At 38.5% G+C, this 54,991-nt stretch overlaps 2 protein-coding genes across 4 annotated transcripts; one reads left to right on the top strand and one right to left on the bottom strand.

Moving 5' to 3' along the window:
* Nucleotides 1-1,832: 1,832 nt before the first annotated feature.
* Nucleotides 1,833-39,504, bottom strand: mybpc2a (myosin binding protein Ca). Of its 2 annotated transcripts, XM_079839173.1 has the most exons (28): nucleotides 39,370-39,504; nucleotides 25,550-25,582; nucleotides 21,108-21,223; nucleotides 19,125-19,273; nucleotides 18,930-19,047; nucleotides 18,503-18,551; nucleotides 17,904-17,960; nucleotides 17,390-17,562; nucleotides 17,086-17,218; nucleotides 16,757-16,881; nucleotides 16,234-16,339; nucleotides 15,277-15,437; nucleotides 14,996-15,161; nucleotides 14,683-14,789; nucleotides 13,663-13,692; nucleotides 13,424-13,566; nucleotides 12,858-13,017; nucleotides 12,652-12,756; nucleotides 12,304-12,492; nucleotides 12,058-12,192; nucleotides 11,728-11,895; nucleotides 11,281-11,369; nucleotides 10,967-11,162; nucleotides 8,001-8,140; nucleotides 3,644-3,803; nucleotides 3,387-3,523; nucleotides 3,088-3,274; nucleotides 1,833-2,214 (listed from the first exon to the last, which is right to left on the bottom strand). In XM_079839173.1, the coding sequence occupies exons 3-28, from the start codon at nucleotides 21,163-21,165 to the stop codon at nucleotides 2,186-2,188; spliced, it is 3,270 nt and encodes a 1,089-aa protein (XP_079695299.1). In that variant the 5' UTR covers nucleotides 21,166-21,223; nucleotides 25,550-25,582; nucleotides 39,370-39,504; the 3' UTR covers nucleotides 1,833-2,185. The 2 variants fall into 2 exon arrangements, with proteins under 2 accessions (XP_079695299.1, XP_079695300.1); XM_079839174.1 differs by lacking the exons at nucleotides 25,550-25,582; nucleotides 39,370-39,504 and adding an exon at nucleotides 21,741-21,751 and having other exon boundaries at nucleotides 21,108-21,191.
* emc10 (ER membrane protein complex subunit 10) lies at nucleotides 39,442-50,173 on the top strand. Of its 2 annotated transcripts, XM_079839359.1 has the most exons (9): nucleotides 39,442-39,620; nucleotides 44,379-44,541; nucleotides 44,700-44,766; nucleotides 44,850-44,962; nucleotides 45,278-45,391; nucleotides 46,654-46,838; nucleotides 47,778-47,871; nucleotides 48,398-48,500; nucleotides 49,082-49,375. In XM_079839359.1, exons 2-8 carry the CDS (start codon nucleotides 44,446-44,448, stop codon nucleotides 48,482-48,484), a joined length of 756 nt encoding a protein of 251 aa, XP_079695485.1. In that variant the 5' UTR covers nucleotides 39,442-39,620; nucleotides 44,379-44,445; the 3' UTR covers nucleotides 48,485-48,500; nucleotides 49,082-49,375. The 2 variants fall into 2 exon arrangements, with proteins under 2 accessions (XP_079695485.1, XP_079695484.1); XM_079839358.1 differs by lacking the exon at nucleotides 48,398-48,500 and having other exon boundaries at nucleotides 49,082-50,173.
* The last annotated feature ends 4,818 nt before the right edge of the window (nucleotides 50,174-54,991 follow it).

Below are 54,991 nucleotides of genomic sequence, written 5' to 3'. Positions count from 1 at the left end.
AAACTTAAAACCACATCTTTCAGGAGTCAATATTCATGGTCGGGCTGCTATAGCCAAATCTTTGGTCACGCGTGTCAATGCCAAATGTTGGTTTTCATTGGTGCCAACAGTGCAAATCTTGGGCTGTGGGCAATGTGAAACATGTCCCACGTCCGTGGGAGTTATGGTGTGGAAAAGCCTCAAAGAAGCTTAACACCTGCACTGTTGCTGCTCAGAGTGTAGTGCGGGGGTGAAGGGTGTGTCGTGCATCAGCGTGATAATGCACCAATACACACATGAAAGAGAACATGAAAGTGAAGTTGAACATCTCCCATGGCCTGCACAGTCACAAGATCTAAATATTTTTGAGTCACTTTGGGGTATTTTGGAGGAGCAAGTGAGAAAACTGTTTCCTCCACCAGCATCATAATGACATGGCCGCTGTTCTGGAAGAGGAATGGCTCAGAATCCCTCTGGCTACTGTGCAGGACTTGTCTCTGGAATTCCCAAGACGAATTGATGCTGTATTAGCCGCAAAAGAAGGCCGTACACTATAAATGATTGCGGCCTATTACCAGGTGTTTCACTGTCAATGAATGTTTGCACTGAAAATTCTAACAAGAAATGTGCACTACAAATTCCCAAAATTATGCACTTTATTAACTACGAGAAAAAAGAAGTGCGTAATGTTGGACATTTATGAGTCTGAGGGGCTATCAGACTCCAATGGATGACAAAATAGTCTTATAACATTCATGAATTAGATGGTCAAGTAGGCTACATAGTTCATAGTGTATGTCATTTGGGATGCAACTTATGCTTAAAGCTCATTTAGATAGCCAAGGGAACACATATCTCGACAAAAAGTCTAAAAAACAAAAAATTATTGATTGGCTATAGGAGTAGGCACAAAAAATATTATTTTAGTATATAGGCTATAGGAACAGCCAACAGAAAACGATAAACACTAAATAACTTAAAGAAATCCAAAAATATTTCTGTAAGGGTCAAGTAATAGAAAGGTGTTCGAAATATATATATAATTAGCTCAGTAAAATAGGCTGTAAGTCAATGGAAAAAAATGTTTTACGTTTTGTTTTACCTCGCTTTACACACGAGATCACTGTACATGTGAAAGGCTAGATTCCATGTCTGTTGATGCTCTTCTCACACAGAGCCTTTATGGTAGTAACTTTAAAGCTGTACTGTCAGCAAATTGTTAATTTATATGGTTTCAGAAATGAGTAAGGGGCAAATCTAACTTCATTACAGCTATAATCATGAATGTCCTGAAGCTATTGTTGAGTAAGTTAGGTGCGCTATCTGCTGGTCACTTCGAGAAGCAAATTTGTCTCGGTTGATAGTTCAAAAACGTAGCCTACAAACTCAACGGGCTCCGCTTGTCTCCTACTTTAATAACGTGCGTAGTGTTTCCCTGACCAGATTCATTTCATGTATCTATGTCGCTGTTGAATACTGTTAAATTGAAACAATTATTTCTCAATTCTCAAGCCCACCTTCTGCCGGTGATTCAGCAACTCCGTCGTCCTGGATCGAGCGAACCTCGGGCCGCAGATTCTCCCAGCGGAGCTGCGGTGGTGTGTTTGTTTTACTGGTGTGTAAATTAGCCGTAATTCGTTTGCTCAGTAATGACGTGGGAGAGAGCTAATTGGGGCAGTGTTGATGGGTGCGTAAATGAGTCTCTAGAGTGATATGCTAATGAGACCCTGATTCTCCAACTCTCCTGGATCAGCCAGCAGACATGATCATTTTAACAACCCCACAAACAAACGTCTTTATGACGGCTTTTACTTTGTTTACTAGGTATAAAAACAACACTTTTGAAGTTGTTTTCAAGTGCTTTTATTTCAAGCTATTTAACTTTACATACAGTCAAAGCTTGGAGAAGGATAAAGCTAGTTTAATCTGATTACACTTACACAAAACAGTACCGTGATAACCATACTTGGTGTTTTTGAACCATTTAAATAGGCTACCAAAGTAAACGAGTAAGGGATATCCTTGAGTAGGCTACCATATCTGGTACCACCACAGTACTTTTTGTTGGAGTCGAAGTTAAAAAGGCAGAGAAAAGACAGCATTATAACAATTTCTAAATCTAATTTTTTATTTCTTTTTGACACTCTCGTGGTGTCCATAATCCCTCTTTTACAGCCATCTTAAGGGCATCTTCATGCTTGTGCGTTCACTTCTTCTCTTCCTTTTCTGTTACAGCTAAACAGAAAAAAACAGATAATATTACATTTGGAAAGAATTTAGAGGTTTGAGGTTTTATCTACAAACTAAAGTGAGTTGTTTTGAAAGTGATAGTGAGTTTAGGCATCTTAACATTATAATGTACATTATGACAATATTTGGTTTTGTTAAAAATTACATCTTAGTGTTATTAAATTGGCTTGAGAGAGTCAACTTACTGAAATCCTATTTAAATGTATTATTATTTTTCTGACTCAAACTCCTCCAAGAGCTTTAACTCTACATACTCCAAACTCTGCTCAGACCTTCAGACTGTTCTGACTTAGTGTGCTATATCTTTTTTAACTGATCCGACTTGTGGTTTTCCTAAAAATGACGATCAAAACTCAGAAAAATCCCATTGACTTTCATTGATGGAATGTTCGGATGACCCAATTATCTATCTATCTATCTATCTATCTATCTATCTATCTATCTATCTATCTATCTATCTATCTATCTATCTATCTATCTATCTATCTATCTATCTATCTATCTATCTATCTATCTATCTATCTATCTATCTATCTATCTATCTATCTATCTATCTATCTATCTATCTATCTATCTATCTATCTATCTATCTAGCAGTCAAACTTGAAGCTTTTAAAACTTTTTAAACTTCCTGGTCCGGCTTTCTCAAGCCAACTTCAAAGTTTGTCTAGACAAACATTTTCTTTGTCTAGTTAAATTATTAGTGTTTTAAAATATTAACATTAGGACAGGCAAAGGTAATTAAAATGTACAAATAATAATATCCACCATAAACAGGTATCAAAATCTTGTGCATTCTAAAACATTATGTTAAAGTCAAAGTTGCACACTGGACTGGCTGGAGGCTTTTGGCCGTACCTCGGACTTCCAGCTTGCACTCCACTTCATCCACTCCTAGGTCATTGATGGCTCTGCATGTATACTTCCCTCCATCAAACAAGCTGGGCTTGCGGATGTTTAAAGTCAGCACGCCCTGATTATTCTGCATGAGAAACTTTGGATCCTCTCCAATAATCATCTTATTTTTCATCCATATAATCTTTGGCTGGGAGGAGAACAAGAGAGAATGAGAAAGAGAGAGCATTGTTGCTTAAATGGCTTAAAAACAACTGCATGGGTAATGGGTTTATATAGTCACGCAATACACAAACACTTACTTTCGGGTACCCACGGACAGCACAGCTGATGGCGGCGCTGTAACCTGCAACGACGGACCTGTCCATGAGAGGTGTGATGAATTTAGGAGAGCTGGTCATATCTTTTTCCTTGTAGCTTTGGTCTTTATTTTGAAGACCTAAGAGAAAGAGACGGGAATAGGATTACACATTACATATATTGCTTCAGCAGACACTCGCGCACTAATCATCATGTAATGCAACATTCAGTGTTTCGAGATTCATTTATATACAGGTACCTGTTTTGGTGATGACAGCTGTGTTTTTGCTGACGCCAGCATCATCGCTCATGCCACAGATGTTCTCACTGAACACACGGAAGGAGTACTCATTCCCCATCACCAGATCAGACACGGTGCAACTAGGTCTGCGATTGTGTTCAAGAACCGTAAACCACCCCTAAAACAATGAGAGACAGACTTGTGGAGAAACAGCCATGCACATAAAGAACCTCTGAATTGAGAAACACAGAAGAGACATTTATACACCAAAAGTATTGTTGACAAATGAACAGTACATTTGTACGCTTGCTCTGTGCATTGCTTTCATTTACATTTATTCTTTTCGCAGATGCCTTTATCCAAAGCGACTTACAAATGAGGAATACAGCAAGCGATTCATCTAGAAGAGGCAGACAAACACGAGAAGTGCTCAGGTTTCAGAGATTGCTTAGAGTATCATAAACTAGAATAGGGATTATTAGTGTTAATGACAAAATATCAATGACATGCTGTCATTGGCCTGGTAGGTAGCGTCATTGAAAAATAAAGCTTCAAAAAGGGTGTTTAAAAAATATATTTTCAAAACTGATGTAAATTTGAGAAAATACAAATAGCTGGATAAAAGTTTTTTTTTATTATATCAAAAGCTTTAAACCTACTGATATTTATAAAATTTGTTTACATGAAAGGAAAAAAAAATACTATGGTAGTCAATGGTTGCTCTATTTGCTTTGTTACAAAAATTCTTCAAAACATCTTTTGTGTTCAGCAGAACAAAGAAACTCAGAGGTTTGGAACAACTTGAGGGTGAGTACATGATTACAGATTTTTCATTTTTGGGTGAACTATCCCTTTAAGTAAAACATATCCAAATGAATTTTTAAAGTACACATTGCCTGTTTAGAGTATAAAAAAGGATTATCCACAGTATTGACAATGAATGGTGTTTCAAGGTAAACTGGGCTCCGTGTACTGGTTATTGTATTATTGCGAATTCCGGGGTGACGAGTGAGGGATCGGTTGTGGGTGAGAAACATATAACTTAATTTTCTTTTTCAACATCTTAAGACAATGTTCACAATTAATATTAGCAGTTGTTTGGCTTTTTTTTCCTGAAAAAAAGTATGATTAATATATATAACATTCAGATTTTGTGATAAGTATATATATATATATATATTTACTTATCACAAAATCTGAATGTCCTGCACCAATGGTTTCCATGTTGGGTTTAGGTCAGGCTGACTAATTGATCATGTGACCAGCTTACTCAAGACAGATCAGGCTATGATAAAAGGATTTGATAGGAAAAAAAAATCTTTCTTATGCCCCACACAAGACACTAAAGAGTATGCATCCCGTGGTACACGTTGCCTGTTTTAGGGTTAAGACACAATTTTAAATAGTTTTCTTAGACTGCTCATTTGTTTGGGCACTTGCACGACCTGACATTTCGGGGGTTTAAGATAACAAAACATAAAATAATATGTATAATTTAAATGTACTAAAATGACTAAATAGGTTTAATAAAATAAAGTGATATATGTCATGAATTTATCAAATTATTTTAAAAGGAAATAATGCACATGGACACAAAATATGCAAAAAAGTGACCCAGATACAGACCTCCATTTCTCTATCCACCATTGTTTAGGATATCCCCTAAAATTGATGTGATAGGTTTCCTGTGCTACTTCTTGTCAAAAATATAAAAAAATATTTGAAAAATCTATTTGAGAATAAGAACACAAATGATGCTTTATATAATATTTGGAGTTGGTGGTCCAGTGGGTTAAACCATGGAACTGATACGCAGAAGGTTGCTGGTTCGATCCCAGCGGTCACCACCAGTGTGTACTTTACTCCATGTTGCTCCAGGGGGATTGTCCCTGTAATAAGGGCACTGTAAGTCGCTTTGGATAAAAGCGTCTGCCAAATGCATAAATATAAATATTTAACTTTTTTTCAACTTTGCACGATATATAGAGTATTAATTTTTTTATCCATACTATAGGCAACCTACAACCACTCATGTGTGTTTACTTATTGATTTGAAACTTCTAAGAGCCAAAAATATTTGGTACAGGCTGGACAAGTTCTTCTACACCAGACTCTATACGCTCAGTAAACCATTTCCTCAAGGTGCTTGCACTTTGTGCAGAAGGAGCAGATAAAGGTCCTTTCTAAAACTGTTGGAAATACAGCTTTCTATAATGTCACTGCATGCCATAGCATTAAGATCAGAGGTGTCAAAAGTATTCGCATTCATTACTCAGGTAGAAGTATAGATACTGGGGTTTAAAAAGACTTCTGTAGAAGTTGAGAGGAGAAGTAAAAGTGTAAAAGTAACTGGTTTCAAAACTACTTAAAGTATAAAAGTAAAAGTAATGTAAGGGGAAAAAAATGCCATTAAAGGGGTAGTTCACCCAAAAATGAAAATTCTGTCATAATTTACTCAAATTGTTCCAAACCTGTATGAGTTTCTTTGTTCTGAAGATTGAAGAATTTTTGTAACAAGCAGATTATATGCAACCATTGACTGCCATAGCATTTTCCCCCTACTATGGCAGTCAATGGTTGCTCTATCTGCTTGGTTACAAACATTCTTCAAAATATCTTCAGAACAAAAACTCATACAGGTTTGGAACAACTTGAGGGTGAGTAAATGATGACAGAATTTTCATTTTTGGGTGAAGTATCCCTTTAAGGACAAAAGATTAGGCCGCGCCACAGTGCATACCCCACCTCCTCAAAAAAACATTTTTCTGAAGGCCATAATGACTATAATGTTATATTAAAAAGTTAATGTTGAACATTTTTAGATGCACTTGGCAACGCGTTTCAGCCGCATATATTCCCATTGAAAATGAACGCATTTTAGGACAATGCAAATACATTAAAGAACCATATTGTGTACTACTGAGCATTAACGTGTTTCATGGAGTGGAAGATTTGATGACTAGTTGCCTATAAATATTGTAAAGGTGCAAAAAGTCAAAATTCAGAGGCATGTTATCAATAACCATTTTTTGAATGTGTGATCAGTGTGGCCAGATTGGGTCAACAATTTCCAGCCCAAAAACCTCACCAAATGTACAATTATATATTTTTTTAAAAATGGTTATTGATAACATGCCTGGTTATTGATAACAAGTTTGCACCTCTTACAATACTTATAGGCAACTAGTCACTCCAAGAAAAAAACCCAAAACTTTAACTGCCAAAATAATGTGATATTATTTTATTGCCATACCAATCAATGTTGATAAGTAAGTTACCATTTTATCTCCTTAAAGCATAACATTGATGATTAAAAAAAAAAAAAAAGTGCCCAATATAGAGATTGGAAAAAGCTATGTAATTAACAGGCATTTCACACGTTAATGCACACACCAATGTCAAAATGCGTAATTCATTTATACTGTAGGCTACAATAATCCGTCAACAAATACATAACAACAATGCGCTTACCCTTGTGTTGCACTTTGCTTTGACAAAACTACAGTATGTCTTTCGTGAAGTACATGGCACATGCACATTTAGCACAGTCAAAACGGATTAGTCGTTGATTTTAACATCTTTCAGCATCTGTCGGGGTTGCTAGTTGCAGATGTCCTAAGTGTGTGTATGATGATGGACAGGAGTCACGGTTATATTTATAAAGAGTCTTCGAGTCACAGGTGTAATTCACGTTTGAGAGTTGAGTCACTCTCCCACTCTTTACTGTAGATACAACTTACTGTGTATTTATGCCACTGGCATAGCGATCACTGATTCACTGGAATATACAGCTACGAGTCATCGCGCTAAAAACCCGGCTAAAGTCATGAATGAGGCTGAGCACGTCTGCCTGCTGATCGCTGATTGGCTGAAAGTACGTGCTCGTCGGCGAGAACCCGCCCTATCTGGCAACATGGTGTGTGATTTGTGCAGGTGCAGGCGTGATTGATAGCCTACAACCCAATAGGGTGTCGGAATGGTTTGTGTTTATCCTTCTCATCCAACCACAATCAAATTCACTCTGTCTGGATGGCGCGATTTATCTGGATAGTTTTTTTTATTTTATGACAAGCCGGAATGAAAACATGCCGAAATGGAATAGGAGTAACGAGGCTATTTTTAAAATGTAAGGAGTAGAAAGTACAGATAATTGCTTGAAAATGTAAGGAGTAGAAGTAAAAAGTAGGCTGAAAAATAATTACTCCAGTAAAGTATAGATACTCAAAATTTCTACTTAAGTAAGGTAACGAAGTATTTGTACTTCGTTACTTGACACCTCTGATTAAGATTTAAGGGGTCTAACCAAACCTGCAAATTAGAAAGAATTGTCCACATATATTTGACCAATACTGTGCTGTTGCTGGTCCCAGTTTACCTTGGTTTTCATGTCGGCCTTTTGGATAGTATAGCCAATGATGTCTGCATTGCCGTTGTCTTTTGGAGGCTTCCATTCCAAAGCAGCATTGAAACCCCAAACATCAGTTACAGTGACAGCCATCGGTGGCCCAGGCTTGTCTGCGAGTATGGGAATGAAAGGGGAAAAAAATGACTGTAGGTAAGTATTACTGTAGAGCTTGACACTGATACACTGTCCTAATTTTAATCATGAGACTAATTAATGTGTGCTAATTGGAGAAGAAGCTACAAGTGAGTGAGCAGAGAAATGATAAAAATGAAAGAGGAATTAAATAATATGGGGAAGAGGGTGAAAACATGAGCGTGAGGTAGAGATAGTGAGATCAAGCTACGAAAAGATTGAGAGTGAGAGAGTTCGAGTTTGCGGCTGGGAGCGGTTGGCATTAATCCTGGGCAGGCTGCTGGGATGCTGGCAGCAAACTGTGACTAAATGGCTGTCTGGCTCATCTGAAGGGTTTTTGCACTCTCATTAGCTTACCTCCCAGCGGGAACACAGAGTGAGTGTCCCCTAATCCTATCCTAATCCCGTTCAACACCAGGAATAATCCAAACAAAACCCCGCAGAATAATCCCTGCAACCGAACTGACCTATGACATGCTCAATTTTGATGAAAGTGTAAGTGTTTAATATGAAACCTTTCTGACAGTTTGGGAGTTAGAAAATCAGCGTCACATTCGAAAGTGATCCTCAAACAGTTTCTATGGGTTAACAAAATTAACCTGACTCACACTTCGTAGGGAAATGAACCTTTTGAACTGTGCAGTTTAATCCTTTAATTTTATGTGATCGCTGTATTTGTGGCCCTGGTTATGACTATGATGTTGACGTGAGTGATATACAAATGAATTTGCAACTTCTTCAACACCTTCAGTAGTCAAGTAAACTGCCCTGTTGAAAAAAACAGCATATGCTGGTTAGGTATGTTTTGAAGCATGGCAGCTGGTTTGAGCTGGTTTATGCGGGTCCTTAGCTGGTCATGAGCTGGTTTAAACTGGTTATAACCTGGTCCTGAGCTGGAGCTAGTTTCTTAGGACCAGCACCTTGACCACCTTAAACCAGCTGCCATGCTTCAAAACATACCTAATCATGCTGTTTTTTTCAACAGGGTATTTCTATAGCGCTTTATACAATACAGATTGTTTGTTTTAAATCAGCCTCACAGTAATAAACAGGAAAATTACAATGATGCAAACTTAATCAAATTCAAGTGTTGTTGTAAAGCAGCTCTACTGAAGACAACAGTGTCATTATCCTGCTCGAGTTCAATGTTGATTCAATTCAGTCCAAAAACAGTTTCAATGTTGCAAAATCTGTCAATTAGAAAACGAAATCGATTTAGCTATAAAGCAGCTTTGCAAAAGACAGTGGTGTCATAAACCAGCTCAATTCAGTTTTGTTCTCATCTGATAGTGTGAGTGGAGTCAAATCGATGATATTACTGATTATCAACTCTTTCCCCACCAGTGTAAAAAAAAAAAAAAAAGCCAGCCATCGCCAAAGTTTTTGATCATTTTCACCAAAATGGCATGCCCCCCAGAATATTTTGTTGTATGAATATCTGAACATGCAATAAATCAAAAGAAAGAACAGACACTCTGCTTCCAAAAAAAAAAATTATAATAATTATTCTACACTTGAATATGGGTAAGTTTCATAAAAAAAGCAACATTTTGAGCAAAAAAATGAGAAAATCGGATTCAGAACGATGATACATAGATAGAGTAAATCAAGTCCATTAACACCCCCCTAATGCTTGCACAGTCATGTAGCTCGTCCTGGGTCGACATTCAGTATTCATTCAGATATTCATTCAGTAACATTAGGCAGTTTTGATTTATATGTTGTTTAAATGTTGGTGATCGCGATGTTTTACATATGCATATGATTACATATGATATTGCTTGTTTCTATATCTTCTTCGCATGTGTTTTGATCAGGAGATTCAGTACTCTTTCAGAAGATGTGTCATAGTGTCCCTTACCGCAAAACAGTGAAATCACGGAAAATTTTGTGATAGTCGGGGAAGTGGTCTCCACAAAAAACGGAAAATTCTGTTTGGGGAGGGGAAAGACTTAAGTGTCTTTTAAACCCCAGCTAAGCAAGCCAAAGGCGACAGTGGCAAGAAACCCAGACTTCCTTAAGGTGTCAGAAATGGACAAAAAAACCTAGGAAGTAACCAGCCTCAATACAACTTTGAAAGTTGCAATGGCTCACCCAGATTTTTTCTCATCTATTTTTCAAGCTAAACTGTTAACAAGGTAAAACACTCTCCCCGGTTTCACAGATGAGGCTGTGAATGGATGAATGTTTGAGCTGTTTTAACTGAAAGCAACTTGCACTGATATATTTTTAAATACTGTATGTCAGTGCCATTGTTTTGTCTCAAGATGCACACCTATAATGTTTTTTTTTTCTATGGCATGTTTATAAATGTTACTTAAATGTCCTAATTGAACTAAAGCCTAATTCTGACTTACTCAAGCCCTAACTGTGCAACCGGGCATCTGTGTCTTTAAATTCACCTTCATATCACTTTTAAACCATCACCCCTATTGTCTTTAGCCATCGCATCACATCTCATGCTGTTTTTGAGCATTCCATCACAGCATGTCAAGTTGAAAGCCTTGTGGGCAGTGCTCCGACGTTTCATTCAACAGAGCTTTGGGAAGCTTGAGGTAGGGGAGCTTTGGGAAGCTTGAGATCTCATTCGCTTTTTCCATCTCCCACTGCTTTTTCTGTCACTCCTCATGCAGGCCTATTATTAGGCTCGACTCAAAATGATCAAAAATATAAAATTAATATTTATGGCTTTCAATTAAGACCAATATTTCAGGCAACCCACAACTCTAACCCCTGAATTTGAAATTATGTTGTTGTGCACATGTCTATTAAAACATTAACCAAATCACTTTGTTGACACTAACCTACAACCTGGATCTCAATGGTGGCTTTGTCCTCATTGTTCTCAATCTGTACGGACAGGGTGTACTGGCCGGAGTGCTCTCTTACCGCTTGCCTGATAAACAAAATGGTGTCGACACCACTTGTGCGGACATTCACCAGTCCTGTGTCTAGAGGTGCGCCATCCTTGAACCAGGTCACCACTGGACGTGGTTTGCCCTGATAACAGTTAACATGGTGTAAGTTGATCATTTGAAACTGTTATAAAGACCAGTGACTGAACAGCAAAGTAGCACTACTCAAGTACAGAGCAGAACAATGTACGTGCATGACTGACCTGGAAGGGAATGACAAGGTTGACCTTCTCACCCACTTGTTTGATGTACTTAGTCCTAAGCTGCCGAGGGAGGCGGATTTTAGGACGCTCTGAGAGAGGAGATTGAGAGGAGAAAAAGACAGAAGAAAACGTGCTGAAAATGACAACACACAGAGTGGGGTGTTTATATACTTCATGTTCAATGTGTCATAGACGAGTGTGTTGTGTCTGTGTTAAATCTGTATTTGAGTAGGGATAGTTCACCCAAAAATGTAAATTCTGTACATCACTTATTCAAGAAGATACTTTGAAAAACGTGGGTTTTTTTTGTCCACACAATGAAAGTCAGAGTTGTTTTCTTGCTTTCAGCAAGTTCGCTACAACCTCCCATTGCGATTTTATTGAGCAATCTAGATATACCTTGAGAGTGTGTGTTTTTTTGTGTATGTATGTACATGTGAGTCTCACCAACAATCTCCCGAATGGTGACAGCTTGCGCCAACACAGCTGGAGGGCTATGGCCAGCGATGTTCACAGCTTTCACCCTGAACAGCATCTTCTCTCCAACAGGCAGCTCTCTGACCCTGTAACTATTCTTCCCAACAGGGGTCTCGTTGGCCTGCACCCACTCAGTGGCTGTGAGTTCCACCAGGGGCAAAGTAAGCGGAAAACCAGCAAGATATGTAAACATGTCAAAAAAATGATTTAAAAAAAGAAAACTATTTCTTCACTGTGATCGTTTGAAACTGAGATGGCACTCTATGTCAGCACTATAGAAAAGCTGTGGTGATGACCCACCTCCCTCAATGCAATATTCAATGATGTACCCGTCGATGCCACCAGCTCCAATCCTCTCAGGGGGAAGCCACTTTAGAGCACAGGTACCATCTGTAACGTCGTCCACAATCAGTCGTATTGGTTCACTAGTTGGAGCTATGAAGGTGTAGGGAAAACAAAGATAATGAATGCTGATTGAAATATGTTTGTTGAGAAACCAGTGCAATTAACCCAAAGTTGCAGCAGACAGTCTGATGAGGAACTAACCGATGGGCATGAAAGGTTTGGAGTTGGCGCTGGGCTGGGAGATTCCAATGCCGTTAACTGCAAACACCCTCATCTCATATAGCACACCCTCAATCATCTTCTTAGCCTCATATGTTGTGGACTCGTAAATGTCAAAGTTCAGCTTTGTCCATCTGGAAGAGCCCTTCTTCTTCCTCTCCATTAGGTAACCTGGAAGTACAACTAAAGTAGTAAGAGGTATCCTACACGTGTGAGAAGTTAATTCATTACCTACTTAAATATTTCCTTATGTAGAACCAAGAAGCAAGACTGACAACATACAGTCAAAATATTACAATGTCAAACACAAATGGTGAAGATCTGCTTTACCTTTCACTGGAACCCCACCATCAAATTTGGGTGGATCCCACTGGATACCAGCAGTGTCCTCACCCACTCCAGTGCATTTCACATTTTCAGGTGGATCAGGCACATCTGAACACAGCACAGAAATAATAAAGGAGGAACGGATGGGACATAGCAGATAATGAGGACAGAAAGACGAAGTTGCAGATGGTTAACATGTATGAACTCACCAACTATCTTAACCATGACATCAGCCTTGTCCTCTCCTGCTGGGTTGAATACACTGATATGATAAAGGCCTTCATCGGATCTCTCTGCCCCTTCAATAACAAAGCAGCTCAGGTTCTTCCTGCTCTCCACTCTCACACGGCCTTCAGCCTCAGAGATCTCCTGGATCATACAAACATCATGTCTTCAAGCATGTGTAATATAAAATATTGGAGATGTTACATTTCAAAGTTGATTTCCAAATCCTATGTGATGTAAGAAAATGAGAGAGAATATGTTCCTGTTGGAAAGATCAGCTTGAATTTTCATGCTGGTTTTGTCTAGGTGTTCACCAGGAAAACCTGAGTGAATGGGGATCATCCAGCATGGTCTTTTTGGGTAAACTGGTTGACCATGGAATGCTCGATGTTTAAAGTAGGATTGGTAGAGACACAATTCGAAAAGCAACCAGCACTGCTAGTCTTTTCAGCAGGGTTTTATCACTGAATCTGATGTGAAAACAAGCCCATATGCGTTTTTGGCTTTGCTTAAGATGAGAGTATGTGACAGTTTGCCAGCAAGCTCTCACAGTATCTCCTTTTTTCCAGGAGACAGTGGGAGGGGGGTCTCCTGTAATGTCAACATCAAACCGGAGCTTGTTTCCTGCAACGACGATAATGGTGTTTTTGTTGACCATGCTGCCAGTGGTGTCCAGGTGGATTTTGGGTGGTTCTAGAAGAAAATAGAAAGAATTTTTAAAAAACACAACAAAACTGTCGCCTTGCAAAACTATAATGTTAAATTTGTTGATGCAGGTAAGACATTTACCTTGACGAGGAACGTAATCAATCTTGATCTCTGGGAACAAAAATATAGATCTAGGTCAACGTTGAAATATAAAATCTGATTAAAAAAAAAAATTATTGCCCCATTTATACTTATTTATATGTAAGACTCATTAAGACCTATAGTGCATTATAAGAACAGTTATAGTTAGATTTATAATATTTGTATAATTACTTATGTCATGTATTTGCTTTTTCAATGCACATGCTCATAATCTATATACAATGATATACACTTATTTATAAGTATTAATAAGTCAGTCATATGATTCCATGAATGGTAATTTTGATTTGTTAAAATCTGTATCTCCTAAGCCATATGCATGGTATTGCTTACATCAGCTTGAAATTATACTTAAAACAATTATGTTGTAGTGTTTTGCTACTATGTAACATAAAAAAAAAAAAAATGCAACTGTTTGTATTAATGATTTGTTTGTTTTTTCATTATTTTATTACAGGAATTATTGTTCATTAGTTACATTTACAAATAAACAACTTAAAATGTATAATGAGCTCATCTTCATGATTTCTTGACATTTGCTTTAGGAAAATTGTCTCCAATGTTTTCTCTTTACTTAAAACCATCAATGATGCATTTATAGAGATTAGTAACTAAATTATCACTCACAATAAGTAGTTATAAGAAAGCAACATGGCTATTAATAACGATATATTCACTTATTTGACAGAAATAAGTAATTGTAACTATAATAAATTAACATTATAGCAACGCAGGCTGCATCTTTATAAATACAATCATGGAACCATATGACTGACTAATTAATACTTGATAAATCAGTGTAGAATGGATTTTGAGCATGGACATTGAAAACTTAATGACAAAATAATATAAAATGTAACTATAACAGTTCTTATAATGCAGTATCGGTCTTAATGAGTCTTTATAAATATATTTATAGAATAGTAATACTTACTTATAATGAATTATAACCCCAGTTATAATTATTTATAAGCATGGGCTTCTGCTTCTCTCTCTTACCCAAAAAGTTGAGTTTGGCTGAAAGGGAAAGAGCATATCCATCTGGTACAAAGGTGTAATCTCCTGCATCCTCAGGCTTCACGTCATCTATCATCAGCTTGTGAGTCCTGAGATACCAGGATCAAAAATGTTACGACATAAGAAGTGTATGCCACATTATTTCCCCCAATAAAGCAATGATGGAGCAAAATTGACATTTCGATGACTAATCTGTTTTAGTGTCATGACATAAAACAATATTAGTTAGGTCAAGAACAAGGTGAGCTTGCTTCTGCATGAATCGATAAGGGTGACTGTAAGTGCACCGATATACCTGCCGATGTGTGTCATTTTGATGCGGTCACTTGGAATGACCTCCACCCCATCTTTGTACCACTTGCCAGTCACTTTCTCATCAGACACTTCACACTTGAAGACAGCCTGCTCTGCTGCCTTCACTGTCAGATCAGCTATACTCTGCAAAACCTCCAGTTCCTTCTCTATAAAAGAGAAAAAGGGGCCAAGAGGCAATTAATACTAAAAATAAATACTGAAATATCAGTCAAACAGGGGAAGGATTAAGAAGGGAGAGTTTTACTCTTTCAAAAGAAGTACCTTCCACTTCCAGCTCTCCCTTGGACTCCCCTCCGCTAGTGTACACATAGTATGTTCCTATGTCCTCTGTGGTCGCCTCATTGATGATGAGCCAGTGCTTTGTCCCATCTTTCTTAAAGCGATACTTTCCATCTCGGCTCAGTTCCACTCCATCCTTCATCCTGAGAGAGATGAAGAGAGACAGAGGGAGAGCAAGACAGAGAGAGACAAAGATGGAAATAATGTTCATAAGGAGAAACAGAGGAAGGCAATCTATGCCAAGATGACTGAAGATAAAATAGGAAAGATTGGGACGTGTACAAAGGGAACATGGGACATGACGGAAAGATGTAGCGCAAGAGAAAATAAACTTTGCCCACGCCTTTGGATACAGCAGAACACAGTTCATTATTTAGCATGAAAATTACTTTACTCTTAAGCTTTAAAGTGGAAATAATTAATGTAGTAAAGAGTATACGACTGGAAACCTTCCATCTGCTTGTCTGAACATGAGCAGAAATGTCGAAAAGCACAAGCAGTCACAGACAGCGCTCAGCTACATTGCTCACTTAAACAGAGAGAGGTAATGACAGAGAAAAATGCATCATCTAAATCTAAATGTGCCATTTATTACAGGCTAATAGGTTTTTGTGTTGTTTGACATGACTATACTGTAGTCGTTGTTAAATGATTCATTGTGTTCTATAATTGTTGGTAATAAACGGAAAACAAAAAGCAGTCAGATAATTTGCTATTTAGGCCTATTTAATGTTAATAATGGCTTGTTAATTCTAAATGACTATAATTAGCGATACTGACCTTGATAGTACCGGAATTAATTTAGTCAGCTAGTGATGTATTGAGCATTTCAATTGTGCAGCTGGTCTGGTCAGTATATGTGTAGTCTTGTTGACTGAACTAAATAAGCAGGTGACCAATTCAACAGGTAAGTGTCACCAGTTTGGTCCGGTATCTCACCATTTCACATTGCCTGCCTCGTCAGACACTTCAACCTCAAACTCCACTTTCTCCCCAACCACCACATGGACGTCATCCAACATCTTAGTGATGGTGACAGGGGGTTCTGTTCATATAAACACACCAATAAGTGGTTAATATATTCAAACACACAGTCACACTTGTACAGCAGAATATGAATATGAACCACATTTTCATCAAAGTACAGAGGAACTTCTGTAACAGGGGCAGATGGCAACTACAATCCATGGAGAAATAAGACAAAAATTATATCTTACAAGAAATAAAGCAGAGACCTGGCTCAAAAGCAAACGGCTCAGTAAAACAAGGTAAGGACTCACAGCATAGACAGAGTTTTAAAATAATCAATAGGGCAGATGGCTACCACTCAAGGACAGACAGGACACGGGATGGCGACAGATAAGAAAAGACAGAACAAATGAGACAGCTGAATTTGCAAAGAGGGGGTGTGCTAATGATGCCAGTGATGAGGATGAAGAAGATGATGATAATGACAGTGTACCTTGGACAAAGACCTCAGTGAAACTCTTGTCCTCTCCAACCACACATTCATACGCGGCATCATCAGCGAGGGCGCACTTGTTAATAGTGAGCTTACGGATACCACCAACACTCTCAAAGACATATCTAACAGGGAGAGAAATTCAGCACAAACCTCATGTAAGGCATCGAGCATCAACCTTACCATCATGCCCTCCTGTGACATTGTCTTTTCCCCATCCTTACATTCATAATCAATGAATAATCAGTGCACCTTTTGGTCTCTCAAAATGTTATACAAAATAGTTCATTCGAGTAATTGTTTAAACACACAAACACACTGGATCATACTTGGCTGAAGGTTTGATCTCCTGTCCATTTTTCAGCCATTTGACTTGAGCATTGGGGTCAGACAGCTCAACGCTGAGCTGCATTCTCTTTCCTTTTTCCACAGAGTAAGCAGGTTCCAACTTCCTTAGGAAAGCTGAAACAGAAATAGCGCAAACATATACAATCCTTACAATCTTCAACTACCGATTCCAAAAAAATGGACAAAACAAAACTATATATTAGGGATGGATTTGAGCTCTGAGACCTTCGTATGCATGTTTGTGTGTGACAAACTATGTCTGTGTGCATCCATCGCATGTCTCACCATCACTCTTTTTGGGCTCCACCTTCCTCATCTTCTTAAGTCTTTTGAGCATGCCCCTGAGATCAGTGATGCCATACTCAAAGGCGATCTTCTCATAGTCACATGGTTTGGCCTCTTTCAGGATATCCCAGACATCCACATCCACCTCAGGCTCCTCCTTTTGCTTCCTCTCTCTGAGGTACATAAGAAGCAAAAATATTTTTGGTTACACTGTTCATTGGGCTCCAAAAAAACATTGACCCATACAGACAGCTGGCACACTAAACAAAGAATCTTAGAAAATGAATAGCATTTATTCACGTTTATATCTGGGATCTGTGTGTGTGAGTGTGTCTGTGTAGTCTTATATGTTCTCTTATGACCCCATACAGAACATAAAGTTTAAAGTCTAAATCTACAGGGAATAATTGACACTTTGCATCATGATGGCTAAAGTGAAAACGAAGAACCTAAATTCCACATAAAGTAAATAGAATAATAAGAAAAAACATGGGGTGTAGAACATCTTACAAACCTTTTCTTGAGTAAAGCACTGAAGTCAAGATCACCTGCATCCTCTCCTGCATCTCCCCTAGAAATGAACAAGATGCATACAGCATTTTAACCAACATTTACATTTATGAATTTGTTTTATCCAAAACTACTTCAATTGCGTTCAAGACATATATTTTATCAGTTCATGCATTTCCCTGGGAGCCGAACCGATGACCTTGGTGTTGCTAGCACCATGCTCAAACTGAAGAACAAAAAGCCTGGCTCAGTCCTGAGGCTAAACCTTTACCTCCCGGAGCTGGACCTGGAGCCAAACACTCAGATATGCGGGAAAAAACTCTCAATCTGTCTATGAGATTATTACTGCTCAGAAGAGCAGTTTCTGGCAACAGACTGCTCCCTCAATCATATGCATAGTGTAGAGTATATAATCTTGCATGTATAAACATGAGGCGCATAAACCACTATATCTGCGCATGCACTTACAGCAGTATCTAAATGTAAAGTGACACTGACAATATGAAAAAAAAAAGCCTGATAACAGTACATTGAAACAACGTGAAATCAAGACATCTACAAGTTACTAATGAGCAAGAGACACAGACATACAAACAAACTTACGATCGTTTGAAAGCCTCCAAAATGTTTGTTTCCTTTGTATCCTCAGCAGCTGAAGGAGAAGATGAAATTCATGATGATGTTTGATTTGCCCCGCAATCTGATTACTGTCAAAGCCAATAAATGTGTAGTGCTGATTTACTAAGTGCTGTAAAACTAACAGGAGAGGATCTAATCAGCTAAATACCTATTGAATAATGAATCAGCTGTATTGACTTAACGCTTACACACACCAGGTGTGTTAACTGATTTTTTTCATCTGAAAACAGTATTATATGCTTTATAAATGTCCTGTGACATACATGAGGATCTCCAAATCTCGCTATAGGTACTAGTCAGATTCAGTGATAACTTGAGATTTTGTGAGTCTGTATACAAATGTTCTTTGAATAATTAATCACTTTGTACCCATAACTGCGCAATATCCTACCTTGGACGGTGATTTCAAACGTGCAGATGTCACACTTGTCTTTAGATGTGACCTCACAACGATAACCTCCAGCATCCCCATCCACAACCTTAACAACGGTCATTTCGTAGGTGTATATCTGGTATCAAAAATGTAAATAGTAACTCTGTGCTCTAGTAAACAAATCCCAAATAAAACACATGTTCCTTCACACACTTTGGTGTTCCTATCGTAGATTTCTTTGAACTGTAAGTGTTTTCCAGCCTTGCTGCCCAGATCCAGCCATTTCCCCTTCAACCACTTCATAGTTGGCTTCCTTAGCATCTGAGAGGAGTCCACCTTAGCCACAAATGTGACATTTTTCCCTGTAACCAATAAATGAAGACATGGGTAACATTGCTGAACACAATATTGCCAGTTACTTTGTGTATTTTTATTTTTATTTCACCAACAGAAATATTTTCAGTAGAACTAAAAGCTGATTAACTGTTGGCCATCTCCGAGCAATACACAGTAGAAGCATTTGTTTCCAGAATGAATGTTTTATTCTTTAAAGTTGGTGTCTAATGCTATTTCATGCATTCTGACTTATTTACACAGTTAAAGAGTTGGATTCTCATGCTAAACATGGCTAAAATAAAAAATAAACAAAACAAGTTGGACGTCCGACGTATGAGTATTTCTGTGCCAAATACACTCCTTCAGGATTCGGATAGGTTTTGGATTTTTTTTTTTTTAGAGTATGGCCCTGTATGATGGCATAAAGGGCAGATTTCCTTGAATGGGCACTTCTCCCGGATGAGGTCGTGCGCACATCGACCAGAGCAAAAGCCTGGCCATCAACGAGCTTCATTCGGTTACAGAAGCCGTCGGCAGCGCTGTCATTTTGTTTTTAGACCACAAAATCAACAATGTCACTAAAGAAATGTGGTTTTGGTTGTGAGGGAAAGATTACCCAGCGTTAAGGAAACAGTGGATGCAGTTTGTTTTTCCGGAGCAGCAACGGAGTTCTACAAGTGTGTTTGTTTGTTCCCCATCATGAGTCGAAACCGCAGGCGGTGAGTGAAACTGCATCAAATGTCTGTGTTTTGTTGGCAATCGGCACGTAAGTGCATATAATGTAAACAAAACAAATGTATAGTGAATCGAAAGTTATCCAGGGATAATGCGATAATGTAGTGAGTGTGTGTGCGTGCATGCTCGTGACTCTTTAGCTCCACCCACTGCACGCCTGCACAAGCTCGGCTGTTTTCGGAAAGAATTGGTACAGCATATCTTTCTTTTATAAATACGATCAAACTAAAGACACATCGGAGATATGAAGGATACAATACTACTCTATAGGGACTCATGATTAACATGAGATTAGCAGTAACTGTGCGTGTTATGTACCCTTTAAAGCCTGGGACACACCAAGCCGACATCAAAGAACTAACAGCGACGAAAGCTGACTATATTGTTGCCTCTCGACGGCTGTGTCTCGGCCAAAAAGCTGCGCTTGAACACACTAAAAAAGGTCTAAAGGCGACTGTCAACTAGCACATGTGTTCTACACCTGCGTGTAAGTAAATATCTATCTATATCAGCAGGTATCAATAGTCTATTTTCGTCATTCAAAAAGGGAAAACGAAACTAGGACGGCAGATATACAAACCGTAAACAAAGCGCTTGCTAACCATTTTGAATATCAATCATGCTGATCACTTTCTTCATTCCAGTCGGCCCATGTTGTTATAAAAATATTAGTGTATTGAATGATCAGGTAAGATTATAACAGTCTACTGTCTTTACCATCTTGACTTCTTTGCTCGCTTTCATCACTTGCTTTTATTCTCATGCACTGACTCGTTCGCTAAGCTGAACAGACAATCTGTTCTCTCTCTCTCTCACCAATGGCCCGACTGTGATTCAACATGCTGAATCGGGATCCGACTACGGCGACTAGAGGCAACGTTCTGAAAACCTAAGCCAACTGACGCTCAAAAACAGACAGCCCGATAGCCAACCATCGGCATGATGTGTCCCCGCCTTAACAAGTCAGCTTTTTAAACAAATAGAATGAGTGAATGATTCAATGACACATCACTTACTGGCGTAACGATTTAACCTGCAGAACAAGTCACCAAAAAATACCACTAATTTTAGATATTAGATACAGCAGAGTGGATTCAGCAGTGCAGTTGTGGTTCAGAATCTCACCTTTATTAACAGTGACACTCTGAGGCCTCTCCACAAACAGGCCACTTGTCTCAGACATCTGAGGCTCTTCTCCTGGGACATGTTCTACCGGCAGAGTCAGAGAATGAAAAAGTAAACTGATATGAACTGCTAAAAGCTCACATCAATGGACACTAAGACAGGCTATAGTCAACGATGAATGGAAAAAAAGAGGCTGAAAAGAGTGAATTAATCATAATATTTACTGTTCATAAGGATGTGAGGCAGCCTGTGGTAAAGCTTCCCTAAAACATTTAGCACCATCTAGCAAACCTATACCCATAATTACAACACAAAAACTATTAATTAATTACTCTCACCTTTAAACCTTTCCAGATCTTTAAACCTATAGTTCACCCCAAAATAAAAATTCTGTCATCATTTGTTCACCATCATGTCTTTCCAAACCATGACTCTCTTTCTTTTGCGGAACATATTTTTTTATGAGGGCGAGTAAAAGAGGACAGAATTTTAATTTTTGTGTGAACGATATTTTTAAGATCTGCACTGGGATGTGAAAGACACTTTCAAAATTTCCTTTGCATGAAAAATAAAACTTTTTTTTTTCATGTATATGTCATTGACAATACATGCTAAAGGATTTGTGTGTCTTACCATCCTCAGGCAATTCTGTATTAAAGAAAAAGAGAGAAAGAGTGGGGGAAACCATTAGGAAGTTATATAGGGCACAACATTAAGACATTATAAAGGGCTCTTCTAAGACATTCATATACACATACTGTACATACTAACACAAATACATAGAAAATCCATTTGTCCTTCAGCTTTTCAGAATGAAGTGCATAGCCGTTATTTAAGTTACTTTCTCAATTAACCAGTCATTCCAACTGAAACCCATTAAGATCATACACTCAAAAAAAAAAGGTTCTATATGGCACCAAAAATGGTTCTTGGCTCGTAATCATAGGGGAACCTTTTTAAGTGCTATATAGCACCAATTTTGGTGCTTCAGTGGTTCTTCAGCGGTTCTTTGACTAAGGTGCTATATAGCACCACTAACATATACAGAACATGTTAAGATATGGTGCCATATAGCACCAAAAGTGGTTCCTCTATGATTACAACGAAGAACTATTTTTGGTGCCATATATAACCTTTTTTTTTTTAGAGTGTAGTGGTAAAAATGGGTGGGTGGTTTTTTTAAGTTGTTGATGCTGGTTAAACTCAAGTTAAATGGCTTTGATAGCTGGTTATTTAAAACAAATTCTGGCATTCTTTTCCAGCTCTCCTTCAGAATCAGATAACATCTCTACAGAAAAAGTTGACATGAATGTCACAAAAAAGTGTGCATTTATTAAAATGCACAGCAAACGGCTACATAAACTACCCATGGTGTGATAAGACCCAGATGATACATTTCCATTGTCATGCATTTTCATAAAACCAGAGAACAAAACATCACTCTGTTTTATGTTTATGCAACTTAATGTGATACACCGAACATGGATGAAAAGTCACAGTGCAATGCATAGTTTGGCTTATATTTCAAAACAACTGCATAAGGCTCTTACTGGAACCATGGTTATACAGTTTAGAACGACCCACCCTATTTTATAAAGATGATTTACCCGTATACACTTATCCCAGATTAGATAGATGTAGAAATAGTTTAACACCAATGTCAGCAACTAAACATATACACTGTGAAAATGCTAGTCCAGCTCTTGGTGCCCTGACCTCATGTTGCTAAATGTCCTGACCCTCACACTATCACACTCTAATGCTGGATCTCATACACAGATCCAGATATTTCCAATGGTGAAACTTTGAGAGGGACAACCACTATACAGAGTATCAGTATACTGCATAACCTTGACTTCTTGAAGACACCCCATTTCTATTCAAAGAGGTTAAATTAAAACATGGTTGCAAGACATCAAGTCGATGTCTGTGAATCATAAAAGTAACACCAACCAAATTAGTCTGAATGAAATAGTATTACATTTCTTAAAATATCATGTAAAATGGTGGTCAGATGTTGAAATGAAACATCTTTTGGTTTATGCACTCAAGCACACATACTTTGATATATACCCACTCTAATAAATAATGTATATATCCACATTTTCTCCAATGAAACATATTTCACCTAAACTATAATTAAGGGATATAGTTTAAGGTGCTGTAAACTATTTTAGCCACTATGGAGTTTCTGAACTATTAAAAATCTTCTGTATCTTTCTGTATTTAAAAACACTCAAAATGTTTGACAGGAAGAAAGCACTTTGTTTAGTTTTTTTAGTGATATCTGTTAGGTAATAGATATTTCTTTCCATTTGCCTAAAATCACTTACAGCACCTGTTGAGGCTAAAATATTTATAACAAATTCTGGATGCTTTGGCGAAACTTTGAATAGACAACGGAGACTGTTTTCTGTTATTGTGAGTCTCAAAACACAATTTTGTCGCTAAAAGACTTGTTGGTTCACTGACCAACTAACTAAAATGAATGAAAAATGTCTTGCTGGTATTCGCCAAAGCAATCTCAAATTTCAAACCATTTGTTTCATGTTGGTCTTGTTTTGGCCAGTCAGAACCCCTGTGACAGACCTGTGGACCACTGACAGAGACAGTGACTGACATTTAGCCACATGCGTAGTCACAGATAAGCAACTAGCACATTGACAAATATGCACACACACATAGCGAGCCAAGAGGAGTGTTTCTTTCCCTTACCGTCGCGGCCCTCATCATCTAAATTAAAAAAAACAATGGAAGCATAATGAGGTTAAGGCAGCACATACAGAGAGACGGGTTAAAACACCAACATTACTACAAACTACATCTTGCCCCTGGAGCCTAGAGCTGGAGAGAAAGTTTAAACAGAAATGGAAAAAACAGCACCTGTCAAACACAGTCAACAGTTAATAAATGTAACTTGTTTTGATATTTAGTTGTATAGCAATGACATTCGTTCATTTTAGGTGTCCAAGTACTATTTGGGGTCACCGTGGGATGTTTGCACTCAAATGTAAAACACATTTGAATACTGTGTACAGATCTCACCCTTCAGCCAAGGCTTTGGCTCTATTTTAGAGGGAACGATTTGCACCCCAGTGCGGGTGTTCGTTTATGACACCAAATTCATGATAACATGAACTGAGAAATTGAAACACGTACCATATATGCACATGGTCAATGGGCTGCATTATCATAATGGCTCACAATCAGATTCAGTGCACATATTGTTCAAAGGAATGCATCCATTACATACACCAATAAATGCAAACACACATATACACATTTATAGATGTATAAAGTTTAAATCTCTCACCCACTAAAGCTTATTCTATAAATGCAGTCACACAATCATAATTTAGAAAAATAAAAATTAAATGTATTTTGATCATAAACTAAATTTAACAACCATTATAAATTATTTTCACAACATTGACAAATTTCATGGTTGTTGTTTTTTTGTCAGTAAAGTGGAAAGAACGAAATGTTTATCATTGATATGAAGCGAAATTCATAATTACTATCAAAAGTAGAATGATTGTAAATAGTAATTCTAAGATCATATACTCACATTGTTAAAACTACCCTAGTTGTTTCCTAGAAAAAAAACTGTTTACTGCATTCTCACATTCTGCCAACTAAACAGTAATGATGGCATCTCCCACTGCCATTGGAAAATAAATCAATTGGCTTGTATTCGTTTTTAAATGCATGCAAGAAAGCAATAAGAAGTTGTCTTCTACAGCACAGCAAGCTTAGCTTTTGTTCATAATGCATTTTCAGCAGTTAAGTAGGATATAATGTTATTTATGCATGTAGAAACAATATACTGTAATTTATGTAAATTGTATTATGTAGACACATAACAGTAAATAAATATGGTTCTGCATGTGAACGTAGTTAGTTAAATGCACATTTATTAAAGCCGGCTGTGCTTCTACTTATAAAGGCAGGAGATCAAGTCAACGATATTAGTATGTCTTTATGCATTAAGATGAATAATTATATTGTTGTTCGACTAAGCAATGTACTAGACTAGATATATGTGTCAATATATAAGCAAACGGTTAAGATAAAGCACTGCTAGTTGGTTTCCGGTAAGATTCACTGGCTTGTTTTCTGTATCTAAAGATGAATTGGAACACCATCAATTAATGTGTAATTTAGCACACCTCTTAATCCTAATCCTAACCCCCTGCAGCACTAGCACACACACACGCAAACACACACAAAGCTCATCTGTAGAAGCAAAGCTACCCCTTGTGCCCATAACAGACTGAATGAAGACATGGTGTTCATGACCAGATTCAGAGCAGGTGACCCACCTTCTGCAGGCTTATCTGTAGAATAAAAGATACTAAGAGTGAGCTTGGCTGCTTTACTAAATATTCGCAATCTGTTTGATGTAATGAATCATTTTAGAGTAAAGAAATGCATGTACAAACCAGCAGGGGGAGCTTCCTTCTCTCCCTTGGCACCTGAAAGAAATGAAATTTATAATCACAGTATTCATTTGGGGTCATGTTAATGTACAAGTTAAAACTCTTAAACTCATATTAGTTTTGTCAGATTGTAAATCATGAAACTGTCCAAGAGGGCGAACATTTTACTTGACTCAGACTGAAATCAGAAGAATAAATACACGATTATAGAACATCCTCATAACAAAACATTTTTAAAGTTGGCCAAACCTATTTTTAAGTCTGCGTTTATCAAAAACCCCCACTGTTTTTACAGTCTATAAAGTGAAGGCAGAAGGTATTTTGTAGTACAGGCATCTGAGACTCTCCGCTGTCCGTTCCTCTGGTCAACAGTAGGTGTAAACAGCTTTTTGCTACATCGTACCACCATCACCTTCCAAGTCACAATCTTGGCATCGAATTGACTCAGAATCTGTAGGGAGTGGTAGGCCCTTCACTCTTTAGTGTTAAGGATACGAGACACCGAACTTGGCCTTGGCGCTGAGGGTCAGATTGCGTGATCTGCTTGCATACTGAAGTACAGACACGTCTATTTTTGATTAGGTTTGTCTTTCAGAGCGCAATATGTTAATGGGGCTCAGGCACTTCTGGTATATCTCCACATCCCAGAGGAGGAGTGGGATACGGTGATCTGGCAAGTTATAAATGCTTTCCCTGCCTCAGGATCTAAGAAGCTGGCTGAGATGTCATCCCAAAAAAGAACAGAGCACCGGGATCACCAGGCAGCTGAAGGTCACGTCTATACACAAACAGGGACCTGTAACAACTCCACTGGGAAATGCACAAATGCTCCGAGCAGCTCTCACCTTACGCATGATGAATTAGTCTGACAGCGTTAATTTGCTTGGCTAAAATATAGTTAAAAATCTTGAGGATCCAGTCAGCTTTTTATTAAAATGGCACTTTCCTCTTAAATCCATTAAGGCAAAGCCGTGCATGTGGTTTGTTTTCGCTATGAAAACCAATATAATTATCTTGCTCTAATCTGTTGAACTCAAGTAAATATCTATTAATCATCTATTACTTCCTTGGTAAAATTCAGCTGATTAAGTCTTGCTGGTTAAACTAAAGAAGAAGCCTGGTGGCGAGTCGAGCATCCAAAAAGCATGCAGGACATTCACTCACACATTTACATTTTGTGTCCCAAAATGTGACTAAAACTATATCATTTGTATTATTGTTTCTAAAATAGTTTCCACTAAATTAAATAACGCTGAATATATATATAAGATTAAAAAAAAATGAAAATGTATAATGAAAATGTTGCCTTGGCAGTACTAAAGCTGAAATAATAAAAAATAAAATAAAGCTAAATAGAAAAAAAACTGATACACATGACAAAAACACATACAATTGCTAAAATATAAAAATAAAATAAAAAATATGAATAGATACTATAATAGGATATAAATAATACTATATTGAGGCAGATGATTCTTTTTCTACCTGAATTCTCTAATGGCTCCTGATCTCATCTCAACTCAACTCAACTCAACTGTTGGGTATTCTCTGGTTTCCAGTTGTCAGCACTCTCTCCGTCTTGCTAGTCTTGGTCCCTGTCACTGCTACATACAGTCAGAGCGCAAAAAACTAACAGACACTCACAATCAACACACAAACACACACGTTCTAAAAGTGTAGGTGTCAGAAGAAGTCAAATGGAGGCCAGTGTGGCTCTAATGCTAATGCTAAAACACTAATGCACAGAGATGTAACGTAACCACCTTCACTGCAGCAGTCTTATTACTGTTTAAACAAAACTTATAAACTTGTTTTTGGTAGCTGAAATAAAGCTTAAATAAGATATTGTAAGTAGATAAGTACTGAAATAAAAATAAATTAAATAATTAAATAAAGTATATAAATAATACTAAAATAACATTGCACAGCAGTTTATTACCCCATTTCTCTCCCTTTATTATTATTTTTCTTTGAAAGGGACCAGGAGAACGATAGTGATAGTACAGAAGCCCATTTGGAAGCATATCAAAATAATTTTTAAAACAAGATAATTACAACTTTAGAAAACTCAGATCTCACAATCTTACTGTATTTATTGCAGTTGCAACTTCATATCTCAGAATTGGACTTTATTGATATGATATTTAAATCTTTTTAACTGAGGGAGAGAGCCAGACTGAGATCATAAGGTCAGTAAGAAGGGCCCAATTTAATGTGGTCGTGTTAAATTAGCACGGAGAAGACTTGATATCTAAAAGTGCATTACATAAACATCATATGAGAAAAGTGTAAACGACCAGTCTAATGCCCTCTCGTCTCCTATGCCTCTCTCTGTGTCGATAATGTGAATCCATTTCCATAAATACAGCATCTATGATTACATATCTACTCCATATATAGGCTGGAGAATATTTCAGTTTTTATGTCCGTAATCATTTCTGTCTGAAGGTCCTATTAAGCTAATCCATAGTAGTTACAGATACGCTACCCCCCGGCGCCTGGTCATACAGCGATTCTGAAACCTAGAAAAATAACCACATGATGCCCTGAAATTGAGTGCAGGCTGAAATACCAGCATCAGCATTTGAAACGATATCATATACATGGCTGCACTCATAATTTGCTCACTTTAGTTACATTAGCCTACAGCGCAAGTACTCTCTCCTTCACTTTGCTGACAAATCACGCTCTACTCTTTGTTCCTCTCTCTTCGACCCCTCACTCTGTTTGGCCGAGGAACTGCCGTTGAATGTTCACAAAGGTAATCTCTTATGACATTTACTCCACCACTTTTCTACAGTTCTCTACTCCACCATGTCTTGAGCCATAAGCCACCTGACCAATCAAAATGCAGAGTGAAGACAATTACGAGAGGATATGTCAGTTAATTTCAACCATTTTGACAGGCCAGTGGGGGAAGATAAACTTTCACAACATTGTGAAGTCTCTCAGACACATCTTGGGATGTGATAACTGAAAGCAGGGGCCTCACTGCGTGTGGCCTTGAGTTAACATGTCTACCCACACCACTATGCGTTAATGTCGACAAATGCCCTTTGCATATCACCACATATATGCTTCCAATGCACTTTGACTTGTCACATACAGTGTTATACAAACAGAACCTGAATGAATGTCTGACTCTGAGTGTTTAGAGTCAGGCTCAAATGTGTTTCGAGTGTGACTAAAAAAACCCCCAAAAAACGTGACCTCTGCCCTTCGAAAGTGCGGCACACTGAAGTTGGGCATTTTAACATGGTGCTCAATGAGATTCTGCTTCCTTCTGGAGCCTGTCCCTAGTGGCCAGTCGATGAATTGCAGTTTAAGTCACTTCCGTATTGGCTTCAAGAGAAACTGCGGGAGAATTGTATACTGCAAATACAATCTAAAATGAATGCCCTCTCAAATAAAGAACAAGGACAAAAAAATTTAGAGTACTGAATAATATTAATCAATACAAACACAATATTTTAAAAGATATTACAAGCATAATATTCTAAATGTCTTAGTCTTGGGTCTGGGTCTCAGTTAATGTCCAACAGTAGCCACATTCAAATCCAGACTCAAAACACATCTGTTTAGCTATTTGCTGAATGAGCTCTGTGCTTTGTCCGAACTGCTTACAATTTAACCCTGTTTTTTTATTTTTGGTTTCATCTTTGTATCTTTTTACTCTTTTAATTCATTTATACCTGTATCATGTTTTTATTTATTTGAATTCTTATTAAGTTGGCTTGGGAGAGCTGTTATAACTGTTTTAATTATCTTTTTTTTTGTTTTTTTTGTTATGGCTGTCTGGGTGGAAGAGGTTGAGAGACGGGAGAGCGATCAGCTGTTCGCTGATTGGCTTGCACGAAAACACGTCATGCGAATTTCCACTCGAGTTGAAATTTTCCAACTTGCCCGGAAAGCACGATTTAGCGCCATTCACAACGCCTAATTCGCCTCATTCACATCGCCCGCCACGTTGCATTTACTTTTGTATGTAATCTACTTGTGCAAATAATTACATTTGCTTTTGGTGTGCACATGCCATAAAGTCCCTTTCACACTGAGCGCGATGCGATAAAGGGAGGCGAATCACAGAGGAACAGACCTTTCACACAGAACACGAAACGACTGATCACCTCCACCACCATTTACACCTGCACACTGGGCTAATTTGGTACCACCATAGACTGTAAAAAAAATATGGACATAGTGTCCGTGACGTCACCCATAGGATTCTGAAGAGCAGTTTTGAAGCGTAAAATAGGGACGAGCTGGCCATTGCCCGGATAACAGAAAATGGGCAAAGAGGCGGGACATGGGTGGAGCTGAGGTGACGCGATGTCATGAAGGGCAAAATTAGCCATATAGACCAAAACCACAATTTGTACCAGGCTGTAAACATGTTTTAATCTGCTGTAAAGTTGGGCATTTTAACATGGGGCTCAATGAGATTCTGCTCTCTTCTGGAGCCTGTCTCTAGCTCCGTACAAGTGATCTAAGGCGCAAATCTAATTGGACGGCCCATTTCATTGTGGAGGGACGGTGGCAAAAATCGACACAGGTCGGAAAAATCCGTGCTTTTTTCGCATCGCAAAAGTTCGCGCCCCGTGTGAGTAGCCCCATAGGGATCTATTGTTTCGATCCAAGAGCATCATCGCGGCGAACATTCACGCCGAATTTCGCTTTCAGCGTGAAAGGGCCTTAAGAGTATATTGGATCTGTGCAGCTCTTAAAGTGACAGCAGCCTAATTGCTGCAGCCGTCTTTATAATAACAAAAGACAAAGCTGTTTTGACTGAATAACTTTTGTAACTATATTTGTAATGTAGCAGTTATTTTACATTTTATTTCAGTCATATCTTTGTTCAGTTGTTTTTATTATTTGTGCAATTGTTGCTATTTTTTGTTGTTGTTCTTTTTAAATTACTGAGTGTTTACTTGTCTTTAATAATGCTTGAAATTTATATTAGTTAGGCTAGTTGTTTTTGCGGTGGTTTTTTAAACCATAGGTAAGTGTTCTTTAGCCTGTTGATTTTTGTTCATGGTATTCAGCCACAATTAAATGTTTTGCATTACTTAGAATAAATGTGAATGATATCTAAGTTTTACCTTATTGGAATCGAAATTAGGAATCTATAAGCATCGGATAAGAAGAATCAGAATCAGAATCAATAAAATTCAAACGATAACAAACCCTAATTTGCTGAGAGATCATGTTTTTTGTGCAAACAACCAAAATGAATTGATCAAAGTGAATTGGAATTAAATCAATTGCTTGTAAATTGGAAACAAATTGTATCGATACCCAGTCCTACTGTTTTCTGGGTCTGTGGTCCAGTTGCAACAAATGCATCATGTTAGGAAAACCTTCATTAACACAAGGGTTTTTCTAATGTAAGGGGTTTGTTGCAACTGGCTGGTGGCCATGACTTCAACTCTGATTTTTAATGAATTCCACTTAAAATATTTCAAAATAAACAGACTGATGGGAACAGCCAAGTGATGTATGTAGTGTTTCTAAGGATATCACAACAACAAAAAAAAGAGATGTTTTTTCCCCTCAGGCTTCATTCAGCTCCTCAGATCCAGATTGAAAGCAGCTATTTTTACAAGCGGTATGTGATGGAGTGTCTTTGGCATTAGAAGCATTTGGAGTGGATACAAGAGCAGGGAGGGTCAGCTGCACATGATGAAGTCTCCCCGTTTTATGAGGATGGAGAGAGTGATTCTTTTGGCAGGAAGAGAAAACACTTAAGAGAAACGTCACAATATCTATCAGTCTCTGCGTGACAGTACTGATGATTTGAGTTATGGATGCAGATCGTAAATACCGCTTTCATATATGGAAATATGAGGTGGTAAGGATAAAAATGAAGATTAGGGAGATGGTGACTATGCAGAAACAGTTTGATCATGATCATCTGATCCGAGAATAAAAATAAACTGGTTGCTATGGGTCATGCTGTGAATGTAATTACAAACTATATAAGAATTTAAGTTTTACAAGAATTATAATTAATTTTAATCTGAATATCACTGAATATCATAACAAAAATGATTTACATAATTTACATTAACTTCAAAACATGATTTAAAATAAAACATTTAATTAAAAGTATTCACTCTCCCAGTTTTTATGAAGTAAAGACAGGCTATCATATAAAATAAATGTCAAAAGGTGTGGTTTATGGTGTGATGATGTTGAGATTAATTATGGCCTCTGTACTTCCTGACAGTGATCTCTTTCTCTCTTCAGGATAGCACATTGCATATTAAACCAAGCAAAATTTGAGCTAATCTTGACAGCAGTGATCACCATGAATGTTTGTAAAAATAGATTAGACATTTTAGTTCCTTTTTTTGGGTCACACATAAATGATATGCAGTATACACCGATCAGGCATATAGCCCTGCCCCGTCGAGACATGGACTCCACTAGACCCCTGAAGGTGTGCTGTGGGATCTGGCACCAAGATGTTAGCAGCAGATCCTTTAAGTCCTGAGGTGTGGCCTCCATGGATCGGACTTGTTTGTTCAGCACATCCCACAGATGCTCGATTGGATTGGGATCTGGGGAATTTGGAGGCCAAGTCAACACCTCAAACTTGTTGTTGTGCTCCTCAAACCATTCCTGAACCATTTTTGCTTTGTGGCAGGGCGCATTATCCTGCTGAAAGAAGACACAGCCACCAGGGAATACCGTTTCCATGAAACATGGTCTGCAACAATGCTTAGGTAGGTGGTACGTGTCAAAGTAACATCCACATGGATGGCAGGACCCAAGGTTTCCCAGCAGAACAATGCCCAAAGCATCACACTGCCTCCACCGGCCTGCCTTCTTCCCATAGAGCATCCTGGAGCCACGTGTTCCCCAGGTAAGCGACGCATGCGCACCCGGCCATCCACGTGATGTAAAAGAAAACATGATTCATCAGGCCAGGCCAGGTCTATTGCTCCGTGGTCCAGTTCTGACGCTCACATGCCCCCTGTTGGCGCTTTCTGCAGTGGACAGGGGTCAGCATGGGCACCCTGACTGGTCTGCAGCTATGCAGCCCCATACGCAACAAACTGCGATGCACTGTGTATTCACACCTTTCAATCAGAACCAGCATGAACTTCTTGAGCAATTTGAGCTACAGTAGCTCGTCTGTTTGATTGGACCACACAGGCCAGCCTTCGCTCCCCACTTGCATCAGTGAGCCTTGGCCGCCCATGACCCTGTTGCCGGTTCACCACTGTTCCTTCCTTGGACCACTTTTGATAGATACTGACCACTGCAGACCGGGAACACCCCACAAGAGCTGCAGTTTTGGAGATGCTCTGACCCAGTCGTCTAGCCATCACAATTTGGCACTTGTCAAACTCACTCAAATCCTCACGCTTGACCATTTTTCCGGCTTCTAACACATCAACTTTGAGGACAAAATGTTCACTTTCTGCCTAATATATCCCACCCACTAACAGGTGACATTATGATCAGTTATTCACTTCACATAATGTCATAATGTTATGCCTGATCAGTTTATATATATTTTTTACGTTCTTTACATAAAAAAGTTTTAAAGGGGTGGTAAACCACGATTTCACTATTCTAACTTTAGCTAGCGTGTAATGTTGCTGCTTGAGCATAAACAACATCTGCAAAGTTACAACGTTCAAAGTTTAAAGCAAAGGGAGATATTTGCTTTTAAAGAAATCAGTTTCTAAGAACTACAGCAAACGGCCAGCAGGCGACTACAGACATTCCTCCAGGGTTGGTGACATCACCAGGCTCAATATTTACATAAACCCCTCCTCCGAGAATATTAAATAAAGGGGGGGGGGGGGGGGGGTAGGCCATTTTGTATCGCGGCGCTGTTGTGGTATAGTTAGGCTGGAGTGTTGTTGCCGCGATGCCAAGGAAACGCTGTTATTTTCATCCGGATTGCAGGTCTGGGGTACTTGCTCTGTTCAGCCTTCCTTGGGACGGGGGTGCGTTGCAGAGCATTTAACATACAGCATGTTATATGCACATGTGTTTGAGACAGCGGGGAACAGGCGCGCGGGGCTCCCTGCAGCACATCAAACAGAGGAAAACATCCACCGTCTTCACGATTTCAGTGCCAGATTTGCACAACGTCAGCTGCGTGAAAAAAACACTGCCGGTGCGTGGATGCACGACGCGCGCGCTGCACATTTCACGGAGGACAACACAAACTTCCACAAACTTCGCGAGTTCAATACAGGATATGCACAACGGCTTGTCCTGAAAGCTGGATTTACAAACAGAAGCTGTTTACGGGCCACAACCTGTAAGTCTGATTTATTTTTCATCGATGTGTTTTCCTGTAATAGGTTGTAGCAAGGAAGTAAACAGATGACAACACTGTTCTGCAAACCAGTCTGTTAAATACTCATTCATACTTAACGTTATCCGACGAACACCTAACGTTACAAACACTAACGTTAAAATCTCAACAGCGAACCTGACATTAGTGTAAATGATTCTTTGATTAGAGCTTTTATGTATTGTTTATTTACAGGCATGCTAAACATGGTTCTGTGTGTGATTTGGCTAACTTACTAGTAAAGCCAGTGTTTAGTGTTTTGGGTTAATAGTTCTTGCGACAGATATTTGGCTATAATCGTTCTAAAAATACAAAAGGTAAAGTGCCATTCAGTAGCGATCACTATAGATCCGCAGTCTTTACTCTTGAGGACTGAACAGGTTCTGCTCGATCATCTTCACTAAAATGTTCTGGGTCTGATTCGGGCTCATATGGTTTTATTGACGCCGTTGTTTCTTATACTGACCAAAGCACAGCCTCCGGTAAAGGTAAGGGGCGTGACGTTTCCGACAAACGTGCACTAGGCGGTTAGCGAATCACAACACACTGGGCCAGCTAACCAATCAGAGCCCACTGCGTATTTTTGAGGGACTGGCTTCATACAACCCGGAAAGCATCAGACCGTTTTACAAGGAGGGACAGAGCAGTGTAGAATAAATGTCAAATATATGAAAAATAAGGCAATTTTTTTTAAAACGAAGCATGAACACATGTTACAGTGCACCCCACAAACACAGTCAAACCTTCAAAAGAATGTGTTTTACCACCCCTTTAAATTGTTACATAATTTTATATTACAATTTTTCTTTGTAAACAAAACATTGACGAAAAAATAAATAAAATTACATGTGAAAATTTTAAAATAAATACTATTTTTAAATCATGTAAAATAAATATGAAATAAAAAAAATACACAGCATACACAACAGTGTTATTTTAGCATCATCGAGATTTTTTCATTTTAATTTCAGTTAAAGTTTCAGTAATTTTGTTGTGTATTTTTGTCATTTTAATATATATATATATATATATATATATATATATATATATATATATATATATATATATATATATATATATATATATATATATATATATATATATATATATATATATATATATATTTTTTTTTTTTTTTTTTTTTTTTTTTTTATGTCTATGGTGTCTCTTGCACTGATCCCGGCCCAGTGAGCCATCCTTTTTGATCAGCCATGCCAACACTTTATTACTTACAATACTCACGCAGTTAAATTATTAAATTAAATAAAATATTTTGAAAGTTGCTTTTAAAATCCACCTTGTTTAAATGGACATGCAGCTTCTACATGAATAGAAATTATTTATACTGCGGGTGCTGAGGAAGCAGGAGAAAAGGTTAACATTTTAACAGAGTTAAATAGATACAAATTAGCACAGTGGTTTTGCCGGTGCGCTCAAGGAAATTTTCCATCCTGCCCGCAGTTTAGTTAAAATCTAATCAAATACTCATGAACCAGCTAATCAAGGTCATTGGGTTCACTTGAATATTTCATGACTCCAGATCTCCAGGAGGAGGACTGATCACCGCTGAGGTGTGCAATATGCAACAGCGGTTTATGAATACAGTCATGGAGCGATATCAGGTCATGCAGTACATATCCCATTACGGTTAAGTTGGAGGACATATTCAGAAACACACTAAAAGCGAGCGCTCACACATCTGCGTGTAATCCATCATGAAGGAGATGCATGCCAAGGAGCATGTTGTGATGTTAACGGGTATGAGGTAATGCTACACTATCCCAACTGGAAATTGAATGTTAAGACATTGAATGGTAAGACAACTGTCGCTGCATGTGTGTGCGTGTGTTCATGTTTTTCTATCTCGGTGGGGAATTCAACCTGAATGCACACAGACTCATGGGGACTGCCACCGTGGGTCCCTAAATTTAGGTCGCCATGAGGAAACAAGCTTATAAATCATTCAAAATTTGTTTTTTTGAAAATGTAAAAATGCAGAAAGTTTTAGGGGTAGAGTTAGTGTAAGGGGATAGAATATACCGTTTGTACAGTATAAAAACCATTACGTCTATTGAGAGTCCTCACAAAGATAGTGAACCAGACTTGTGTGTGTTATTGCAGGGCAGGTGAAAATTTCAACCACTGGCCCAATCGGGCCAATAGAAAAAATCTTTAGCCCTGTATGATAAAGTCAACTTTTGTGTGTGTGTATGTGTTGGTCACACACAAACAAAATGGTCAGAAAAAAGAGGATGGAGCTAGAATCTGTCCATCCTGGAACACAGAGTTCACAGAGAGTGTCTGCGTCATGATTTCTGTGCTCTGTTGTGGTGAAAATAGGGGGATTTGGGAAAAGGGGACATCATAATAATGACATTTCAGATGCCAAGTAAGAGGCTTAAACGTCACTAATTCTCAATACTCTGGGTGTTTCATTAGCAGTGTTACGGGGAACCGAACTCTTGTTGTCCTGCCAGGACAGAAATGACATTATTACAGCATGGCAGGGCAACACGCGCTTATAAAGAAGGAAAATGAACATCGAACATATCACAGAAGATGTTTAAACCACAACCAAGTAATCAGAGAGCCATTTCAAAGCATTTAGAAATCCTAAAGAATTGTTCACCCATCTCAAACTGTCACAGGCCAGACATTTCACTATTATGGTAAAGCCTGGATATTATATTAGACTCTTTGTGAAGTAATTTATATTAATGTGACTTACTTAGGCTTTATTTCAGCCCCAATTCAATATTAATGCAAATGCACAATTTATAGCGCACAGCCTTGACTCACTATTACAGTACTATCATTCCAGAGTGCGCATAATCGTGGAGCAATATGCACAGACACACACTTTTCCACTGTCAACATGCCTGTTTGTAAAATTGCACACCCTCCTAAAAGCTGCTCAAGGCCACGGAGCTATTCTGGAAGCTGTTTATTAAGGAATCGTGCTCTTTGCCAGTAACTACGGATTCAGGAGATCCAGACAGACTTTGTCCTGACAGGTCTCGACTCAACGCAAAGTGGCCCGTGTATGTGACTGGGGGACTTGAGTGGAGGGTGGTAAATGTGATCTTTAAGAAGCAATAAACTAAAAGAGGGGCCTCGTGTGTGGTCTGAAGTGTGAAGCTGGGATGACAGAAAAAAGAAAGAATAGATAAGAGAAGGAGCAACAGATAACAATCCAGTTATTTGACACTCCTGATGCCATGCTGTCAGACTGGGTTTAACACCAAGTCATGGGGCTGAGTTAGAAGGAAAAACTGAATCATAACGGAGACATGGCAGATCTCAAGAAGGCATGGTGACACTGATCTGACCTTGTGTGTGTGTGTGTTTTTAAAGGGTCGTTCCCCGGAGACTTTGCCATTTGTTTGCTAAATGTGTTCCCATGACAAACAAATGATGTACTTAAAGGGATACTGAACTTAGTCACATTGCACAATGATTTTAAATCTGTTTAATGCAAAATAACTTTAAAATTTTTTTTTATCTCTTTATTAATTATATAAATAAAAAATAGTTTTTTGTAAAAATGACTTTTTATTTGTGTCAGCCCCATTATACATGGTCAGATTATTTGTATTAGTTTTTAGTCAGTTTAACAAATAATTAAAAGAAAAATAATATTTTTTTTAAATGTATTTTTAGCATAAATGGTTCCGTTTCCTTAGAATTATTGTGGATTATTCCATCTTCCTCCATCTTCCATTTACAGTAATTACAAATATCCTGATCTGTTTTCCTTAACGGCGTCCACCGTTAAGCAGCTTAGCGCCACAATTACTTCCCTGTACATTAAATACGTTTTGAGACTATTTGCAGCATAAGTTTAGCTTATTATGCTGCTGTTGCTGGAGTAATGCCATCTCTGTGAGGATGACTTAGACTTCATCAGAGAAATTCAGCAGCAGCTCGAAACCATTCGTTTCTTTTGCCATCCGAACCTCGCTTCCTCTTTAACCTGGACATTTTTCAGTGTCTGTCAAATCTGTCCGATTTATTTCTGTCTCAAGACTGTGTAGTCAACAATGAAAATGAAGAAGGTCACATTTTAGAATTTCAGTTCACAACATCACTTACATGGATGAACATTAGACATCGTCTTCTGATATTTGATGCTAATGATTCCATCTGCTGGTTACAATCCAATGCCTGCAATTCACTCTCCTTAAAAGCTCCATAAAAAGGTGTGGTAGCTAAAGCTTTTAGCTCTGTATCAGTGCCAGCAACTGAAATCATACTGTATGTTCAGAACTAACCCCCTCCAAATACCAGCTCTAATACTTTAAAGACCGCACTCTTGATATGTTATTGATTTTAAATTGTGCACTACTTAAATCAATAGATTCATTTTCATAATGATCAGAATTTCGCTGACATGGTCAATTGAGCATCGAGGATTTGAATGAAGGTCTTTAAGAAAACATTTCTGCAGGTGAAACACTATATTCATGCAGCTTTATGTGATATCCTCGGAGTATGCACATTTAATTTTTCCCTCTTGCAATGTGATTCTGCCTCTCAGACCAAATATACTTCAAATAAAGTTAGCATTTTGTTATAGGCACAGGAGTGTATTGTCCACTGGTTGATGATTAGTTATAAAAGGCTGGAATACGCTACACAATTTTTTCCCAATTTACAGTCTGGACGAGTCAACGCTAGTTGCCGAAAATCAGAGTTAGTGGGCTGTCAGAGTTGAAAGATTTCACAGAAAATCGTGATGACTATGAGTATTTATCTTCAGACTATGATTTCATCCAGTTTTATTTGAGCCGATTTTAGAACACATATTCTTTGTGTTTGTCGTGCATCTTCTAGCAAAGAGTTTGTTATGCTCAGAATGACCTGAAAGTCTGATAGTGTGTGGTCGTTTAGTGTATGATGCACAGTTTTTATGAAGCCATCAACTGTATGATGTCTAGGTTTTCAAATCTGTTTAAAAGATGCATTGTGTGTTCCAACCTTAGCAATAATCACATTGATATATACTGTATAATTCAAACTGATGGGTATCAAGCAATAGAGTGTTTTCACAGTCTAGTTGTCTATACAGCCAACCCCCAAACTGAAAATTGACCTCTCACTCTAGCTGCTGCCAAACCAACCTATAAATTTCATCTTTCAACAACCGTCACAGCCAAGGCAGTCTAAACATTTCCTTACAATAATACATACAGGCCCATGATTTACGTTTTATGCAAAGAAAGCAATATTTCTCAGTCTCAGCAGATAGTTAGCTAACAAAAAGTGTGAGCCAATGATCAAGATTTATCTACTGATTGTCTAACACGGCTCGCTGAATGAAATTATCAACAAATGGATGTTATTATGAATGTTAAGAGTGGGCCAGACACTGATGCACTCTGCCAGTCAGAGTATAAGAGCATCATTTACATTAACGTGACATATAAAATGACAAAAGGCAATGATTTAAATATACCGTGGTGTTAAATGTAAAATCGATACTGAAAATGAACTTAAAGAGGCTTACCTGGCTTCTTCGGTTCAGGCATGGTGGTTCGTCATATGTCGGTCACCCTGACTTTTCTCTCTCCCACACTTTACTCATCTTTCATCCCTTTTATTCCCTCCTTCCTTGGCAAGCATGTCCTCCCGATCCTTGAATAAGATAGAGGAGGGTGGGTGAGCACAGAAAAGAGCGATACATGGAGGGAGAGCAACAGAACGAGTGTCACTTGAGACAACTTGGACAGGACGAGCAGACGAAAGACAGCGACATGGGTGAAAAAAAGTTTAACATTATAACAAACAGGGTGTCTCTATGGCAAAACTGTTAATTGGTGATCTTGTTCAAGCATGCTGTGAACCAAACTATTTGCTAATGGCATGATATATTTGTAGATATATTGATTGACAGCCTGTTTGACATCTGTGATCATCTATGAAGTGACTGTTACCTCAGAAAATTAAAGAGAGACATGGATAGAACAGAATCAAGCCTGCTGATAGGCTGTCAGAGGTTAAGTACATTTGACAGGTGACCTTTGACCTTACAGCTCTCTAACCACCCCTTTCTTTTCAACAAGTACATGTGCTGACAATTCTGCTCATTCATCAGGCCAGTCATAAATCCTCACGTCACACACTGAGTGCGAGAAGTGTGACGTTTTACGAATAACAAGGCTAAACTGTGAATGAAAGGAGTTCAAAACTAAGCTCTTCGCTAGTGGGTTAATGAACTCAACCGAGCGCATTCAATACATGAGAATAATGAGATATATAAGCCACACTCTTTCTGTCACAATGCGCTTAAAGAACACTTAAAGAATTCTTTAAGACGTTTTGTTAAATGATGATGTTTAAATTAAAATAAATTTTTTAATACTTTTATTAATCAAGGATGCATTAAAATCATAAAATGACAGTAAAGTAATTTAACACTGTACAAAAAAAAATCTAGGCCAAATCATCCTATTCATAATGAGTGTGTGACACTGAAGACTTGAGTTATGATGCTGAAAACTCAACTTTGCCATCACAGGAATAAATGGCATTTTATAATAATACATTAAAATAGAAAACAGTTTTAATAATATTTCACAAAATTACTGATTTCACTGTAGCCTTGGTGAGCAAAAGAGATTCCTCTCAACCTTTGAACGGTAGTGTTTATAAAATGTTTGAATATCTGGCTTAATATTACATTTTCCTCAACTAAACTTGCATAACATGTCATTAAAAACTGACTACATTTAATTAATATGACATGACAAAACACTGAGTTAAAGGATATTTTCTTCAAAAGGCAACAACTAAAACAATAAAAATGTCAAATGTAACACTTCAATCATGGTGTAAGACGCTGAAAAAAATGAGAAACGCAGTGGTCACACAATGTCTTTGACTGCAAAACGGTAGAGATCAGAGTTGAGTCAAGTCCCTGGTGTGAGTGCTTAAAGTGTACAGTTCAACAGCGCTCTATTAAATTTGACACACCAATAAACGCTCTTTTGAACTTTAATTTGAGGGAGAGAAGACTGGGCAGAGACTGTGCTATCTATAGAAAGTGCAACTTGAGAGGCAGGTGTCATGGAGAAAAAAATAGGCAATATTACAAAGGAGAGGAGACAGAAGAGACTCACGTACAACCACAAGCACAAGACATATGAAGAGCAAAAGAAAGTGATATATTGAAGACAGCCAAGAAACAAGATACGTCATGCTTCACAGAGTGCTAACTTAATTTATTTGATTCAATTAGATGTAATATAGACTCCGTAAAGAAAATATAAATCATGTGTCAGACTATAAAAACTCCCATCGTGAATGTAAGCAGAAAATGTTATACCGCTTTATGATAAAATGTCACGCCGCGAGTCTAATGACACATACATGCCTTCACAGTGATGAGATGGCTAATTATAATCCTGCAGGAGTGTGGGCCTTCACTATTGTCTGAGGGCGTGATGACATACAGCTATGACTAGATGGAAGAGATGTATATTCATTTCAAAGTAGGAATGTCTTGGAAATCACATGGCAAGGGTGCATGGAAAACCCAAGCCCTTCTGCTAAAACAGTCCATTAATCAATCATACGGGCTCTCTTAGAGATGTGTTCAGTTATGGAAATGCCAATACACCATGCTGTATCACTTACCTCAGTGCCATCTGATTAATGTAATTGAAAGGGCGTGCGTCTGTTTGTTTTTTCTCATGCCTTGGATCTTAATGGCAGTCCGGGGGTCCCGTACTGAGTGGCGCAAATAGGTACACTATTGATTCAGGGAAAAAGAGTGTAAGATAATCATTAACTTTGATTTACAGAACAATAGGAAGGGCGCAGTACAGTACAGAACCAAATGAGGTTGTGGAACACAACAACTGTGTCGATCTAAGCTATTGATTAACCTGTGGCCCTGATGGCCCATTCTGGATCCGTTGTCAATACAGTTATTATCGTATAGGCTCACTACAATGACAGATATAAGGAGTAAGCACAGGAGCACAGGAGTAAGTTCTCAGATGCTTGGGGAACATTACAATATTTGCGTAGACATAACCTTGGTCATGTCTGTAGCGGCATTGCATTATATATGTCAGACCCAAGGACAACATCACTAAATGATTACATTATACAGCAGGGTGTTTCTTTAACTATGGCCACTTCTGGCCCTGTGGACTTTTAAAAAACTAGTTTATTAAATGTGTCATTCTCCACACTGCGCCTAGTTTATTATATTTATCATGTAAATATGCATCACTGAAGACTTCTTGTCATTTTTTTCCTGAAAGTCACAAACATTTTCACCATGTGATTACCAACGCATATCAAATTATGTTGTTTAATAGCGTTACGCGGTGAAAATGACATTTTTGGACTAAAACTTCTTTTTTCTTTTAACATACTTTTAGAGCTAGAATTGCATAAATACACACAATAACATTTTCACAATTTCTGCATGTTATTCCCTGATATTTTCTTTGTTTTCTACACACTACTTATCATAATTTTGTTAAACAGTTGTCATTTTGTTAAAAATATAAACCATCTTTCACATTTTAAACGTTTGTATTTATTTTATTTTTGTTAAGATTATTATAGTAAAAAAAAAGGCTATTTAAGATGGATTTCATTGTTTAAGTCAATCTGGGACAAGGATAAGAAAATAAAATATATACCAAAAAAAAAAAAGCATTTGAAAAGACGGTGATGAAAAAAATAAATAATAATTGCAAGTTAAAATCTGTGGTGTCTCTGCAATTAAAGAAACACCCCGTAGGCAAAATTTACATGGGTTTCAACGTCTGAATATTGAAAACAAGATCCTAAAATAATAATAATAATTGGAGGCAGTAATTTGAGATGAATAGTAGTCATCAATCAATTTGGCATGTGACTTGACTTAACTTGCCATGTTGGTTTTGGCGTGGCCACATTTTCCTGTGTTACTAAACTACTCTCTAGTGTCCAACTCCTGTCATTACATTTTCTTTACTTGTGACAACAGCTAAAATGAAGTTAGTAACAAACTTAACACAGACTACCAGTATATCGGCGCACACATTTACTGAGCGGCCTTTCAAGCAGGGTGTTTTTGTTGTCCAGTTTACCCGTTAATGTCTTTTGAAAATCCGTCTCACAGTCAGTGACCCCTGTTGAGTGCAGGCTCAATGTGATCGTTGATCATACAGAGACATGGTTCCTAAAAAATAAAAAGCCAAAAATGTTTTATAAAAACATAAATTTGCAGAAAAATGACCGCTGAGTATGGATTAATCGTGGAGGGAAATCCCTGTCATGAAATGAATTACAAAAATAATGTCAACAGCGACTCCTACTGGTTCTGTGATTCATGTTGCACAAAAGTCAGATGTAATTCAAGTCCGTGAACAGAAGGGGCAGTACGTCCTTCATTTTCTGGCTACTATAAATGGAATTAAAATGAACCAAACTTTGTGGATTTTTTTTTAATTAAAGCACCCGTGAACATATTTTTAATTTTGTTGGTCGAAAAGGTTGACTAGGTACCAAATAAAGTTAAATGTTGGATCAAAAAGGTTATTTTAGAGCTAATCCATTAATTAAATCCAGTTTAAAATGAGAATTTGATAAAATACACAAAAGACTGAGTCCCGCTATATTACTCAGGCTGCACTGCAGTGTCTATTCACAGGCGCGATCCCACTACTGATCGGCACGGGGGCTTTGACCTGCTCCGTCTCCGACCTGGGCCGGTTCACCCCTCCTTAGACGACCTGGTAGTCCCGGGCTCCCCCAGGAGCACCATATCGATACCGAACTTAGTGCGGACACCCGATCGGCATAGTCCACAGCAGCCCAGAACCCCTGAGCTCAAGCGGTCCGCCAGCCTCAGCCTCCCAGTAGCTTGGATTACAGGCGCACGCCACTGCGCCCGGCGAATGAACAGCAGATTCTAGCAATACTTCAATGCAACTGCGCTCTAGTGTGCAGCGCGCCCTCTGGCGGCTACAGAGAAAACTAGAGGCTGCCCGTGCCTTTTCTCTTTAGCCACTAGAGGGCGCGCCAGTGTTGCCTTATCCGTTTAACTTTTACATTAGCGGATTTTTTCTTCTTGAAGTAGTCAAAATCTACCCAACCGTCTACTAACTACTTTAAATATTTTTTTTGGGTAAGGCAATTCGTTTATTTAGGGTCTGTTTTGTCTGAGCATGTTGCTTGTTTTGCAGAAAGACAAAGTTCATTCTAATTGGTTAACGGAAACATAGCAACTATATCAGTTTTAAAGCCCGAGATAAAATAAATAAAAATATACTAAAATAAGAAAACATGTATTAAAAAAAAAAAAAAAAAAACTGAATACATTATTTGTGTTATCCAATCTGATGTTCTGTCTGTGTGTGTGTGTGTGTGTGTGTGTGTGTGTGTGTGTGTGTGTGTGTGTGTGTGTGTGTGTGTGTGTGTGTGTGTGTGTGTGTGTGTGTGTGTGTGTGTGTGTGTGTGTGTGTGTGTGTGTGTGTGTGTGTGTGTGTGTGTGTGTGTGTTTAATGTTTCTAGGACTTTTGTTTTGAAACGCCGTATTTCCGTTGCACAGACGGGAAGTCTCCTCCAGGCTTACGACAAAATGGCTTCGATAAGAGTCATGTCGCTTATTTTGTCAGTCCTGTCAACTATTACGCTGTTATGGACACAATCTGGTGAATGCAATAATGGTCGAAAGGTGAGTTGAATATGTCCGTTAAACATTATTCTCGTCGTGTGGATTTTATGTGGATTTTCTGATTTCTTGCATGTGGAGCTTGTTAGCATGTTAGGCTGCTATCTGATCGGTCTGTGCGCGGACTGATGTAAGTTAAGTTAAATGGGTTTGTCTGTCAGTTAGGAGATGCGGTGGACACTGATTTCAGCGGATTCTCTGTGCCACTGGAGCACTCATTTGAAATGGGTGAGTATTAAGGTAAATATTTAATAGTCAATCTGTCTATTAATGCCTCTTTGTCATGTCGTCAATGCTGGTGTTTGTTTCAGATGATGTTCCCAGATTTTTCCTTCGTGGTGCCCTACAGTTCAGGGGTGGAAGAGAAAACGGTGTGTATCTTTCACAAAACCAGCTCTCTGAGAAAGACAGGAATACATTGAAGGTGAGAATCTGCGTTTTTTACTTAAAGAGATAGTTCACTCAAAAATGGAAATTAGTCCATGATTTACACACCCTCAAGCCACCCTAGGTGTATATGACATTCTTCCTTCAGACGAACACAATTGGAGTTATTTAAAAAACAAAGTCCTTTCTCTTCTAAAGTGTATCTATCCATCATAAAACTGCTCCAATCATTTTCATTTTTGGGTGAACTATCCCTTTAAGGCTAGGATATTTGTTGTAAAGATTGAAATGTCATAGCTCTGTCTGCTGTCTCTCTGGTATAATATTGTATTTCTCTGCCTGTATCCTCCAGGAAGTGGCAGCAGTTGATGGTCTGTACAGGATCCGGGTGCCTAGAGTCTCTCTACAGGTGGATCGGCTGGCAGAGAAACAGTCTGAAGGTTACCTTACAGCGTTTGTTAGAGCTGTAAGTCAACCTCCTGCAAATATCAACATTAGATATATTTTAATTTTAATATCAGTGTTTATGTATATTTTATACACGTTTAAAAGTTTGGGGTCAGAAAGAATTTTATTTAATTAAATTAATTTATAAAAATGTTATTTATAATGTTACAAAAAATATGTCAGTCAAATAAATGCTGTTCCTGTGTACTTTCTATTCATCAAATAAATCTGAAAAATGTATCAGGGTTTCTACAAAAATATTAAGGCCAGCTGTTTTTCAACATTCTTATTATATATAAGAAAAATTGTGTGTGTGTGTATATATATATATATATATATGCGCAAATATTTCTTAAATATATACGTACGCGTGTATATTTACATGCATGCATACATATATAATTATACACAGTACACACATATATTATGTAAACACAAACTTTTATTTTGGGTGTGATTAATCGATTTCCCAGCATTCATTAATTAATTAATCGGGGTGTAACGGTACACAAAACTGACGGTTTGGTACGTACCTCGCTTTTGAAGTCACGGTTCGGTACGGGTTTGGTACGGCAGGGGAGAGAACTAAATATAAAATTGCTTTTTATTTATTTTTATTAAACAGTGGTTTACTGAACAAATTGTGTCTGTCCTTAAATTAATTCAATTATAACTAAAAGTTTCTTAAAGATAATGCTGTAAACTATATAGGGAGCCCTTACTTGAACATTACTATAATATTAAAGGTTAACAACAGAGCCCAAACTATTAGCCTAAATTCAGTTGCTATTTATTTTTAGATATAATAATCAACACTCAAATAGCACCTTGTATGCAAACATGTAAACTTCACATAAGGTAGTTTTTGCATTAACTTCTATATCTAATTATAAAATTATGTTTTTACTCCAATTAGTTGTTGTAGTCATTTCTCTAGTGCAGCTGTGGACACTGAATGACGTGTTCACCCGTGCGCATATATAATGATTACACGTCAGAATAAAGAGCATCAAAACGGCATTTATCATTTGATTTTCGTGATAAAATGGACAGAATTCTTAATATGTTTGTGTTCAAACTCGGATTGAAGTGTGTTCCGTGTGTAAAACAAGCCGACTGTTAAAGATTGCATTCTGTAACGTTCAGTACACACATGCACCTTACCGGAAGTCCTGTACCGAAACAGTTTGGTAGGAATACGTATAACGTTACACCCCTAGTGTGTAAAATATTTATAGATATTTTAAGATATAAACTAGTCTCTGTCTTTCTTTTTTGCAGTGCTCGTTAGTGGAATCCCACCTCAGTGATGTCATCACCCTTCACACTGATGTCAGCGGATATGTCATCGGCATTTCCATAGTGACAATCCCAGGTTCATGTCATGGAATAGAGGTGGAGGATGAGGTTGACCTGGAAGTCTTTAACACAACAATAAGTGTTGTGGCACCAGTCACTGCACCTGCGTGAGTGTACACACACACACATACACAAACTTATGCTGTTACACATAGCCTGCTACCTCTGTAACTTAAGGCCCGGGTATTCTTAATTTTCCACAACCTGCTCCATCTCACACACATAAAGTATACTATTTTCGCCCTGAGTGCAGAAAGACACGTTCGACGCGTGTGCACTATCTAGTGGATTTTGTTTCCAAAGCACTCAAGTCACTTGAACGCGGACGGCCGAAGTATAACTTTAGGCATTAGTCTGCTCTACAACAGTGGTTGTCAACATTTGACTCAACAGCCCCCCTTTGTCCAAGACAATATTCAAAGGCTCTCCTATCTAAGCAGATATGTATCTCTGCCATCACATTTTTGAGATTATATAAGGTCCACCCCTTGGAAGTTTGCAGACCTCATAGTGGATTGAGATCCATTGGTCTGCAGATTTACTTTATAATTTGATCACTTCCTCACTTAGATTAGTACTTTTAAAGAGTATTTCACGAGTATTTCCACGTCACAACATTTATTGAAGTTAGGGATGAATAGGGAGAGAATGGAGAATAAGGGAGAAAGGGATGGGAGTCAGGCTGATCTGGGCATCTGGTGTTGGCAGCCGGGGGACTCAGAGGGGGGGCATCATCAGTTAATTTTAGAACGAGTGATTAGGACTCCTCCGATGCAACCTGGAAGGGAAGAGAACAAGGGATGGTAAAGATGGTTGAATGGATTAGAGAGGGGAAGGGAGGGTTTGAGAGAACAAGACAAACTGTACTGTAAGGGGCGGCCCGATATAAGAAGATTTTGAGAAGTCAGGTGATGATTGGTTGAGGCGTGGCCCCGCTCCCGAACCCCAGTTAACTCCATATAAACATTGCACCCACAAATTGCATTATCTGCATATGTTATTATCAGCTCATTTGGAAATTCTTTTGTTTTATGGCTCTGATTTAGACCCGAAACGGCACCCTACATTGAGAGGATGGAACAGGAAATGGAAAAGAAAGGCAAAAACCCGCAAGAGCAGAAATCCTTCTTTGCCAAATATGTGAGTATTTTTGTATGACGTGTGAGACTGAAGACTCATTACTGATTTGAGTGAAAGGTAGAAATTGTTTGCATATTGACTAATATTAATGTGACCATTTCTTCCCGCTACCTAGGTAGTAAAAATGGCAAACCTTATGCGTTATCACATTAATCTTTTATTTCACCTCCTTTATGGAATAACTCCTTTCCAAATGGCCTCTATTCCTGCTAATAGTTTTTTTGTTCTACTGTGTCTCTTTAGAATTAGTTTGTGTATCAGTGGACCGCAATGCCTAAGATGAACGTTACTGTATGTTTTTGGGTGTATTTTAAACTAACAGTTATTTCATTTGCTGCTCTGCTCTGTCGAAGTTGCTGGTCTGTCCTGTCCTGTCCTAAATACACTCACCAGTATTAATGTCCCTCCTTCTAAACGATCTCTAAATTCTCCAGCAGCGTGTGTCGTGGTTGGCTGTTCTGCATTCACTATGCTGTGACTGTGCTGTGTCTGTGTTGACTTTGTGCTGGTCTGTGCTGTGTTCCAGTGGTATTTGATTCTGGGAGGTGCAGTGTTCCTCATGGCCACCAGTTCAGCACAGACCCCACCAGGGGGCGCCAGAGAGCAGAGCTGATTTCCATTCATTTCAAGTACTGAAACTCATTTAAGCCTATTTGGTTACTCTGTCACTCCCGCTGCATTTCTCATTGTGTGTGTATATGGGTCTTTACACGCACCCACATACACATACACACAAACTCAAATCCTCTGATCCTTCTTCTGTTTCAGCTTATTCAATTTGATGTGCGTCCTTGTGCTTTTTGTGTCCGTTTCTTGCTGGGTCATGACCAAATCAGTGGTGTTTTGATCAAGTAGGATCTTTTGGCCAGTAATATTTGCAGGTGATGGTTGTCTCTGAAGCTCAGAGATGTTCATGACCCACTCTGCTTGCTTCACTCTTTCCTGTTCTTTCAGTCTCATTTCTCCTGATGTCTCCCTCACAGTGGAAAGTCATTTGTTAGAAGCAGTAAGTGGTGGCTGGACAAAGAGAGTAAGGAAGGATGAAACTGAAAATGATTTGCTTGGGAAAACTTGCCAATTAATTCAAATGCCTGTAATTTCCCCGCACCTAATCATTGACTCTGGAGAGGAACCGTCATGTGTTGCATTTCAAACCGCTAACAAATATGTGAACCTTCTTTTGTGTTTTTCTTTTGTCTTTCATCACCAGTGGATGTATATTGTTCCTCTTGTTCTTTTCCTGATGATGTCTGGAGCTCAGGATCAGTCTGGAGGTGGAGCCGGAGGAGGGGCGGCCAATGGTGGAGGACGATGATTCCCATGCCAACAAAAACTCCTGTGTTGTACATAATAAATTAAAACAGATTTTTGTTCACTGACACGCTTCATGACACATTTACAAACGAAGGATTGTTCTAGAGAAATAATGATTGAAAAGCTTAACTTATAACTGCATTCTTGGATTGTTTTACTACTGATTTAATAAAATAATTTGATGACCGTTAAAGTTGTCAGCACAGTTATTTACTTTTTGCTGCCGTTCGTATTTATAATACAAGCACCTTGAAAACTAAAGCCGCGGTCACACTAGACCTTGAGCTCTTAACTTTCTACGGACACTGCAATGGTCACAAAATGACTCCACATTCTGCTGTTTCCAAAAAAAAGTTTGCATCCTTTACTGCAGCTAAAAGGTCATGTTGGGGTGTATCATTCTTTTGTTGGTCATACGTCTTCATGTGATATGAATTTGCATACCAAACTTGAACTTTGGAACGCAGCAAAATACATTACTTGTGTTTCCTGTCTCTCACATTTGCATGCGTATGAATCATATGAATGCAATTCAAATGTTCATCTAATCTAATGTTCATCTGTGCTAATGTCATAGCACATCTAATGTTCTTGTCTTTACCTCCTTGTCTGGTTTTCTGACCCAGTGCCATTTGGGTTTGTTTTAAATCATGTTGATGCTGGTAATACCACTTCTCTTTGCACCTTGATGGCCTAAATAACTGAGCAGGAGCCTGAAAAGCTTCTTTACTTAACTATTAGAAAGTGAAGTGCTTCAAGCTACATTTTGGGTTACAATGCATTTACACTAGCCATTCAAAGGTTTGGGCTCATTAAGATTTAAAAAAAAATAATTCAACATTGAAATTATGCTCTGCGCTAAAAAAATTAAGGGAACTCTAAAAATCTCACACTGGATCTCAACGAATGAAATATTCCATTTTAAAATATTTATATACATTTTATAATTTAAGAACCAAATTATGTGACAGTCAATGGAAACCAAAATCATACTAAAAATCAATGTAAAAAAAAAAATCCATGCTGATCCAACTTGCATGAAGTTCATTACAGCAACTCATAATGTAAGTCAGTATGGCCCCATGTGCTAGCCTGGCTCCGCCCTCCTATGTACTTCCGCTCAATTTTCATTTTTCATTTTCCTTCAGTACTCTTCAGTAATCTGGGACTGTGGTATATTCTTAGGTTTTCTCCGGTCAAATTTTAACTGGTCCAATCAGCGAACAGAGGGAGTGGCTGAGAACGATGACGTTGATGTCGTGCGCTAGTTTGAGTTGTAGTTCAGTAATGGCGGCGGAGAAAGATGCGAGCGAATTTCATTCCGTTGTTGCACCGCTGCCGAATATCCAGAAGTTAAAGCCGGAGCAAGAACAATCTTTGCTGAGTTTTGTTGGTGGCCATGATGTTGTGGCCCTCCTCCCCACAGGGTTCGGGAAAAGTTAGATTTTCCAGCTTGCTCTGTTAGTGATGAAGGAGTTGGCTGAAGCCCTATTCGGACGGTAATTGTTTCTCATGCGGTCGGAAGGTATTGTCATCATTTACAGTCAGGGCCGGCCCTGACCAATTTGCTGCCCTAGGCAAGATTTTACTTGGTGCCCCTTGTATCAAGGTTTAGCACTACATGTTATCAGTCTAAGTTGCGGAAACACTGGTACTGTTTTATTTTTTTAATGCATTGATGTTTTTTAATTTTTATTGTTGTTGTTTTATATGATGTCCAGTCCATTCTACCCCATCATTATGTTCATGATATTATTATTATTTAATTTTTTTTAAAAGGCTTGTGATAGTTAAACTATACAAAAATAGCACCTACGCCACATTACAGCCTAAACACAAATAACAAGTACAAGCACAAACTATTGAGAACTAGCAAAAGTGTTTGTTTTCCAGTAGATGGCAGCAAACTTCCACTAATATGCACATTCATGTTTTCACCATGAATTAAACTGAGAAATTTAGATATTTAATGTCAAATTTACATAAAATTTTGCTATTTTAAATAAACCTGTATATAAATATCATTACTAATTTCCGCAAATACATTTTAAAATGTCCATATGTCCCCTTAAAACTGCACAACTGTAGAGTAAAAACATTAGGCTATTAAAAAAGTGATATTACATGCGTTTAAAAAAACAGATATGATTTTTTTATTTTTTGACAAAATACACTGTCTGTGGCCACTGGAGAACCCAAAACAGCTGCTTGCATATAGTTTAAGAATTAAGGAATTAATTAGCGTACATTAGTATTTTACTACTATGCAATTAAATAAACTGTTCATTCATTACATCACTTTACCTCTGTCTTTACACTGCAAAAAATGCTCTTCTTCTTTAGTAAATTTTTCTTGTGTCCAGTCCAAACATCAAAAAATTCTTAAATCAAGATGTATTTACTAGTAAAATGACATTAGATAAAAAATTTTCCTTGTTTTCTGGGGGGAAAAAAATCAAAATTAAGTGAGTTTTAGCTTAAAACTAGCACAATTATCTGCTAAATGGGGTGAGAAAAATGATCTTATTTCTGTTTGGGACAGAAACATGAAACAAGATTTTAATCAGAAAAAAGATTATTTTTCTCACCCCATTGGCAGATAATTTAGCTTGTTTTAAGCATAAACTCACTTAAGAAAAAATAAAATTTTACTTATCTAGTAAATGCATCTTGGTTTAAGAATGTTTAGATATTTAGACTAGAAACAAGACAAAAATACGAAAAAGAAGAGCATTTTTGCAGTGTTTCCCTTATCTTGCCTGCATCAGAGGGCTTCTGTTTTTTATGACACTACAAGTCGGCCATCCGTCATAAATTATCAGGCAACTTTCACCGTGTCTACACCTGGAGCGAGCGGCCAACACCCTTAAAAATGAAAGCAATCCTGTCTACATTAGATGCGGCGAGAGGCGACGCGACACAACAAATTCCCAACGTTAAACTGATCACGCGTTATATTTCTGACGCACTTCAGTAGCTCGGCGGGGGAGATCGATGAGGCGGACCGGGAAGATGCGGGGGACTTAGTTACGTTTTTTTGCGCTTTATTTGGTAATATTTAAAATGAATGTGAATAAAATAGTATCAGTAATACATTTTGGCGCCCCTATGGATGAGTGGCGCCCCTAGCATTTGCCTATTTCGCCTATGCCACGGGCCGGCCCTGTTTACAGTGGTGATTTTATTGCCGTCCGTGTAAAAACCCGGCCGAATTACCAACTGCTTTGACAAACACCAAAGTCGTGTGGTAATTTAATTGCTGTCCGAATCCACATCTCAAGAATAGTTTTCAAGAATATATCACTTCAAAATTCACTGTTTATATCCTTTTTGACCACTGCAGAGCACCGTGCGGTTGCGCTTCACTGTAATTTGGATGCATTTCTAGAATGCTGGCAAGTATTTACAAGAGCAATATATTTCATCACCGCTCAAAAAATAAAAAGAAGAAAAGCACGTAAAACATTTGAATTGGGCCGTTATTTACGGCAGCATTTATTCTTATCATACCAAGCATATGACATGTTACGGACCACGTGAGAAGCGTGTTTTCCGATCACAAAACTCTCCCCTCCACCATGAATAAATAATAATCCGAATGCACAAGTTTTAGGTTTTATCACTGAGGTGGTGCACATTTAATTTTACGGACTTCCATGTGAGAAACAAAAGGCGAACGGCGCATGAGACCAAACTTTAGCGATTGGTTATGGCAGATCCAGAGTGGCTCTTGGCAGATCCCAAAATAGTTTTAAACTTCAACAGAGTACCCGCCCTCAAGGAAGTAAACGTTTGTCAATGGAGAGTGGCCAGACTCTCTGTACAAATGAAATGTACGAGAGTCTGGTAAGACCAGGCTACCCATGTGCCTGTATAAACTCACAACATCTGGGCATGCTCCTGGTGAGATGTGGGATGGTGTCCTGGGGGATCTCCTCCCAGACCTGGATCAGGGCATCAGTGAGCTCCTGGACAGTCCGTGGTGCTACTTGGCAGCTTCGGATGGTCCAATACAAAATGTCCCAGAGGTTTTCAATTGGATTCAGGTCTGGGGAACGTGAGGGACAGCCAATGGCATCAATGCCTTCGTCATCTAAAAACTGCTTACACACTCTATCCACACGAGGCCGGGCATTTTCGCGCACCAGGATTAGGTTTGACAATGGCTCAGAGGATTTCATCCCAGGACCTAACAGCAGTAACGGAACCGTTGGCAAGTACATGGAGGTCTGTGCGACACTCCAAGGATATTCCTCCCCAGACCATTACTCACCACTGCCAAACCGGTCATGCTGGATGATGTTGCACACATAACGTTCCCCACGGCATCTCCAGACTCTTTCACGTCTGTGACATGTGGTCAGTTTGAACCTGCTCTCATCCGTGAAGAGAACGGGGCGCCAATGGCAGACTTGCCCATTCTGGTGTTCTCTGGCAAATCCAATTAAGCTGCGTGGTGCTGAGCTGTGAGCACAGGTCCCACTAGAGGACGTTGAGCCTTCATGCCACCATCATGAAGTCTGTTTCTGACAGTCTGACAGAAACATGCACACCGGTCCTGCTGCTGAGTTGTTGCCCACGTCCCTGTCCTGCTTTGTGTAACTACCTGTCTCCCGGTATCTACTCCATGCTCTTGAAACTGTGCTGGGAGACACACCAAACAAACGGATGTGCCATCCTGGAGGAGCAGGACTGCCTGTGCAACCTGATTGTGTTGCTGGTACTGCCTCATGCTACAGACAGTGGCACGCCCTAACAAAACACAAAACTAAAGACAAATCAGTCAGGAGGAATAAGAAAAGAACAATTGTCTGTGGCCACTTACTGCAAAATCAGTTGTGTGGGTCACAGCAGAACCACAGGACATCTCACAGCAACAGTGTTTTACTGAACGATTCAGCGTTTTGAATGATTCGGTTGAATCAAAGATTCAATGGCCTATTCGTAAACGACTGCGGCCCTGTCCCAAATGGCACCCTAAACCCTCACGGTCTTCCTCTGAGTCCGCATTTTCACAACGTAATGCCGCTTTGACTGCCGGGAAGAAGTCCGATGCGTAACCCGCACCGGTGCGGGCTCGGTAGAAGTGCGCATCGAGGGCGCATATCGACCTCAAAGGGGGCGCTCGCGAGCACCCTTCTGAGACCTAAAATGACAAATAGGACACCCTATGGTCTCGTGGACTTAACGGACACGCGCACACAGCGGCCATTGTAAGTCCACAAGACCGAAAGTGCACATGAAGTGTGCCATTTGGGACAGGGCCTGCCTCATTCCTGAACGAATCAGCCGTTTGATTGAATTGACTCAATGACTCACTCAATCAGACGGTCACCTGCCGCCACCTACTGGCGGTTTAGTTTCATGTTTAAACATTCTTTCCAACATTTCTTATTTGTATTCAAAAAAATCTCATAACATTATTTAATGCAGTTGTAATTTTTCAGTGCAAATTAATTAATTTGATTGGTAACAGCCCTATAGTGTCTTATTCTAATTTAATTTATTGATTAAATTTAAGAATATAAAAGGAAAGCTGAAGCATAGCCTATATTTAATAAGATTAGGGGAAAAATGCCCTTTATAAAAGGTAAAAATATCATAAATATGCAGATTTAAATACGTCAAAGCTGATTGAACACTGGTGAGAATATTTCTTCAGAATAATGATATTTAACTCTGCAGATCACCCTGATAGATAACCAGAATTGTAAGTCAGAAAGTAAAAAGCACAATTATATTAACCTAAAACTAACTTAATTAAAATGCCATAGGCCATACTGGTTTAAAAAAAATAAATACCAGT

This window comes from Gobio gobio (genome assembly GCF_949357685.1).
Source record: "Gobio gobio genome assembly, chromosome: 1".
NCBI classification, from domain to species: domain Eukaryota; kingdom Metazoa; phylum Chordata; class Actinopteri; order Cypriniformes; family Gobionidae; genus Gobio; species Gobio gobio.
Note: the sequence above shows the minus strand (reverse complement) of the source record. Positions and strands in the feature narration are given on the sequence as shown.

Bases quoted from the DNA above. Each gene is read 5' to 3' on its own strand.
- mybpc2a (XM_079839173.1), bottom strand. From the start codon at position 21,165: ATGTCTGAGACAAGTGGCCTGTTTGTGGAGAGGCCTCAGAGTGTCACT. The intron at 17,563-17,903 runs GTTTGTAAGATG...TATGTACCTCAG, and splicing joins AGTGCTTTACTCAAGAAAAG to AGAGAGGAAGCAAAAGGAGG. The intron at 13,567-13,662 runs GTAAATGTCTTA...ATTTTCTTCTAG, and splicing joins TGATTACGTTCCTCGTCAAG to AACCACCCAAAATCCACCTG.
- emc10 (XM_079839358.1), top strand. From the start codon at position 44,446: ATGGCTTCGATAAGAGTCATGTCGCTTATTTTGTCAGTCCTGTCAACT. The intron at 46,839-47,777 runs GTGAGTGTACAC...GCTCTGATTTAG, and splicing joins GCACCAGTCACTGCACCTGC to ACCCGAAACGGCACCCTACA. The intron at 47,872-49,081 runs GTGAGTATTTTT...TTTCATCACCAG, and splicing joins AATCCTTCTTTGCCAAATAT to TGGATGTATATTGTTCCTCT.